We start from the raw sequence: 72,089 nt of genomic DNA, 5'->3' as shown, positions 1-72,089 counted from the left end.
GATTAGATATTTTGAATAAAAAGAGGACATGCTGGCACTATAAATTGATGCGAACCAAATTTTTTAGTTATTGTTTTCCAATATTGCTGTCATTTGTATTATACAATCCATACTGATATAACAATATTACTGATTTAGTATGCGACTATAAGATTTACATAAAAAAGAGCAAATTAGGTCAGTTTTGGTTGATGCGGAAAAATAATTTTGTTATACGAGTCAGTCTGAGGTATGAAAACTACTGATATTTGTGTACGATTCAATATTTTGAATAAAAACAGGACATTTTGGCACTCTCAATTGATGTGAACCAAATTTTGTAGTCATTGTGGTCCAATATTGCTATCATTTGTTTTATAAAATCAATCCTTACATACAAATATAACTGATTTACTATGCAACTATAAGATTTACATAATAAAAAGCAAATTAGGTCAGTTTTGATTGATGCAGACAAGTAATTTTGTTATACGAGTCAGTCTGAGGTATGAAAACTACTGATATTTGTTTACGATTCAATATTTTGAATAAAAATAGGACATTTTGGCTTTCTTAATTCATGCGAACAAAATTTTGTAGTCATTGTGGTCCAATATTGCTATCATTTGTTTTATACAATCCATCTTTGCATAAAAATATAACTGATTTACTATGCAACTATAAGATTTATAGAAAAAAGAGCAAATTAGGTCAGTTTTGGTTGATGCAGACACGTAATTTTGTTATACGAGTCAGTCTGGGGTATGAAAACTACTGATATTTGTTTACGATTAGATATTTTGAATAAAAAGAGGACATTTTGGCACTCTCAATTGATGTGAACAAAATTTTGTAGTCATTGTGGTCCAATATTGCTATCATTTGTTTTATACAATCCATCCTTACATAAAAATATAACTGATTTACTATGCGATTATAAGATTTACATAAAAAAGAGCAAATTAGGTCAGTTTTGGTTGATGCAGACAAATAATTTTGTTATACGAGTCAGTCTGAGGTATAAAAACTACTGATATTTGTTCACGATTAGATATTTTGAATGAAAAGAGGACATGCTGGCACTATAAATTGATGTGAATTAAATGTTTTAGTCATTGTGGTCCAATATTTCTGTAATTTCTATTATACAGTCCCTCCTGACAAAAAAATATAACTGAATTACTGTGCAGCTATATAGATTGACTTGATAAAGTGCAAATATGGTCAGTTTTAGTAGATGCAGACAAATAATTTTGTTATACAAGTCAGTCTGAGGTATAAAAACTACTGATATTTGTTTACGATTAGATATTTTGAATAAAAGAGGACATGCTGGCACTATAAATTGATGCGAACCAAATTTTTTAGTTATTGTTTTCCAATATTGCTGTCATTTGTATTATACAACCCATACTGATATAAAAATATTACTGATTTAGTATGCGACTATAAGATTTACATAAAAAAGAGCAAATTAGGTCAGTTTTGGTTGATGCGGAAAAATAATTTTGTTATACGAGTCAGTCTGAGGTATGAAAACTACTAATATTTGTTTATGATTAGATATTTTGAATAAAAAGAGGACATTTTGGCACTCTCAATTGATGCGAACAAAATTTTGTAGTCATTGTGGTCCAATATTGCTATCATTTGTTTAATACAATCCATCCTTACATAAAAATATAACTGATTTAATATGCAACTATAAGATTTACATAAAAAAGAGCAAATTAGGTCAGTTTTGATTGATGCGGACAAGTAATTTTGTTTTACTAGTCAGTCTGAGGTATAAAAACTACTGATATTTGTTTACGATTCAATATTTTGTATAAAAACAGGACATTTTGGCTTTCTCAATTCATGTGAACAAAGTTTTGTAGTCATTGTGGTCCAATATTGCTATCATTTGTTTTATACAATACATCCTTACATAAAAATATAACTGATTTACTATGCGATTATAAGATTTACATAAAAAAGAGCAAATTAGGTCAGTTTTGGTTGATGCAGACAAATAATTTTGTTATACGAGTCAGTCTGAGGTATAAAAACTACTGATGTTTGTTTACGATTAGATATTTTGAATAAAAAGAGGACATGCTGGTACTATAAATTGATGCGAACCAAATTTTTTAGTTATTGTTTTCCAATATTGCTGTCATTTGTATTATACAATCCATACTGATGTAAAAATATTACTGATTTAGTATGCGACTATAAGATTTACATAAAAAAGAGCAAATTAGGTCAGTTTTGGTTGATGCGGAAAAATAATTTTGTTATACGAGTCAGTCTGAGGTATGGAAACTACTGATATTTGTTTACGATTCAATATTTTGAATAAAAATAGGACATTTTGGCTTTCTTAATTCATGCGAACAAAATTTTGTAGTCATTGTGGTCCAATATTGCTATCATTTGTTTTGTACAATCCATCCTTACATACAAATATAACTGATTTACTATGCAATTTTAAGATTTATATAAAAAAGAGCAAATTAGGTCAGTTTTGGTTAATGCGTAAAAATAATTTTGTTATACGAGTCAGTCTGAGGTATGAAAACTACTGATATTTGTTTACGATTCAATATTTTGAATAAAAATAGGACATTTTGGCTTTCCTAATTCATGCGAACAAAATTTTGTAGTCATTGTGGTCCAATATTGCTATCATTTGTTTTATACAATCCATCTTTGCATAAAAATATAACTGATTTACTATGCAACTATAAGATTTATAGAAAAAAGAGCAAATTAGGTCAGTTTTGGTTGATGCAGACACGTAATTTTGTTATACGAGTCAGTCTGAGGTATGAAAACTACTGATATTTGTTTACGATTAGATATTTTGAATAAAAAGAGGACATTTTGGCACTCTCAATTGATGTGAACAAAATTTTGTAGTCATTGTGGTCCAATATTGCTATCATTTGTTTTATACAATCCATCCTTACATAAAAATATAACTGATTTACTATGCGATTATAAGATTTACATAAAAAAGAGCAAATTAGGTCAGTTTTGGTTGATGCAGACAAATAATTTTGTTATACGAGTCAGTCTGAGGTATAAAAACTACTGATATTTGTTCACGATTAGATATTTTGAATGAAAAGAGGACATGCTGGCACTATAAATTGATGTGAATTAAATGTTTTAGTCATTGTGGTCCAATATTTCTGTAATTTCTATTATACAGTCCCTCCTGACAAAAAAATATAACTGAATTACTGTGCAGCTATATAGATTGACTTGATAAAGTGCAAATATGGTCAGTTTTAGTAGATGCAGACAAATAATTTTGTTATACAAGTCAGTCTGAGGTATAAAAACTACTGATATTTGTTTACGATTAGATATTTTGAATAAAAGAGGACATGCTGGCACTATAAATTGATGCGAACCAAATTTTTTAGTTATTGTTTTCCAATATTGCTGTCATTTGTATTATACAACCCATACTGATATAAAAATATTACTGATTTAGTATGCGACTATAAGATTTACATAAAAAAGAGCAAATTAGGTCAGTTTTGGTTGATGCGGAAAAATAATTTTGTTATACGAGTCAGTCTGAGGTATGAAAACTACTGATATTTGTTTACGATTCAATATTTTGAATAAAAACAGGACATGCTGGCACTATAAATTGATGCGAACCAAATTTTTTAGTCATTGTTTTCTAATATTGCTGTCATTTGTATTATACAGTCCCTCCTGACCTAAAAATATAACTGAATTACTGAGCGGCTATATATATTTACTTGATGAAGTGCAGATATGATCATTTTTGGTTAATGAGGTCAATTAATTTTGTTAAACGAGTCGGACAGTGTGAGATGTGAAAAATGCTGGATTTTGGTGATGATTTAATTATTTTAATAAAAGAATGACATGCTTGAACTGTTTGTTTGTGCAGAAAAAAGAAATTTACTATGATCAATTTTCAATTAATTTAAGAGGTGTTATTACATTATTAATTAACTGTTAATGTCTATCGAAAATGAACAGTTGGTCATTTAATTTTGATGTACTTTATCATTTGATATTTAAGGTCAGTGTATCCAGGATACGATGACAATTTGCGTTAACGCGCGTTTACTACAAACAGTAAACGTGCGTTTACTTTTGACGAAATTAGAAGACGGGCCTTTTTCACGTTAACGCGGAAGTAAACGCGAAAGTAAACGCCCGTTTACTCTTTACAAAATTAGAAGACGCGCCGATTTTGCGTTAACGCGAAGGTAAACGCGAAAGTAAACGCCCGTTTACTTTTTATGTCTACTGAAATTTCTGAGTTAACGCACAGTTAACGCGGCGTTTACTTGAAGTGCACGCGAGTAAACGCCGCGTTAACTTATTCCGCCCGTTTACATGTAATGCTTGGTCTGCACCCAACTGTAAATGCGTTACTGATTTAGGACAAATGAAAGAGCATTGTAACACATAACCAAGATGATAAACAACGCCAGTACCTAGAATCTATACTTCAAGACCATCATGTATTATTTTTGAAGTTGATACTGAATATTTATCAACAAGGTATTGGTATCTTCTGATTAACTTTTTAGTAATATGGACGTGAAAAAGGATACATTAGAAATAGCACTCGTAGTGTGTCGATTCTTTACATAGGTACGTACCAAACACCTAGTAGATATATATTAGTATATAAAACAGTCGTTTTGGTCTGATGAAATCTTAGTCGACGGCACTTTCCGCCAGAGAAACGTTCAGAATTTTTCCTTTTGTCTGGTAATAGTATTTTTTGGGGTAAAACATCAAGGATCATAATAAATTAGTATACCCCTAACAATTTAAATTACGTGGATTTTGGACTTTAAAAAATGAGAATGATTAGGTGATTTGATAGCGTCAAAGAACAAACAGGTATATAAAAAGCCCGTCTCCGGATGCGGGATTTTCTTGCTGTGTTGAGGACCCATTGGTGACCTTAGGCTATTTTCTGCTTTTTGGTCGGTTTGTTGTCTCTTTGACAGATTCCCCATTTCATTCTCAATTTTAATATTTTGATTGAATAGAAAACAAAATATTATCTTAATTCGGGTTTGCATAAACATTTCAAATATAAGCTTTGATGAGATTTGTGCAGACATCAGTACCAGTAACAACACATACAATATTTAGTAGATATAAGAAGATGTGGTATGAGTGCCAATGAGACAACTCTCCTTCCAAGTCACAATTTGTAAAAGTGAAACATTATAGGTTAAAGTACGGTCTTCAACACGGAGCCTTGGATCACACCGAACAACAAGCTATAAAAGACCCCCAAAAATCACTAGTGTAAAACCATTCAAACGTGAAAACCAATGGTTCAATATATATAAAGCGAGAAACGAGAAACAGTTATGAACCATAGCAACAAACGACAACCATTGAATTACAGGCAATCGTTTAAATAGGTACCAACCTTCACCCTTATCTGAAACAAAAGTGTAACATCACAACATAGAAAGACACACTATAAAATATCAATTGAAACTCAATCAAAATACATATTAACACAAGACATATTTTGAAACCCGGATATCCAAAGGTGAGGGTGTGAATGAGAGTTTACATAACAGTGAATAATGGGGGGAACAATAAAGAATAGATAAAATGAGGTGTTTAAATATAAAGAATAGGGATCGAATAGTGGGCAAAATTTATAAAGAATAGAAAAAAATGGATACAGCTTACACAGGTCATTATGTTTACCTTGAAGCAAATTTCATTGCAACTTGGTATCGTCCGGGTAGATTCTTCAAAAGAACGAACTGTAGATTTAAAAGGATATATAACTCCATATAGGTATATAAAGTCAAGATAAACAACACGGATTATTCTTATGTACGATTATGACTTGTTAAGCCTGTCAAGATAAACATGACGGATTATTTTTACGTTCGATTTAGAATTGTTATGACTGTCAAGACAAACAAGAATTTTTATTATAACGTACGATTAAGACTTGTTAAGATTGTCCAGATAACCATGATGGATTAATATTACACACGTTAAAGACCTGTTAGATTGTCAAATGAAACAATAAAAATTTAAATGGAAATGGGAAATATGTCAAAGAGACAACAAATTGGTTATTATAACGTACGTTTAAGTCTTTTTAAGATTGTCAAGATAAACAAGATGGGTTTTTATTACATACGATTAAGACTTGTTAAGAATGTCAAACATAACAGAAATTGGTTATTATAACGTAAGAGTAAGACTTGTTAAGATAGTCAAGATAAACAAGAGGGATTACCCTTACGTACGATTAAGACTTGGCATGAAGAGAATTAGTTTAGCTTAGCTATGATTTAGACTTGTTAAGACTGTACAGATATTAAGATAGATTATTCTTACGTTCGATTAAGACTTGTTACAATGTAAGACTGTCAAAATAAACGACATTGGTTATTATAACGTACCTTTCAGACTTGTTAAGATAGTCAAAATAATCAGATTATTTTTTCTAACAAACAATTAAGACTTGTTAAGATGGTATAATTCAATATTTTCACCGTATTTGTGTAGCTTATATATTGAAATGCAACGTTTGAACACAACAATTGACCATATCTGAAAGCGAAAGCAACATTCCGGAGACGTCATTAAGAGTTGAGCGATGAGCAGTCTTAGGAGTGAATGCTGTCTGTAATCTTATTGTTAGATATTAATGTCTCAAGTAAAATGTACGTTCGATGGTTGAAAAAAAAAATGAAAACTAAAAATGTCTTCCAATCCCGTAGGGTATCGGGTTTGAACTACTCATTTTAGTACTATGTATATGTCAACAAACCTTGACTCAGTTAATGCGATTTATTAATTTACGAAGCTTTGCTATGTAAACCTTTCTTGTTCAATGTTATATTAAATCTTTACGTTTACCCTCAAAAGCTCCATATTTTTCAACATAGAACTCCTGTTATTTGTTTAATCATTTGTTTATAGCATTGTAAGATTGTTTTGTATTAATTCATTTAAGTTTCAAACATGATTACACTATGTGTTAATCAAAAACTTGTTTTAATAACATGTTTAACAGAAAATAAATTGTTGATACAATTAAACATTTCAAAACAGATCATGATTTGCTTTATTTATTTATTTTTCTTTCTTTTATTGTTATAAATGAAATTTTAATATAACCATAGAGTAAAGAAAATGTTTGCTTCGATATCATATTATTGTTTTTTTTATGTTCTGTACATATGTTGGAAAAGTTTTGTTATTCTTTGAAATTATAAAGTTAAGGTAAAACTCCATATGGAGGTGCTCCTAATTGATGGAGGCTTATACTAAGAAGTAGAATTAACATTTCATCACATGATCGTGATGTACGTCTATTCATTAACAGCGTTTAACAGCATCAATCTCGATATCTATTACATAAAAAAAATGAGAATGTAAACGGGGAATGTGTCAAAGAGACAACAACCCTACCAAAGAGCAGAAAACATCCCAAGGCCACCCATGGATCTTCAACACAGCAACAAAATCCAACACTCAGAGGCTGGCTCCAGCTAGCCTTTTAACAAAACTGTGTACCAGTTCAGTAAAAATGGGCGTCACACTAAACTCCGAAAAATGTAAATGAACCAAAATTTAAAACAAAAAACATACAAGACTAACAAAGGCTAGAGGCTCATGACTGAGGACAGGCGCAAACATGCCGTGGGGTTAAATATGTTTCGTGAAATCTCCCACTCCCCCCTATGTCCCTAGCAAATGTAATATGAAAAAAAAAACACACAGCAGTACGAACAGCAAAACGGTAAGACTCGGTGTAAAAGGATATATGGAATATTATTTGCTTTATTCGCATATCATCTTTTTGTCAATTAAAATAAGTTTCAAAAGCATTTCACTTCAAAAAAAAAATAACATCATTCTTTTGGCATATATGTACATGGACTGTCTTTTGCATTTTAAGTAATTTCTCTTCAAATGTTCCTCTTGATAGGGGAAATAGCTCCGAACATATGGTCTTTCTGATATATTGTGTGTAGCTTTTCTTGTGCATGGCGTGCGTAGTATTTGCCACCTTAACTTTTGTTGGTCTGCCTCATGTATATGTGCAAGATTTCTCTTCAAACAGCTATACATTGCTCATCAGTATAAGCTGTAGCACTGCAGTTTTTGGTAGTACATCGACATCTTATTTCACCCACTTTATTTATAAAAGCCTGACGGATTTTACGGCCATCTTAAAGACTTTAATTTCCTTATAGTTATATCCATGTCCAAGCAAATACTTCTCTCAAACTGATTTTTTGAAATACTTTAGTGAACATTTTTTTATAAGTAGTTTTCACCTGTTGGTTTATATACATACCTTTGGTATAGTGTAAATCCTTTTCTGTAATTCTTACACGATGTATCCTTTTCCTGACATGTTAATTATTTTTATATACCTATATGGAGTTATTTTCTTTCAGAACGATAGGTCTTTCTTTCGAAGAATCAACCCGGACGATACCATGTGTCAATGAAATATGCTCCAAGGCAATAAATAATGACCTTTGTGAGGTTATTATTTCCCTTGATAGAAATGCAAACTATAATATACTTCAAAATTATATTCGTCTGATAGTTTCTGTTGCCGATTTGGGAATTTATTTTTAAAAGTTCAAGCTATGATAGGTGTAAAAAACAATCGTCATTGCCCGAATTTAAATCTTAGAAACAAATAATGTGAAGTTTTGTTAATTTATCGCAACAATACAGAGAAATTATCATATATGCGAGGTAAATTTTAATGTACAACTTTCATAACACTTTAAAATAAAGCCAGATTTAACATATTCGTGTGTAGGATTTTGAAAATCTTATTGATTCACACTGAATAGGTTGATTGATTAATGGTTACCTAACCATGTTAACGTCCAGTGGCAAATTTTTCATGCATGTTCAGGACAATACACACTGAATGAGAAATCATACTGTGACCTACATGTATTGATATTCGTTTTCGTGTAACATGTACATGTATCACGATTTTGTTCCCCCTTCGTGTCAGCTCTTAACTTTTTTACATTTATGTATACCTTTTACTTTATCAAATGATTAACTAATAAAATATTCTTATAATCTATTGAATAACATTCACGTACCTCACAATGAGGTCGGGTGGGGGAGGGTATATAATTATATCCTGATAATCTGTAAAAAAAAATGTATTGCTATTCAAAAGAAAATCATTCTGAATATTTCATTCAATTCAATTACAATTGTTGAAAAAATAATCATTTTTCCGCGATAACATGTCATTACAAATAGACAAAAAAAAAACCATAGCACCTCCCCCTCTCCATAAACTAAGTTGGTACTAAATTACTTTCAAAGTGTCTTGTATTTTTCATACACCGTTATCAGATGGTAACAATTCATTTGTGTCTTACTTCATGCAGTTACAGTAATATTTTTATTGTGTATGGATAATAATTTCTAAGGTTTATAACTAGATTAATTAGTGAGTTTTATTTCACATTCTAAATGAGCCGTAGGGCGTATTAAAACCTGAACGCATTAGAAAGGAATATCCCACGTTAGTGTGGTCGGTAAAATAGGATGCTAAATTTTGCAAATCTTTATAGAAAACAATATGTTAAGGTTTTTCTTTCGTAGAACACACCTCGGGGTTTCAGCATTGCCCAAAGAAAGACCTCCCTACAGTCGGTCTTTCATTTGATTAATCCCGACACGCCTCGGTGTGTTCTAATACAAGAAAAACCTTAAAATATGCATTATCTATAGCTTATTTATTCAACGAAGAGAGCACGAAATCGGGATACATGTACATGTAACACGAAAACCAAAATCAATACATGTAGGTCACATTATGATTTCCTATTTAGTTTGAATCAATAAGATTTTCAAAATCGTACACACGAGTGTGTTAAATCTTGGTTTTAAAAAAAGTGTAATGGAAAGTTTTACAATAAAATTCATCTCACATATATGATAATGTCCCTATATTGTAGCGATAAATTAATAAAACTTCACATTATTTGTTTCTGATATTAAAATACGGGTCAATGACATTTGTTTTTAAATCTATCAAAGATTGAACTTTAATAAAAAATATATTCCCCAATCGGCAATAACAAACTATCAAACGAATTAAATTTTGAAGTAAATTATAGTTTGCATTTTTATCAAGGAAAATGTATGCCTTGAAGCATTATTTGTTGAAACATGGTACCGTCCGGGTTGATTCTTTGAAAGAATGACATATCGTTCTGAAAGAAAATAACTCCATATAGGTATGTAATTATTTTTACCTAAATGGGGGCCAGAATATGTATTCCCAAAATCTGCCACGTACCCGTTCCCTCTTAAAATTAAATGATTGTTCCCTAAGATCATTATTCCATCATATGATACTTCATCTGACATTTGACATTTGAATTCAAGAATATCAATTATATAATAAGAATAAACTGGATCTTACTTAAATACAAGATACAAGGTATGGTGAGAGGCAATAGACCATTTTCATATTACATGTATTACCGACTTTTGACTCAGGAATTTATATTTCTTCGACAGGTTACCTTCTTTGTGGTTGGCCATCCTGGTATTCGGTCAAGCCAGAGCAACGTAAATAAGTAAACACAAGATTTTAATCGGTACAATTTTAAGGGAAAATTACTGTTTAATGCTTTCTATACATGACTAAATCAGTAGAAAGCAGTAAACTTTCCCCTCAAATTGCACCGTTTATATATTTGAGTTTACTTCTTTTGTTGCTCGTAATTGATCGAGTACCAGGTTGTCTTACCACAGAGTACATGTACAGTTGGGTGCAGACCAAGCATTACATAAAGTAAACGCAGGTTAACGCCGCGTGCACATATTTCGTTAGTTAACTTCAATTTTCGCGTTTACAAGTAAACGCGCGTTTACTATAATTACGTTAACGCGGTCAAAATGGAAATTTCTAATGTCTACCCGAGTAAACGGGCGTTTACTATGTGTCCGTTTAGTCAGTAGTAAACGTGCGTTTACTTCAGATTTCACAAGTTTATTTTTACGTGCACTTAAAAGTAAACGGGCGTTTACTACAGATTTCACAAGTGTACAGTATTTCTACGTGCACTTGAAAGTAAACGCGAGTTTACTTTTCGCGTTAACTGATTGTGTAAATTAAGAAATAAACTTCGTGTTCATTTGTACATTTATTTTTAATTAAAACGACTTGTATCTTAATATTTTATGTACAAGTGTTTCAAACCAGAACAATTCAAAAACACTTTTAATTCGAAATATTTACTTTTATTAATTACAAAAAATCAGTTCCAACAATTTTCCCGAGTAGCAGATTTTCTATATTTTCTTTTCAAAAGTTACACGTACAAATATCGAGGCAAATAGAAAGGTTATCCAACACATCGGATAAATATTTGTATATGATGGGATATAAACATCATGGTATACGTTGCTTCGTTTCCCATTTTTAACAGTCTCTTCCTAAATATAACTCTATGCATTTAATACATGGATTTTTAATCGTGATTCACCTTGTTTGCCTTGGATTTACATGATTTAAGATTCTGTTTTGCCAAATGTTCGATCGAGACAGACTTATCCATAACGATTATATATGATATCTGGGACGTCCGAAAAATATACTCGTTCTGAACATGAAAAAAAAATATTTGCCCCTGGACGTTAGGCTACAAACGAAATCAATCAACTGCCATAATATATTAACAGTACCCTTTCCCAAGAAGAGAACTTCTCATACTTTGGATACATGTTAACTCGTACTTTTCATTATAAATTACTTTAATCAATCATGTCAGTGTTGGATGATGCCGTTAAATATTATAGTTTTGTTTTAAATACAAACCATCCCGAACTACTGACTTAAGTGACAGTTCATTATGCAACTATAAAGATTTCCACAAAAAAGTGCAAATATGGTCAGTTTTGGTTGATACGGACAAATAATTTTGTTATATGAGTCAGTCTAAGGTATGAAAACACTAAAATTTGTTTACTATTCAATATTTTGAATAAAAAGAGGACATGCTGGCACTATAACTTGATGCAAACAAAATTGTGTAGTCATTGTTTTCTAATATTACTGTCATTTCTTTTATACAGTTCCTCCTGACCTAAAAATATAACTAGTTTACTATGCAGCTATATAGATTAGCATGATATAGTGCAAATATAATCAGTTTTGGTTGATGCGTACCAATTATTTTCTTATACGAGTCAGTCTGAAGTATGAAAACTACTGATATTTCCTTACGATTCAATATTTTGAATGAAAACAGGACATGCTGGCACTATAAATTGATGCGAACCAAATTTTTAGTCATTGTGTTCCAATATTGCTGTCATTTGTATTATACAATCCATTCTGATATAAAAATATTACTGATTTAGTATGCGACTATAAGATTTACACAATAAGGTGCAAATATGGTCAGTTTTGGTTGATGCAGACAAATAAGTTTGTTATACGAGTCAGTCTGAGGTATAAAAACTACATGTACTGATATTTGTTTGCAATTCAATATTTTGAATAAAAATAGAAAATGCTGGCACTATAAATTGATGTGAACCAAATTTTTTAGACATTGTTTTCCAATATTGCTGTCATTTGTATTATACAGTCCCTCTTTAATAAACTGTGTTATACGAGTCAGTCTGAGGTATGAAAACTACTGATATTTGTTTACAATTCAATATTTTGAATAAAAACAGGACATTTTGGCACTCTCAATTGATGCGAACAAAATTTTGTAGTCATTGTGGTCCAATATTGCTATCATTTGTTTTAACAATCACTCTTACATAAAAATATAACTGATTTACTATGCGATTATAAGATTTACATAAAAAAGAGCAAATTAGGTCAGTTTTGGTTGATGCAGACAAATAATTTTATTATACGAGTCAGTCTGAGGTATAAAAACTACTGATATTTGTTCACGATTAGATATTTTGAATAAAAAGAGGACATGCTGGCACTATAAATTGATGCAAACCAAATTTCTTAGTCATTGGTCCAATATTTCTGTAATTTGTATTATACAGTCCCTCCTGACCTAAAAATATAACTGAATTACTGTGCAGCTATATAGATTGACTTGATAAAGTGCAAATATGGTCAGTTTTGGTTGATGCAGACAAATAATTTTGTTATAAGAGTCAGTCTGAGGTATAATAAGTACTGATATTTGTTTCAAATTAGATATTTTGAATAAAAAAAGGACATGCTGGCGCTATAAATTGATGCGAACCAATTTTTTTAGTTATTGTTTTCCAACATAGCTGTCATTTGTATCATACAATCGATACTGATATAAAAATATTACTGATTTAGTATGCAACTATAAGATTTACATAAAAAAGAGCAAATTAGGTCAGTTTTGGTTGATTCGGAAAATAATTTTGTTATACGAGTCAGTCTGAGGTATGAAAACTACTGATATTTGTTTACGATTCAATATTTTGAATAAAAATAGGACATTTTGGCTTTCTTAATTCATGCGAACAAAATTTTGTAGTCATTGTGGTCCAATATTGCTATTATTTGTTTTGTACAATCCATCCTACATAAAAATATAACTGATTTACTATGCAACTATAAGATTTATAGAAAAAAGAGCAAATTAGGTCAGTTTTGGTTGATGCAGACAAGTAATTTTGTTATACGAGTCAGTCTGAGGTATGAAAACTACTGATATTTGTTTATGATTCAATATTTTGAATAAAAACAGGACATATTGGCACTCTCAATTGATGCGAATAAAATTTTGTAGTCATTGTGGTCCAATATTGCTATCATTTGTTTTATACAATCCATCCTTACATAAAAATATAACTGATTTACTATGCAACTATAAGATTTACATAAAAAAGAGCAAATAAGGTCAGTTTTGGATGATGCAGACAAATAATTTTGTTATACGAGTCAGTCTGAGGTATGAAAACTACTGATATTTGTTTACGATTAGATATTTTGAATAAAAAGAGAACATGCTGGCACTATAAATTGATGCGAACCAAATTTTTTAGTTATTGTTTTCTAATATTGCTGTCATTTGTATTTTACAATCCATACTGATATAAAAATATTACTGATTTAGTATGCAACTATAAGATTTACATAAAAAAGATCAAATTAGGTCACTTTTGGTTGATGCGGAAAAATAATTGTGTTATACGAGTCAGTCTGAGGTATGAAAACTACTGATATTTGTTTACGATTCAATATTTTGAATAAAAACAGGACATTTTGGCACTCTCAATTGATGCGAACAAAATTTTGTAGTCATTGTGGTCCAATATTGCTATCATTTGTTTTATACAATCCATCTTTACACAAAAATATAACGGATTGTCTATGCAACTATAAGATTTACATAAAAAAGAGCAAATTTAGGTCAGTTTTGGTTGATGCGGACAAGTAATTTTGTTATACGAGTCAGTCTGAGGTATAAAAACTACTGATATTTGATCACGATTAGATATTTTGAATAAAAAGAGGACATGCTGGCACTATAAATTGATGCGAACCAAATTTTTTAGTCATTACGGTCCAATATTTCTGTAATTTGTATTATACAGTCCCTCCGGACCTAAAAATATAACTGAATTACTGTGCAGCTATATAGATTGACTTGATAAAGTGCAAATATGGTCAGTTTTGGTTGATGCAGACAAATAATTTTGTTATAAGAGTCAGTCTGAGGTATAAAAACTACTGATATTTGTTAACGATTAGATATTTTGAATAAAAAAAGGACATGCTGGCACTATAAATTGATGCGAACCAAATTTTTTAGTTATTGTTTTCCAATACTGATGTCATTTGTATCATACAATCCATACTGATATAAAAATATTACTGATTTAGTATGCGACTATAAGATTTACATAAAAAAGAGCAAATTAGGTCACTTTTGGTTGATGCGGAAAAATAATTTTGTTATACGAGTCAGTCTGAGGTATGAAAACTACTGATATTTGTTTACGATTCAATATTTTGAAAAAAACAGGACATTTTGGCACTCTCAATTGATGCGAACAAAATTTTGTAGTCATTGTGGTCCAATATTGCTATCATTTGTTTTATACAATCCATCCTTACATAAAAATATAACGGATTGTCTATGCAACTATAAGATTTACATAAAAAAGAGCAAATTTAGGTCAGTTTTGGTTGATGCGGACAAGTAATTTTGTTATACGAGTCAGTCTGAGGTATAAAAACTACTGATATTTGATCACGATTAGATATTTTGAATAAAAAGAGGACATGCTGGCACTATAAATTGATGCGAACCAAATTTTTTAGTCATTGTGGTACAATATTTCTGTAATTTGTATTATACAGTCCCTCCTGACATAAAAATATAACTGAATTACTGAGCGACTTTATATATTTACTTGATGAAGCACAGATATGATCATTTTTGGTTAATGAGGTCAATTAATTTTGTTAAACGAGTCATCCTGAGTCGGACAGTCTAAGATGTGAAAAATGCTGGATTTTGGTGATGATTTAATTATTTTAATAAAAGAAGGACATGCTTGAACTGTTTGTTTGTGCAGAAAAAAGAAATTTACTATGATCAATTTTCAATTAATTTAAGAGGTGTTATTACATTATTAATAACTGTTAATGTCTATCGAAAATGAACAGTTGGTCATTTAATTTTGATGTACTTTATCATTTGATATTTAAAGTCAGTGTATCCAGGATACGATGACAATTTGCGTTAACGCGCGTTTACTACAAACAGTAAACGTGCGTTTACTTTTGACGAAATTAGAAGACGCGCCTTTTTCACGTTAACGCGGAAGTAAACGCGAAAATAAACGCCCGTTTACTCTTTACAAAATTAGAAGACGCGCCGATTTTGCGTTAACGCGAAGGTAAACGCGAAAGTAAACGCCCGTTTACTTTTTATGTCTACTGAAATTTCCGAGTTAACGCACAGTTAACGCGGCGTTTACTTGAAGTGCACGCGAGTAAACGCCGCGTTAACTTTTTCCGCCCGTTTACATGTAATGCTTGGTCTGCACCCAACTGTAGGTAACCTGTCGAAAAAATATAGAAACCGGAGTCAAAAGTCGTTATATGAAAAAAGACTATTAGCTCCTGAATGTCAAACATTTACAATTACTAGTATTAACATGATTAAAGCCTTACACTATGTTACTTTTTTTTATAGATTGTCTTCTTCAGAAAATTCACCTATGATTTAATTTTTATTACGTCATTAGCTTTTCGAAATTTACATTTTTCACCTGAATTTACTGATTTTAGTAAAGGTGCTACCTTGTTCTATACCAATTGTAAAGCTCATCTTGTAGCAGATCATTTTTTTCCCCAAAAAAATTGCTCATTTCTAAATATTAATGCACGACTTAAAAACGAATCTATAAACTATAAAAGTCCAAAAGTCTGAGAAAACCATTTTTTGTCTGAATTTGCATGAATTTTTACTCGACATTCTTTCTTTGCCTGAGCTATTTTTTAATTTGTTTAACAAAGTATGAATTTTGTCTAATAAGGTTCTTGATTAGTCTTGACAAATGTCTAGACAGTATTAACATTGTCTAAAAATTTCTGTATTATCTGATAAGAGTCTTGATTAGTCGCGACCGATTCTTGACTGTCTTAAATTTGTCTCGATCAGTCTTGACATATTCTTGACATTCTTAATAATGTCTGAATATGTCTTAACATGTTCTTGACATTCTTAATCAAGTCTGAATATATCTTGACACATTCCTGACAGTCTTTAAGCTGTCTGAATATATCTCGACACATTCTTGATGGTCTTAAAGATGTCTTGACATTATCTCAACAGTATAAATTTCGCCTGTATTATATATAGACCCATCCGCCCTGTTTAAACACTTTCTTTTGCTATTATATACTTACTTTTATTATCGCTTAACTAAACCTCGAAGAATAAGAACACAATAATACTTTACTTATTATAAAAAGCCACATTTTGGTACAATACTTGTTTATTTACCAATTTAACATTGAATATTATGCATGAAGAATGAAATCTGTCTTCAGAATGATTGGTTTTAATCATTAAGCAATTATTTATAAGATTTATGAATCAACTTTGAATTATTTACAAACCCACATTTAAATAAGTTTATATCAACATACCCACATTTGTATTTGTTAATGCTTTAAATTTCATACCCATATTTGTATTTATAGAAATATTTATATACCCAAATTTTTAATTATAAAAATATTTACATACCCAACTTGTGTTTTTGTTGTAATAAGTGTAACTTGAAACAACAGTATATTATATAAGGAGAAATAAAGATAAAATTATATCATGTATATTGGTCATGATTTGTAAAACTCAGAATTGTCCCCAATACTGAGAAAAAATAAGAATGTCGAGAATCTGTCCAGAATGTTTTAGACATTATTCAAATGTCAAAAATTTGTCAAGATATTTTAAGACCATATTCAGAATGTCAAGAATTTGTCGAGTAAATTTCATACAAATTTAATATAAATCAAAATTTGTCATACTTTTGGAGAATGTCGAGTAATTGGTCATGCAAATTAAGACAACAATTGGTCTTTTCAGACTTTTGGACTGTTGTACTGATTGGCAGTGTTTGTAAGTTTGCAAAAACTATTTTATTTCCCAATGCAATAATAAAACCATCTATTAAGATAAGATATGTTTGATTTGGACCAAGCACAATTTAGCTTTCATTTGCGCTAAAAAGCAATGAACGGCTATTGATATAAGAAATAAGACATTTAAAAGGTGTAATACCACCAAATCAAAGTACAATATACGTCACATCTGCTTGCATACATAAACGGGTCGAAAAAAACTATTCCTATGAATTTGACAGTTGTAGAATTTTAATCCTTCATTTCATTTTTTTGCAGTGATACGAATCTGGGTCATTAACATATATCTTGTGTGTTTCAAAGGACCATTCTCTTTTTGTTTGGTGTTTCTATAGAATATGTTGTAGACTTGAGTTTACATGGTTACTAAAGCTTGTACACAGGACAAAACTGGGTGAAAATTTGATTGATCATCTTCCAGTGATGGTAATTATCGTATATAAAATGACATGTTTTGTGAAAATTTGTCTGTAGTACTGGACATGATAAAACTTACTCATGCCAAGTGATTCGTTATTTAAAACAAAGATAAATTCTACACATTTTTGAAAATTGCCAATTTTAACAAAGACTCAAAGACTTCTTGGGGAAAACAATAGTGACATTACACCTTTTATTAAGAGTAATTTAAATGAGAAACAGTTATCTATTTGACCGAAAATTGATTTAATTGTGTGTTGGATGAAAGTCTTTCAAGAAGGATATTATGGAGAGAAATTGGTTAAATTGCAAGTTTTAGCTATTAGACATGCTGAATCGAAAAGGATAAACACGTTTTTCCCCCATATTTTTGGGAATTGTTGTGTTCAACGTTTGAGACGCATATAATGTTTAGGACCAAATACCTTTGTGAAGATAACATGTGTAATACTAAAGAGCTGTGTGGAGATGACATGTTTAGGGCCAAAGAGATGAGGAGAGAGCCAATGTTTAGGACCAAAGAGTTTCGGCGAGTAAACATGTTAAGGACCTAAGAGCTATGGAGAAATAAAATGTTAAGGAAAAAATGTCTGTGGTGAGATGAAATGTTTAGGACCAAAAATCTGTTGGGAGATAACAGGTGTTAAACATAAGATATTATGGCAAATTACACGTTTAATACCAAAGAGCTGTGGAGAGATAAAATGTTTTGGACCAAAGATACGTGGGGAGTAAAAATGTGAAGGACCAACAAGCTGTAGAAAAATAACATGTTTATGACCATAGCTACGGAGAGTTCAAATGTGTAGGGCCATAGGGCAGTGGAAAGATATATGTTTAAGATAAAAGAGCTGTGGAGAGATAAAAGGTTTAGAACCAAATAGTTGTGAAGAGACAAAATGTGTTATACCAAAGAGCTGTGAAGTTAAGATGTTTAATACCAAAGAACTGTTGAACGAATAAAGTATCTAGAACAATAGAAATGATAAACGATAAAAAAATGTACGATCAAAGAGTTGTGGAGAGTCAACATGTTAGGACCAAAGTGCTGTAGAGAGCTTACATGTATAATACTAAAGAGCTGTGAAGAGATAAAATGTCAATACAAAAAAGCTGTTTGGATATAACCGTTTTGATACCAAATGAAATGTTTGGGACCAAAGAGCTGTAGGGAGATAAAATTTTTAGGACCAAAGAGCCGCGAATAGATCAATGTTTAAAACCAAAGAGCTGTGAAGAAATAACATGCTTAATATCAAAGAGTTGTGATGGGTTAACATGTTTAGGAAAAAGGAGCTATGGGCATACAGACTGTTAAGAACTAGCGAGTTGTGAAGAGATGAAAAGTTTAATACCAAAGACCTGTGAAGAGATAAAATTTCAAGGACAAAAGAGATGTCGAAAGATTACATGTTTAAACCAAAAGAATTTTGGGGAGATTAAATGTTAAGGACCTAAAAGTCGTGGGGAGATAAGATAAGATTAGATTTGGAGATATAAAACACGCTTAACTACCAAAAAATATAGGGTCCGTTACCATGGCAACCACTCACATTTTATCACTCAAATTTAATTTTTGAGCAGTATTTAAGTATTTAAATCTTATTGTATGTAATATTTCACTTCAATAGCAAGACATTTTTGCAAATGAGAGTACTCACAAGGTCATAGCTTCTCATATTAGGTGTAATACCACCATTGATTTTCCCCTAAAATAGTATTTAAGTACTGCTTCTACCGGGCAATTTTAAAAAAAATTTTAAACACTAATATATCGCATTCTGCCTGGTTCCAAGAGCTCAAGTCACTAGGATTTTTTGTTGTCAAAAAAGGTCACCCCTCTTCATCAGAAATATATTTAGAATGGAGAATATCTTTTTCTCTGCAAGAGCGGAAAATATTAAGTAGTTTTACAGATGTCCGACATAAATGTTACTATGCTCTGAAAACGATTAACCGAAATTTTATAAAAATAGACTACATAACTTCATATCATTGGAAGACATGTTTATTGCATGTTATAGAAGAGAATGAAAAGAATGTTTGGAAAAAAGAACTTCTATGTCAGAGTGTAAAACTGTGCATAAAGCAAATGTTAAAATGGGTTAAACGTGGATTTTGTCCTAACTACTTTATTCCAAGAGACAACCTGTTTGATAGGAAGCTAAATGACAAAGAGAAACTAATATCAGAAACAATATTAAAGCATCTTTTGAACGACATATTCCGATTTGACGTTGTATTGTACAAATTGTTGAGTGCTAACCTATATTCGCCAGAAAACAACACATGGTACCAATGGCTTCATATAGAAAGAATGTTGTTTAAAAAAGTAGTAGTGTACTTTATCTCAGTAATTATCCACCAAGCAGGTCTTGTGTTCAATGTCAAAATACAATCTTATTGTATGTAATATTTCACTTAAATAGCAAGACATTTTTGCAAATGAGATTACTCACAAGGTCATAGCTTTTCATATAAGGTGTAATACCACCATTGATTTTCCCTATACGTCTTTGTTAAATTTGCACTTTTCAAAAGAAGTTATTTCTGTTTGCATGTTATTGATCGTTTCTAATGCCATAATTAATAAGATTAAACATAAGTTTACTACAGTTTTAGGTTGGAATCAATCAGTTTTTGGCAGATGTTAATACGGATTTCATCTTCTTTCGTAGGTGAAACCTTCGTCATTTCATACATGTCATATACATTATACCTTCAAATCGACATAGACCTATACATTCTACAATTCTGAACTATCGAGTACTGTTTTTGTTTTGGCTCTAGTAAGAGAAGCAACGGGCGAACACATTTTTTATATTTTTATTCACCCACTTAAAAAAGGATAATGGAAATTTATGATTAAAACACGGATTAAATGAACTATGAACATACAAAGAAGCATATATTGCGAACGAAATTGAGGCCAATATTAGACAATATATGTTCATATCATTTATATTTTAGACGACTAAATGTATACTTCGTAAAAATGTAGCCCTACGTTGTTAGATGTGCAAATTTGTGTTTTGAAATGTTTGTTCTTCTGTCCATTTTCTACTTTTTTGTTATCGTTGCGGTACCGTCTGTAATGTAATTTGCGCCTTATACGTCGCGTCCGAAAAAGGCTATATCAAATATGTTCAAGCATATCTTTTTTTGGTCTAGTAACACCTTCCCTTTTTGGAGATCAGCCACTTTTTCTCTCTCTCCCTCTCTCTCTCTCTGTCTGTCTCTCTCTGTCTGTCTCTCTCTGTCTGTCTGTCTCTCTCTGTCTCTATCTCTATCTCTCTATCTCTTTCTCTACCCTTAAGTATTCATGATTGAATCTTCTTCTGAAAATCTGTTGTATACATAATAATATGTAATAGTTGTTGCATTTGGTAAACAGGAATAACACTTTTATAAACAAAGACAGTTCATCGACAAAAATGCATTAGTTATAAACAAACCCACTTGTTGGACAATTAGATATGTGTCCTATCAGAAACTCTACTTTTATTTTATAAATGTGTTGACAGAACAACAGAACGATTGAGCATTAACCCAAAGACATTTTTATTCATAAATATAAACCGAATTTAAACAGATAATGAATAAATGTTTTATCTTTAAAAAAAACCGGATATATTTAAATATGCTAACGTTACATATTGCGTTACATTCTATTGTAACGTTACTTTCATTGTAGCGTTGTGTGGTTGTAACATGACGTTTCAAATGACAACGTTTATACATTTGTATGTTGTTCTCCAATGGCTGTCTATTATAAATATCTTCAATGAGGTAATTATAATATAACGGAATATATGCATTGTTGTCTTTGTTTTTATCTTATATAAATGAATTAACGCGGTTTTGTTGAAGTTTTGTCTTTATATGTTATATATTCAAACAGAAACCCAGAGACATCAGAATGACATGCAATCAGAACTATTTTGCAAAGTATACATCAGGTTATATATCTATTTGCATAACAACTAAAGATGTCACTTGATGAATACAAATTAATTGTCATTTTATATTGTTGTTAATTTTATGCTTAATATATTAATGCATTTCCGAATACATTTTTGTACTTTCTTCATGCTCGTGTGTATGAATTTAAAACCATTTCGCTATAAAGATAAGTTTTACATTAAAATTCCGCATTGGAATGTATTTCATTAATTTATTTCAAATAAAATTAATAGTGATATACAGGTTTGACTGTTCATATGCAAAAACATGGTAACTCATAATGAAACTAAGTATGTGTGCTCCTTTCCTCTCGAAGTAATAAAGAGTTAATCATCACCACGCCAATGTACACAATAGTTATTATAAAACAAATATTATCAAACAATAACTGTCTTCTTTCACGATTTAAATGTATAATTGTGCTGAAAGTTCTTCATTTCAAATGCTATAACGATTCAAAGAAAAACAAGTGGAATTGCTTCCTAATTTGATTATGTTTGTCAATTCATTTCCTGAGATTTGCAATAACTGCTGGTCTTTATATGTCGCTTTAGAAACCGTAAACGTCAACGGTTTTGATGAATAATTACTCACAAGAACTTTTTCGAACAATCCCAAATTGCAAGGTAAAACGATCGACATGACTCCTGAACAATTATATCTAGACACTTAAGACTAGAAGACTTTTGTTTAATGTTGTTCTAAACATCTTTTTCTTTGCTTTTATAGGAAATATTTCGACGAAAGTGATAATTTGATGTTTTAATATTACACTTTGGTGAATATTAATCAATTGCATTACGTTTAACGTTACCTCAAATGATTGAAGCTTCATTTTTAATATTGTAAGTGTTAAATATGCGGTGTGTGATCTAGCCATTTATTAAGTGTTTTCTATTAAAGATAAATATCACATAAATTTAGGAATCTTTCGTAAAAACATTGTATAAGTACGAGTTATGAAGTGCATATTTTGAAATGACTTGCATCAATCTATGAAATGCACCAATCAATGAATATTCCTATACATTGATATTATTGAAAGCTACTAATGTAGAGATTTTTCCGTTTATCCTGCAAAATGATTGTCTTGCAAATAAAAGTTGTGAAATTAGAGAAAAAACAAATAATACATGTATATAGTATATGATATATTTCGTACGAAATCAATTATACCAACATATTTAAAAACATCAACGATATTGTGTATCATAATCTGATTTTTTTTCAACTGCATTATCAATTAACAATTTTCCCGGTTTTTTTTTCTAAAATTGTAAGTTAAAAAACTTGTTAATTCCTTTAAACTAGCTACTGTATATTTTCTATTCTGTTCAAATTTAATGAAAATATCTACATTCAAACAACTCTTCAACATCATTATTTCCATTTATAATGTTCAGACCAATATTTCTCTCAATGGACACGTCTACATTTTACATTATTTAAATGCGATCGACAAACGTGTTCCAGTTCAACTGGATGATTTTAATCTCGTAAAAGGTATAATACCCGATATTTTCAGTAAAATGACTTTTTCATAAGGTTAATCATTCATCTATTATATTACTGATAAAATCGTAAATTGTTTATTTTATTTTTTAGCTTTTAGCGTACTTCATGAAGCTAGTTTCAGCGATAAGTGTTGCTGACACGAGGATATAGGTATCGTTCGTTCGATAGGGCATTATCCGTATTTGACTTCTAACAAAAATACCATAACTAGTCTCCTGAAACTGAAAGTATCAAGACACTTGTTTTCTTCTCATTATTATTAACATACCTACTATATATATTTTGAGGGACACATTTTTCAACATTGAGTCATAGTAAGGTGACCGAGTGAGGGAAAGTCGCATATTTACAGAGTTTAATTGTCATTTGGACTATATGGTGTAGAATTGTCTCATTGGTACTCATACCACATCTTCTCGTATCTATATATGGCTATAAATAACAATATTTGTAGTAAAAAAACTAACCTTTACATTTTGACTTGTCGTAAAAAAATCGTATGGTGCATTTTGTGTAAAATGGGTTTTAAAGTACATTAACTTACTTTTAAGAAAAATTGACGTTGACAAGATTTAAGGCTTGTATTCTAAAATAACATTTGTTATATGCTTTCTGTTAGTATATAAATTGTTGTTCCATCTTAATTTATAGATTTCAAATAAATTGGAAATTTTGATATCACATTCACTGATATTCAGTACATAAAGTTATATAAATATTTAAGAAAGAATGACGTATACTTATATAGAAGTCAAGAGACAAATTTCCAGGGTTCATTTAGGAACTTACTTGAAAGGTGAACTTTCAAATGAATTAATTTAATCTAATGTAATTAATTGACCATTAGTAATGTAAGATTCTCAAGAGCATATTTATATATGATATGTAGATAATACATACCCTAAATCAATATACAGTTATCAAACATAAATGCATTTTGATATAGGATGTTATAGAAAGGAGGGTCTATTCTATATAAAATCTCGCAAAATTATGACCCATATTTTTTGCACATTTTCGTACACCTAATAATAGGAAGTGACCCGCTGTGTGTATGATAAAGAAAACGAATATACTTTGTTTTGGTAGTTTTATTCATCAAAACTTTGACAACCCCTATGATTCTACCTAATTGTTAGCTTTACTTAGCCGGAACGTTTAGAAATCTTGAAATTATCAAATTCGTTTTAGACACTACTGTTAATTACTGTTGTTAATGACTCTGAGTTGAATGTGATTGTTCTGTGTTTTCACTACTATACAAACAGATGACATATACAAACGAATACTGGTTGCAGATGGGGAACATTGGCAAATAATTTGTTTGTCTATTCACCAACAATGTGGCTGCCTTTTTCCAACTATTTGTTAACAGCTGCCTGTTTTACAAGCTGTTATCAGATGCGAGGCAACTTATTTTCAGAAATAAGTCTTCAGGACTTCGAAGGATACGCACAATGATCTCAGAGGTTTGGCGAGCTTAGGGAGTCCCGACAAAGATGAAGCCTTTGTATGTGTAATGATGTTAGTAAAAAACCTCTATGATCAGAAAAATATGAATTAGTTCTTCATGATTAGAAAAAAATGCGCGTCATACTTGCTACCAGTAATAATGTAAGTATATTAAGGTTGCTTCCCAGTGGCGCAGCAATGAAAATGGATGTTTTACGTGCTTCACTTGAAACTAAAATTTTGACAGCATCACACATTGTTAAACCCCCTATTCCATAACTGTTAGAATACAGATGACGAGAGGATAATAACACAATTCCGACGTATTTTGAAAGAGCATTTTTCAGCAGAATTCTTGCAAGATCTTATTGTGCATGTAAGTCAAATCACAAAAATACTGAACTCCGAGGAAAATTCAAAAAGGAAAATCCCTAATCAAATGGCAAAATCAAATGCTCAAACACATCAAACGAATGGATAACAACTGTCAAATTCCTGACTTGGTACAGGCATTTTCTTATGTAGAAAATGGTGGATGAAAACCTGGTTTTAAAGCTAGCTAAACCTCTTACTTGTTTGACAGTCGCATCTAATTCCATTATATTGACAACGATGTGTGAACAAAACAAATATGTAACAAAGAAGCACAAAAAGGCATATAGACAAAGCGTATTAGCATTAATTAAAGACAAGAAGGGGAAATCTCAATGTAAAAAGTCATGTCCATCTGTCAAGGGTCAGAATTATGAAGAAATTCGTTTCATATTTCTTGACAAATAAAAAAAAACTCCTTGTTGAATTCTGCTGTTTGGGATCTTCGGTGGTATTAGATTAATTGTTATTGTTTGCGAGGTATTTAGTGGTTTTGGTTTTAATAAAATAGATGCATCTGCTTTTGCCAAATACGCGTTCGAGGTAGTAGGATTCAAGTAAAAACAATATGTATCTCTTATTCCAAAGTTTGAATGTCACCAGGCAAGGTGATTACTGTAACATTAATGGAATATGTATTGATCTTGGATAATAGAACAAGTGTTTTAAAATATTAACAAAAATCGACGTTTTAAAAGTTTTTCTTACGCTTCCGAGATAATTCGTTGTTAATTGATTCTTAAAAATTTCTATATCTGAAATTTAACATAAACTGCTACATATATCTTTAACTTTTGAAAAAGATAGAAGAATACAATTAACATAGCATTTGATCTTTGACCTTATTTTATGTAAAACTCTTATCACATTTCCTTTTGACGACTTGATATTTGGAAAGTACTTATTTGGACGAATTCAATGATATATAATACTGCCATATAGTTTGCTTGACGGTTAAATTTTGAAAATATTGAGTCTGGTGACCGTACTATCAGCACTGAAACGATTAAAAACTGTTTTCTACTTTCGAATAACATGTTTCTGTATTGCATCATGCACTGACGTTAGAGATCCTCCAAATTTGATGATTTTTAACTGCACGTTTTGCTTAAGGTGACTGGGGGTCTTAATTAAAATAAAGTATGGGTCACCGGACTTTTTTTCACGCTACAGGTTGTGCAAAATTGTCAGATTTTGTATAGATTATGCATGGAAAGTCCAATTTTGTGTGATAAAAAGAAAACTACATCATAGAATTTTAAAATAAAATGTGGGAAGATAGCTCTTATAACATGCTTTCACATAAGAAAAAGAAAAAATAGGGTCACCGAACTTGTTTTCTTGCTACATATTAAAATAGGTAAATTCATAACACTTTCTGTTATAAAATTACTGTATCTGAGTTATCTCACCTACTATCTGAGTTATCTCCCCTTATTTGGCAAAGTTGAAAATTTTTTTTTATCAAACACAAATATTGCGTGTTTTAGAAAATACAGCCGTAAATATGATAAAACACATTATTTTCTATATTTACATTGAAAGTCTTGCACATTAATTACATACTACTCTAAAAATTTGCAAATTTCCTTAAAGATCTGGACCAATTGTTATTTGCTACTTCAAAATCCAAGATGAAGGAAGACTCCCAAGCCACCGTAATAGATGATTTTCTCTCAATAGCCAAGTTTTGAACGTATCTGAACGTATCTTGGCCTATTGCATTGACGCATTACAGAGAGAATTCGAAGCAAAGCCTGTGGTATATTTTTGCTCGTTGAAACACACATTTCGTTGTAAAGGTGCTATTTAAAAATTAACCCTATCAGTTATTTCAAATCTTAACATATTTTATAATTACATTCATGACGATTTTATTGAAAACATTCTTTTTAGGGAAATATGCATCCAGTTACCGATAATCAAATGCACTGATCATTACTTTGTAATTTTACTTTACCAATATATTAAGTTCGCAAAGAATGAATTTTAAAAAAATATTCAAATCAAAATTAAGTTTGATAAATAAAAAATAATGAAATTTTAAGCGAGAAAATATTATCAACTATGATTGATGATTTATTAGGTTAAAACAGTAGTTTGAAACACGCCTGAATGTACAAGGTATACACGACGTACTTCTGTATAGCATAGTTTATATTTCATTTTAAGGTACTGGTGTCAGAGGCAGAAATTGAAACGACTGGTGTATCTATCTGTTAGAATGTCATCTTATTGATTCCCGGGTGGTTCAAATCAAACAATTGTTGCCTCTCTGCTAAGCACGCGCAATTTAGAAGTAAGAGTAAAGATTAGGAGTCAGAATAATGTGTCCGGATAGTGTGACATGTCTTCATGTTGATTTTTACCTAGGGAACTGGCAAGTTAACAAATTTTGATCAGTTGGCTGGTCTAGTAAAAAATTAGGCATATTGTGGTCTTCTTGTCCTGAATATCGATATCTAAACTACATATGCAATCAATATGGTCTAATATCTTGTCGGTACTTATATTGTATATTTGTACAAAGTCGTGATATTGTACACTGCATCAGTAATAAAAACAAGGACAATATTAACATGACGTTTTGAGTGCATTGCACATGGAAATTTGTTAATTTCATATGTCATTTCTGTAAAACAAGACAATAAACTCATCATAGATACCGGGATTGAAGTTTTATATTTACGCCAGACGCGACATAGATCAACTATTAATTTATCACCCTTTTCAAAATACAATATCTTTATGTAATCAAGAGGCACATTATTCGAAACAAGGATTAAGATATTTCTGAAGAACTTTTCAGTAAAATATTCTGAAAATATCGTTTCCCGATTAAAATATAAATAAATAGACAAAGAAGTCGAAAGAACATCGCATATCGAAAATAAGCATTCGAAATATTGATTAATGCAGCGTTCATCTGCAAAGTATAAGGAAAAATAAGTTTCATTAAAATAAGTTTCATTATCATACGATTATTCAAATTAATCTTAAAGAATGTAAAGGATGCGTGTTTATATGTGATCTTATGCGAGTGAAGTTAAGGCAAGTATCTGGAACCACATGATAAATAGAATGCCATTTTTCATCACATTGAAATTATTTTACCATGGACGAAAATTCCAGTGTATGGTTTAAGAATAGTGAAGGAAAAACGAATAAACAATACAGTATTCAATTTGTTGAAAGATGTAAAGGATTATGGCATATTAAAAATCAAATATTAAATTTTTAAATGGTAGTGTGGATGCTAGAATCAAATACCCTTCCAAAGCAACTGAGATCAACCTCAGTTTTTGATGGGGTTTGTGTTGCTCAGTCTTTAGTTTCCTATGTTGTGTTTTGTGTACTATTGTTTGTTTGTCTGTTGTTTTTTTATTTTTATTGTTTAGCATTGGCGACTGATGAGTTTGAATGTTCCCCTTGTATCTTTCGCCTCTTTTTGATAATTTGAATTAATGTGGAATGCTTAAAACAAATGTTGAATATTGAAATCTAAGATTGAATGCTGATATTGAAATTTTAATTTGAATGTAAAATTAAATTTTAATCGTACGAATATTGAATGCTGAATTCGTATGTTGTAAAATAGATTTTTGGAATATTGACTGTTTAAATAATAAAAAAAACTCATATGCACTGAGTTCCAAAATATCAGCAGCAAGTGTTTATACACATATTAGAATCTACTTATTGACACCACGGTATCCTGTATGTGATTTATATTAACACTACAACCCCATGATAGATAATTTGACACAGTTTAGCAAGTTTACATGACAGTTTTCATATCACATTTACTATTAGCGTAAATGAGTTTTCTCTCAATTTCAGGGGAATAAAAATTAAAAAGGGTCATAGTATGAAAAACATCGAGTGGAAATTAGCCCTTCCTCTTTTTACAGAAACTTCCGAATAGCGTTATCACTATAATGTCTTTTATAGAAAATGTAATGTAGATGGTTTTGATTTAGTCTACGCTTTCTTTTTTAATTTCCATTATTATAATAAAAAAAAACCAACGATATACATAATTTTACTGAAGAGTGAACGAAAATCGAAAGTGAAAGATTTAAAAGAAAATGGTTTATGTGCACTGAAGGTTGACTTAAGTAACGTAGACGGTACCATTTTGTTTTGTTTGCTTTTGCACCAGATGCACTTCGACAGAAAACAATTTTGTAACAGGAAATCACAATAACGCACAATCCGTCTTTTCATGCCAGTACCGAAGTACTGGCTCCTGTGCTGGTGATACCCTCGAGGACTATCAGTCCACAAGCAGAGACATCGACTCAGTAGTAGTAATTACATAAACATACATTTTTTTGCACCAGATGGGCGTTTCCACAATCAATGTCTCTTTAGTGATGCTAGAAGCCAAAATATTTTAAAATCCAAGCCTATTAAAAAGATGAAAAGTTCTAAACCAAAAAGGACAAAAAAGTATAGCCAAAGCAGGGCAAGGGATCAGAGTTTTGCACGAGGGCGATACACTCCTTGATTTTAAATCATTTAAAAAATTGTGTAATGTGGCAACAAAAAATTGAGTATATTTTCACTCATATTAAATATTTTAATACCAGTGACTAAGGATATCATTTTCAACTGGTTGTATAACAACCATTCTTATTCTATATTTGTTCTTGAATGTTAGGAAATCACTGTACTCGTACGGTTTGCGCCTATACTAAAGTATCCGATATTCGGGAGAAGAACAAATATACAGTTAGAACAATAGACTGGTGTCACAGAAATGGGTTAAAATAAGTAAACGGTTCAGGAAGACAGACGCGCGTTTCGACTTATAAGATTGATCAATGGTGCACGAATCTAAACAACAGAAAGCATATTAAAAAACAAAGTTGAAGGGCATTACAAACTGACAGTTTGAAAAAGTTGGCCAAATATCTGAATAATTCATTTGTATATAAACAGTCAATTAAGAGGTGAAAAACATATCCATGGCATTGCATGTCAACACAAAAGCACTGACAACTGGTCTGGTGATATCATCGGAGACAACACTTCTGCAAGGAGTATTAAAATTGATTAAAGATAACTTCTAGTAACGCAAGACATTCTATACGTCCTCATTATTGGCGCTCAAATCAACTGTGGAAAGTCAAAAATAGAAAAAAAAAGCGAAAACAATTAAAGTTACTGAAACCAAAGAGTCACCATAGAAACAAAAAAAGAAAAAAAGAAACATAAAACATTTAATAAAACATCAAAACATAAATCCAGCTTTAAGAAACTGATTGAAAATGTCCATCCCGTCCTCTTCTCTCATCCATTGAATCTACTGACGAATTATTCATATAATCAAATGTGCGGAAGTGGGATTAAAATAAAACATGTATTGGCTGATCTGTAAACATTGGTACCATCTATTTGTTACTTTATCAGATTTGTATCTTTACCTATCATACAATTGATTTGAGTCGTCTATCATGGTTTTGACCATGACTTTGTTTTTCGATATACTTTGCAAATGAACCTTTTATTATTTAATATTTGACATGCTTTTATTTTTCGTTATCAGATTGGTGCCCCTTTTTCCTTTCGTCTCTTAATGTTTTATAATATTTAATTTCCGTGGGTATTTATTATTAGACAGAGATTTTTCTAGCAATTTCAGAAATATCGAATTCAAAGTGTTAGTCAGAATTTGTCTCTGTTAAAGTTGATTATTGGGATTGCATCATACTTTATTAAGCATCATTTCAAACGTTCTCTTCTTCTGCAGTTAATCTTGTTTATTTTACATGCAATCTCCGATTTTTCCCCAGGGAAAACTGTCGACAAAGGGATGTGTATATTTAAAAAAATATTAATACAGGTCTTGAACTTCTTTAAATTTTAATAGTTGACATACACTTTTCTTTCAAATGAAAGTCAACATTAAAAAAAAAGAATTTTGTAACTAATAATGATATAATTATGTAAATAAATGTGTACACCAATTCGTTATATAGATTGTAATTTGGAAGGTGTACTTGATTAGCAATTGATGACTAATCTGCATATAAACATTGACCGCTGTGGATAGTAAATTATCAATTTATAGTACATAGTAATTGGCTAAAAAATGTCCTGTCCCCAAGTATCTCTGATTAAACATGTTAAAAGTGGACGAAAATGCCAATTTATATACTTGTTACATTTTTAAGACAACTATAATGCCGCTTCAGTCTTTTACAGTAATTTTCTTTTTAAAATGTACTTTTAATTAGTAAGGCTTGATATTGTCATAGTTGTTTTTGGATTAAGACAACTCTTATTAATCCAATAAGAAGTGGATTCTAAAACTATCACACATTGAATTAAACAAACAAATTTAGTTTCAAATTTTGTCTCGCCTTAGAGGTATATATTTATATATAAAAGTTAAACTCTACGACATATCCATGCATAGGACGCGCGTTTCGTCTACATAAGACTCATCAGTGACCCTCAGATCAAAATAGTTAGAAAGCCAAACAAGTATAAAATTGAAGAGCACTGAGGACCAAAAATTCCATATGTAAACCAAGCTCTCTGAAGGAAGGCTTTTCCAGGTTGTTCTTATGTCGTGCTGTTGCACTACTGTCCAAGGGTTAGGGGGAGGGGGTTGGACACTCATTATTTATGTGCCTGTCCCAAGTCAGGAGCCTGTGGTTCACTTGTTGACGTTGGTTCATATCTGTTATATTTGTTTTCCGTAAATTTTGTTTTAAATCAGGCCGGTAGTTTTCTCATTTGAATTGTTTCATATTTTTTCAAATTGGTTCCTTTTATAGTCAACTATACGGTATGGATTTTTCTCATTGATGAAGGCCGTACGGTTGCCTATCATTGCTTACATCCACTTCATTTCTTATTGGCAATTATACCATATCTCCTTATTTGTAAATTTTTTTTTAACTAAATACATTTAATATTCTCAGGTAATTCAACATGTAAGAATTAGCTTTCAGTACCTGTGGGTACTTTAAGATTGGTACTCTTTGTCTTTCATTACAAAAATGTAATTGATTTGGGCTTAATTCAATATTGATTAGTTGAGCTGTTTCCAACTGAATTTTACAGGTTTTTTTCTTCTTATATTGTGCTGTTACACCAGAGTGTTGAGCGCTGGTAAACGCGTTTAATCAGGCCAAATTCTATATTGGCTTTCCCAAGTCAGGAGCTTTTAATTCAGTGGATGTCGTTGCTTACTTTCTGTCATTTTTGGGTTAATTTTACTCTTGTAAAAATGTTTATTTTCGTTTGAACTGTTTACATTTTTCAAAGTCAATGCCTTATATACTATAGTATCTGATAATACGGTATGAGTATTTGCTTATTGTTGACGACAGCACGAACCACTGTAGTCGTAATTCACGCCATTTGGACGTGTTTGACGCTCCACACGGATCCAGGTATATACATATCGGAGTGTAAGGAATAAATCGAAAAAAATAATGCATGCTTAGCATACTAATGCTTTTGAAGAGAAAATTGAAAATATTTGTTGAATCGGGACAGACTGGCTACTGGATATTAATACAATTGCAAGTCACAAGGATAATGGAAGCTGTGAAACACCATTTTACAATAAAAACTAAGCTTTTTGATACAAAGAAACAGAGAAAACCCAAACAAATTATGCAACAAAACAAGTGTTGCTAGAATAGTAATATATGCCTGGATTTTTCGGCTTCACCACCAGGCATGATGCATTTACGAGTAAGAACAGGTGTTGGTTTAATCGAAGAAAGACAAGTGTGTCTTTGTACCGGGTACGCTAATTTACCTAGCATATAAAAATGCGACTGTAAGTGTTGGTCATGTACAAAACGGTATAATCATTTATCATTATCATTTCATCATCCTTAATATATATGTAATATTTGTCGCTGGATATAAGACAAACATCAGTATCATCATCATCATAAGTATTATAGCTTGAGGCTAAATATTCGTCGTATTTATTATAGCTTGTAAGTATCATAGCTTGAGGCTAAATTCTTATCTGATACTTTAGCCAATTTATGACGAGAACTTATTTTACGCATGCATCTCTTTTCTACATAGTTTTTATAAATGTCCAAGTCAAAGCTAATAGAGATCATAGAAGTATGTATATCAAATGATCATGTCTACTCACAATTAAAACAGTTAGAAAGGGATTGACTCGTCCGACTAAAACGAAGCACAAAAACAGCAATTACTAGTATTTCCAAATAAACTCCATGTACCGATCTTAGAGTATTCACAGCTACTGAACACTATCTTAAAAACAACTACAACTAATAAATACAGAATAATTATCCAGTCTAGAATATTAATCAATTATTTCGTACTGTTACACCACTGTATTAGGTAAATGGGCCCGTTAACATGTTTAACCCCGCCACATTATGTATGGATGTGACTGTCCCAAATAAGGAGCCTGTAATTTTGTGGTTTTCGTTTGTTGCTGTGCTTTCGTTCATTTTTTTGTACATTAATTAGGCCGTTAGTTTTATAGTTGTAGTTGTTTTACATTTGTCATTTTGTGGCCTCTTATAGCTGACTATTCGGTATGGGCTTTGCTCATTGTTGAAGGTCGTACGGTGGCCTATAGTTGTTAAATTTTCTGTCATTTGGTCTCTTGTGAAGAGTTGTCGAATTGGCAATCATACTACATCTTCTTTTTTGTACATATCACAAATTAAGTAAAAAGGTAAACAAACGCTCTAGAAAAGCAAGACCTTGTGTCATGTCAAAAGCACAGAGTGTCTGTAGTACCATTAGTGTTCATAACTGTATAGCAGATTATATGTAGTTTCTATAAAATGTAATGATAATTTATCAGTAAAAGATACATGATTATTTGTTAGTGGAATTATATACTATAAATGAATATTTATATTAAAAGAAACATCAGAAACGAGAATATGTGTCCATTAGATTACACGCCAGTATCATATTTCCGTGTAAAGTGAGCTCTAAATCCAGGAAAAAATCCAATTCAGTTTGTAGTCTTAAAATTTTAAATCTCGTGTGAGATTTCTAAATCAATGTTCAAACATTGTTGTTTTTAAAACGTATTTATCAAAGTCAAACGACAATCATTTAATTTTTTTTTTTGGTGCCATACAATTTGTGATTATGGCCGGATCCAAGATATTTGAAAGAGGGCATAGTTCCCGATAATTGAATTTATACTGCCGAGCGGAGCAACGCGAAAAAAAAATTAGACGATTTTATACTAAACATTTGTATAGATAACGTGGAACACGTGAGATTTTCAAAATTATTTGTCGATCGAAAGGGGGGAGTACGCCCTCTATCCCTGTATCTGCGAATGCACAATTAGTTATACATGGACAAAAACCTCGTCCCATGCATTATTATAGTTGAAGACTAAAAAGTATTATTTGATAAATGTATCAATGATATAAATTTCTGTCAAATTATCTTGCATTAAAACATTTTTTTTTTTAAAGTTAGTTGCGTACACCTTTTACATTCGGGTGTGTTGGAATCTACTTTTTACACGTAAAAACTTATAAAAACAAAAAAAGAGATAAACTTCTCGCTTCGCATTTCATTATTTTAATATTTTCATGCTAAATTTTTATTTGATAGTTTTTAAAATTCACATTTTGAGAAGAACTGAAATATGGGTCAAGTGAAATGACAAGAAATGTTGGGTGTATTTGATTACAAGTTGATAGCTTAAGTATTCCATTAAAATATGTTTGTCAATAAAATCATTCAAAATTTAATAACAAAATATTTAAAGATTAAAAAAAGGAGTTGGGATTGATTTTTACATTAAGTCTTTATCAGCAAAAAATGCGTGTTCAAAAAGCAAAAAGTGTATTCAGTGCATGCTCCCCTCCGTCGTGCTTCAATGCAATAGGACGAAATACGTTGGGTTAGGTCGGTTACGTCGAGTAAAGTCATTTTATTGGAAATCTCTATTAGTAGGTGAATGCTAAAGTATTTGCCTTAACCTATTCATTTCTGTTATAGTATGCTTTGTTCTTTCACACCGTAGAGTCAATAGCACTGGATGCAATTACGTGATCGTCGCTTTATACATCTTCTGTTCTTAGATAGCGAAGCTATTTCATTCCTTAATTTTGCACTCATAAGCAAGTAAATAACGAAATTAGACAAACAACCTACAACTGTCATAAGCTTCATTCCTTCCATCACAAACATCAATCTAATCAGTTTGCTGGTATCTAATGCAAAATAAACAAATCGTTGAATTTTAGTCATCATTTCAGTGTAAAATTTCCATTAAACAAAAATTCCGCGAAATGATGTTAACTTCTTTAGCGCCTAAACTATGTGACGTCATGGGTAAGTTTCCGGCATCAAACGTAAACACCGGTCGTTTTCTGGCTTTTTGTCCGCTTCAGAATGGAATAAAATTTGATTAAAAGAAAATTTTAGGTGCAAAATGTAAGTTTTTTTTTGCTTATTATTGGAGAAATTACATGTCAATACATTCCGGAATTGAAAATGTCGGCTTCCCTAGTTACAGAAAAGGACAGAAAGAATTTTACGCTTACTGTCATCCAATCAGAACCATTGATACAAAATAATTGTTTTTGTTTCGGTTGCCATGTAATAGTTTATTTACAATAACAAAACACTGAAAAAAGTTAGTGACACGATCCTCAATAAATTTGGAATACTTTTTATATGTCAAGTAAAACAATATCGTGTATGTCTTCAAACTGAATCATGCTGACATCTACATATATTCAATGCGACAAATGATAGAAATTGAGTTTTCTATTAGTAGGTGAATGCTAAAAAGTAAAATCACAAAAATACTGAACTCCGAGGAAAATCCAAAACGGAAAGTCCCTATTCAAATGGCAAAATCAAAAGCGCAAACACATCAAACGATTGGATAATAACTGTCATATTCCTGATTTGGTACAGGCATTTCTTATGTAGAAAATTGTAGAGCCTGCGTTTCTTAACATATCCATTTCTGTTACAGTATGCCTTTGTTCTTTTTCACCGTAGAGCCAATAGCACTGGATGCAATTACATGTTCGTCACTTTATACATCTTGTAGTTTTGAATAGTGAACTTATTTCATTTCTTAATTTTGCACTCATAAGCAAGTAAATAACGAAATTAGACAAACAACCTATTACTGTCATAAGCTTGATTCCCTCCATCACAAACATCAATCTAATATTAGTACTGTTATCATAATTACTGATTAAGTTAAGGTTAGAATCCGTAGAAAGCAATCGCGACATCATTTCATCTTCATTGGTCATTTGAGTTCTGTATGATTCGTCTGAAAATAAATTTATGAAGAATGCCATACCAGATTCATATCTCACTACCATATTCAATGACCAAGATGTATCATCAAGAATTTTGTTAAAAAAATGTCCATTTAAGTAAATGATGCTAAACCATAAATACATGCATACTTTCGGAACCTCTGTAATCATAAAAGTTATAAGAACAATGCCGATCATTACTACGGACTTTCTTTCCTGTCTTCTTTGGTCCGTCATTCGTCCTCGAAACTGATTGTTCGCTAATTTGTAGGCAATAAAAACAGCTGACATAAGCATAAAAACGCAACAGCAAAATAGCAGAACAGTCTGCAACAAAAGGTAATAAACAGAACTATATTCTAGAATCTTTGATTGTCTTTCAATGTAAATGCATTTATAAATCGGATTATATTGGAAAGCTACGCTAAAATGTCTTGGAAGACTAATTGATGCAGAAAATAGAACAGCTAAAATACAACAAATAATTGCTTTACGATTTGTCAGGTTAAATTTGGTCCAAATTGGAAACAAAATGGCTATAACCTTTTGCAAACCTAGAAAAGTTGTCATCAAATAGGATACTGTATGAAACATAGACGACAGTATTGACAGATGAACTTCGATAGAGCAATACGGGTATTGTAAATAACAAATTGATAATTTACGACCAAGACGGTTGTACTCACACGCATATTTTGTCTGGAATAAAGGTTCTAATCCGTAGGATGAAAATGCAGTTAGAAAGTCAGCTGCGGCTAAACCTTGCATTAGTATCGTAGCAGGAGAGATCATATTTTTCCGGCACAAAATAACGAATACGATTATGTTGAAAAGCATAGACACATACGCAATAACAGAACCACATGTCATTACTGTTAACAAGTTGTCGTCCCTGTCCGATTTTATTTCATAGACAAAGAATCTACCACCAAAAGCCATTATTGCAAAATATTATTTGTCGGTCTCCTTTTGTTTTAAACATTCGATAGGCGACTAGCATTTGTGCTTAGTAATTTACTGCATATGAATAGATGGCCAATACTTTTATTTCGATCCAACACGTATCATTCTCGTTTCTCTTTATGATTGACCAATCATAAAAACACACACGTCAAATGGTTTGCTTATTTGATGATATGAACTAGAGAATGACTTTGCAAACCAATATTTGAAACAATCAGATCAATTATTTAAGAAGATTGCCAGTATTGTCAGGAGAGTAATTACGATATTTGAAAATCCGATTGACAGTGATTGACCGTTTATGGTACATATGTACATGATGTAAGTGGTGTTATATTGCTAAAAAAAATAAAGTCACAAAAATACTGAATTCGAGGAAAATTCAAAACGGAAAGTCCCTAATCAAATGGCAGAATCAAAAGCTCAAACACATCAAACGAATGGACAACAACAAATGATAAAATTCATTTTGTATTGGATATACTCCATAAGATGGGATACTTATAATCTTTCACCACTGTGACAATATTATTTGTTTTTTTTTATGTGAAATGGTAGCTTTCAATTATAAAGAAAAAGATAGGATTTCTTTTAAATCGTACATAATCCAGAAAAAAATATACCACGGAGCAATTTTTTCAAAGAAAACAGAAAAGAGAGTGGCCAACGAAAAACGACGAAAAGACAGAAAGGTCTCTAAAAACTCAATACAAAACTATAGATTGAACAGTATGGACCCTTCACATAAACTACAAACTAAAGATTAAGCAGTGTGCTCTCCCACAAAAACTATAGATTAAGCAGTATGTACCTCCACAAAAACTACAAAATTATAGATTGAGCAGTATGTACCTCCACAAACACTACCAAATTATAGATTGAGCAGTATGTACCTCCACAAAAACTACAAAATTATAGATTAAGCAGTATGCACCTCCACAAAAACTACAAAATTATAGATTGAGCAGTATAAACCCCACAAAGACCGAGAGAAAAAAAACAGGGATAAATAACAGATACATGATATATCTGTGTTATAATAAGACATAACATTGAAATTTGAAACGGAATTTTTCAAAAAGACAACCTCCCAACCAAAGAGCATAAAACAGCCCAAGGCCACACATGGGTCTTCAACACAGTGAGACAATCCCGCACTCGGAGGCGGGCTTCAGCTGGCACATAAACAAAAATGTGTACTAATTCAGTGAAAACATGGACGTCATACCAAACTCAGAAACATATAAAGAAACCAAAATCAAAAGAAAACATACAAAACTAACAAAAGCCAGAGGCTCCTGCCTTGGGACAGACTCAATATGCGGCGGGGTAAAACATACTTTGTGAGATCTCAACCCTCCCCCTAAACATCTAGCAAATGACGAATAAAGAAACACACAGCAATACGCACAGTACAACTTAGTTTAAAAGAAGTCCGAGTCCGATGTTAGATTTCGTATTTGATTGAGGACAGATATTGCACTATGCAGCGTGTTGAGGTTTTTTTATGTAAAGATATATTATCATATAATACATGATTGAAGTCTACCAACTTCAGATATAAGCATTGTTGATTTGAACTCGTACTCATATAAACTTTTCAACTCGCAAAGGAGTTATAAAATTCAGAAAATGTCTCATTAACCGTATAATACTCAATCATACTTATCTTTGAGAAGAGAAGAACTAACGTATTCTTGCTTTTTAATTTCAAAATTTACCAGATAATGATTTACCAAACCGCAAGAGTACTCATTTAATTTACATATTTTCAACAATTAATTAGCACAAACAGATCAACAATATAAAGGAATAATGAAAAAGAAAAGGTTAATTTATAGTGAAAATGTACAGCAATTTCATCAGTGACAAGACTTTTGCAGGTAATTAACACTCAGTTCTTGACAATAACTAGCTATCGAGTGTTAAAGAATCCATATCATCCGAAAAAGTAAAATAACAAAGAATACCGAAGTCCAAGGAAAGTTTAAAAAGGAAAGTCACATTATAAGTTGACAAAATCAAAAGCTCAAACACATCAACGAATAAAAATAACTGCCAAATTCCTAACTTGTTACAGCCATTGACTTATGTAGAAAGTGGTGGCTTAAACCTGGTTTTATAGTTAACTAAACCCTTTTATATAGCTAGGCAATCCTCTCAATTGTATGAAAATCTTATAGAATTAGCCACGTTTCGATCAATATAGTCTGTCTCTTTTGATAGATTCTTACGAAATTTCAATCCATAATTTAACATCAGTTAACATGGTGTTTAATGCTCATTAAGTCATGAACAAATACACATCAATATACATGTAAATAATATAAACATAGGCAAGTGTATTAGATAACAGGAATCAGCTAGAATTCATTAATATTCCTCTAAATATATTGAAGCATGGTAGCGAACGTTGATTTTTTTGGTCGTGGTGTCATCTGTGAGGCCGCACATTCAGAATTCTTAACATCCTATATATATCTCAACAGGTTCTACAAATTCGTAATGTGTCTTGACTGATTCGTAACTTATTTTCAACATTTCAAATTTTTCTAAACAAACTTTGAATATTCTTATTTCTTTCCATTTTCCATTTGAAAATTTGTTGTTTTTCAAAAAATTTGTAATTAAACAGTTTTTCTTTAATACATATATTATATTCTCAAACCTGTACTTTTTTACTTCTGTGTTTTTTGTGAGGGTTTTCTCGTCTTTTCTAGATTATGTATGATTTATAAAGAAATCCTATTTGTTTCCTTAGTAATTGAAAGCTACCATTTCATTTAACAACACATAATATTGTGGTGAACGATGTGCTTTGTATCCATCTGATGATTTAATACAAACAAGTTGAATTGGTACGATTGCCATTGAGACAACTACACACAAAAGTTAGCCCTTTTCAACCTTGTTATAAGTTTCTATTATTTTGTACTGTTACATCACTGTCCAGGTAAAGAGGAAATTTTTGCGCAAGCTAATATGTTTAACTCCGGCAGTTCTCTTTGTGCATGTCCCAAGTAAGAAGCCTGTAATTCAGTGGTTGGTGTTTGTTTTTGTATATCATATTTTTGTTTTAGTTTTTTGGTTTGTACAAATCAGGCCGTTAGTTTTCTCGTTTTAATTGTTTGCATTTTTTGCTTGCTGTACGGTATAGGTTTGCTCATTGTTGAAGTATTACGATGACCTATAGTTGTTTACTTCTATATCTTTTGAATTTAGTCTCTGTTGGAGATTTCTCATTGACAATCATAACACATCCTCTTAATTGCTATTGACTCTTGAAATAAGTCCCTGGTAGACAAATAAAATTGAGAATGGAAATGTGGAATGTGTCAAAGAGACAACAACCCGAACAAAGAGCAGAAAACAGCCGAAGGCCACCAGTGGATCTTCAATACAGCGAGAAAATCCCGGACCCGGAGGCGTGCTTCAGCTGGCCCCTAAACAAAAATGTGTACTAGTTCAGTGATAATGGACGTCATACTAAACTTCGAAATATATAAAAGAAACTAAAATTAAAAATCACACAAGACTAGCAAAGACCAGAGGCTCCTGACTTGGGACAGGCGCAAAAATGCGGCGGGGTTAAACATGTTTTTTTGAGATCTCAACCCGCCCCCTATTCATCATGCCAATTTAGAAAAGACAAACATACAGCAATACGCACAGTAAAACTCAGTTTAAAAGAAGTCCGAGTCCGATGTCAGAATAGGTAACAAAAGAAACTAAACAAAATGACAATGATACATAAAATTAACAAAGGACTACTAGCAGTTACTGACTTACCAGCTCCAGACCTCAATTAAACTGATTCAAACATTATGTCTTCATCATATGAATATCAAGCACAATCCCTCACGTTAGGGGTTTAGTATCATACCATCATAACATATATGAGAAGAACATAACCCGTATCATGCATTTTGAAATAGAACATTTTGAACTATACGTTTTGAGATACAGTAAAGATTGTTTATAATGTGTCCAAACATTGAATATGCAGAAATGGTCATTCTTCAATTAAATCAATGTATGTTTAAAATATTTACAATTTAATGATAAAACATTTTCCATACAGTCACCGCCCGTTTAAATTTACAACATGAGGTATTCAGATTCATTAGAAGAATGGTGTATAATGTATGTGAAGTAACAATTGCACAATGCAGTCATTCTGTCTATTTCTCTCAGTCATTAAAATCCAATTTTCCTGTGATGAAGTTGCCTAGTGCACTGATATCATCTGACCTATAATAGTCTATACACAATTCTTTAAAATAATCTAAATCCACTTTCTTTGTGTTATTCTGAAAGAGAGGAAAAAATGTTTAGATTAAGTAGATGTATATAACAATTTATCAGAATCCACAAGGGTTGAATACATAAATGGGTACAATTCAACAATGTCCATATTTATAAACAAAACAAAACCACGAGACGACGAGATACAGTTATTGTCCTTTGATGTTCGTTTACAAAATTAATATAGTTCCCAGTGTGGACAGTGTATAACTATTTTTCATACATTTTCCAAACTTATTTCTTCATGTTTTACGCATGAGATATTATGCAGTGGGTTGAAATTATATGTTTTTAAAAAACGTGGGGGATGCATGTAAAGGTATATGTAAAAACGGTTTGGGCCAGTTAAAAAAGGTAAACAAAATAGTATGTCTGAAGCTGTCAGACTGAATTATAGACCCCCTTACCATAGAATTGCCCATATTTTGAGTTAAGAGCTGGTAGACCTTTCTGTAATTTCTATAGTAAGTGTCCCAAAAGTAGTATACTACACTGTAACGTTTTAACATTGATAAAGGCTACAATGCCGAAAGATAATTTCTCTAACCCATGATTTTTGTGTTTTGGTTTTGTTTTGTTGTGATTGTTTGTTCGTTGTTTGTAGTTTTTTGTCATTCTTTCAATATTTTCATTAAATTATGTCATCTATCTTCGGCATATACTACAACTATCTATCTACTTTGCAGCCAGGGACTAGTCATGCCTTTTACATATCGCCTTAGGGGACATAACTCTAATTTCTAACTAGTCTTAAGACACGAAGATTGTATTCACGATTGGAAGATTATTTTACAAATGGCTAATATTCATTTCATTGCATTTAAGAATGTTTGCTGTATATATACAATTTAAGATTTTTATAATATAGTATTTTTAATGGAGAGTATATAAAAATATGATGTTGACACAGAGATATGTCTCGCTTGTCTGCATAAAATTCAGAAACAGACAATCTGATGGAAAGCAACAATGCCTATTAATTCAAAGTCGCTTAATCATAATCTTGTTGTCAGAGCATAGAAATGGTCGACAAACTGAGATTTACTGATGGTAATGCAATTTTACACAACTTATCATTGATCTGTAGCAAGTAGTTTTTCATCAAACAGACTTAAGCAGAAAAACTTAATATTGAAAATTGCTTGGTAGTTCAAAGTCACTGGACCATGCCCTCCGGACCAGAGCTTCAAAATAGTCGTCAAATAGATACATGTATATACCTATTGTAATGCAACTTCATACACAATGTAACTGAGCTATTACAAGTAGATCCTATTAAACTGTCTTAAGCAGAAAACTTAAAATTGAAAATTGCCTAATAGTTCAAAGTCACTTGACCATGAATTAGGGGGCAGGGCCTCAAAATAGTTTTCAAACTGAGATGTAATGATACGTGTATTAATGCAATTTTATATCAAATATGATTAATATAACACAATTAGTTCCTATCAAACTATCTTAAGCAAAAAACTTAACATTGAAAATTGCTAGTTATTTCAAAGTTACTTGAGCATGACCTAGTGGGCAGGGCATCGAAATAGTCGTCAAACTAACTGAAGCATAAAACTTACTAATTGTTAACGCAACCGCCATCGCCGTAAAAGAAAACCCTATGTCTCGCTTCCGCGACTTTCGTCGCAGGCGAGAAAAAAGCTCAGACAAATCTTGATTCCGACCTGTTTTATTTCCAAATACCTATTTGAAAATCCCTAAATATTCAAGAAAGAAAGGGACGTGTCCGTCTAAATTTTTCAGATGAAAAATATTTTAAACAAAAACATATTAGACTGTGTTGAAAAAAATTGTAATTTAAAGAAACTTGAAAAATTAACAACAATTTGAAGGAATTGTATTTGTAATGATGTCTTGGGTAGTTTTAGTCGTTGAGTTTCTGTGACGTTGTCGTATATAAGCGATTGTCTGTTATTCATACTGCCGACATATCAATAGGTTTGATACATAGGAAATCGCCTTGCTATTCTCGTGGTAGCGTGCCGCGGACTGTTACCTTACGAAAACGCACGTTGAAAATCCGGTCCAGCTTGTCGGACTAATACAAAGCATGGTTCAAACTTATATCGCATAAACATGTACTTGTTCTGAATATTCAAATAATTTTGAGGTTTAACAGCCAGCCATCATACATACAATTATAGTCTTTAAAAAATACTTACACATGAGAACATCAGAAATGCACACCTTGCATCTTTTGGGGGGACACCGAAATCTGATAGGACATATTCAAATTCCTCGGCATCGACTCGACCATCACCTGTAAGTAGTAACATTAACATTGAATTTGCAAACATTAAGGAAAGGAAATAAAATGACTTTTCGATAGATTTATAAATTGATTGTTGTTGTTTAATGCCATTTTTAACACTCTTTTAACGATGAAGCCCGAGTACCTAGAAAGAGACACCGACTGTCGGTAGGAAAACTGGTAATCATCAAGGTCGAATGCACTATGTCACAAGCGAGCTTTGAACACATAACCTAAGTATTGTTATTGATTATTGTAAATGAACTAGAGAAAACTGATGTGTCAGTAAGGGCCCTGCTTGTACATTTTAATGTGAAGCAAAGAGACTGATGCATTCAAAGCAAATGTTCACAGGTTGTCAATTTTTTTTAATTTTTACACCAGCAATTAATTCAGGATGTGTTTTTGATTAATAGAATTGAGAATGGAAATGGGGAATATGTCAAAGAGACAACAACCCGACCAAAGAGCACACAACAGCCGAATATATGTTTTGCTAAAATCCAAACCTTATGACATATATTTTGGTGGGCATTTTCGTAAATGGTGGGCAACCAATAATTTTGATAAAGAGACTCATTTTGTAATGGTACCTTTTTCATTTGAATCCTAGCAAGATTATGATTCTCAAAGTTATTCATTTAAGTTTTTAACACAATTTTGACTTGAGGAAACAATTTGAAATGCCTATTATGCCTTTATTATATATCAGTTTTTGTTTCAATCCTATTATAAGAATACATTTCTCAAATTTGTGATTTTTTAAGAAAAAAATTCGTAAGGGTTCCGCGGAACCCAGTGTCTCGCCTAGTTTTGCTGTGAGTTGCAGGCTCAACAAAAATGGGGAAATAATTATTAAACATTTTCCTCTAGATAGTATCTTTTGAATGTAAGAAGCTTCTGTTTAAGTTTGGTAAGATCCAGGATGGTTTATGAATCTAATAAATGTTTTAAAAACTTTAACTGCAGACTGTATGTAATGTTAACTGGAAGAAAAACTAAGTCCATTTATAAGTAATATACGGAAAAACAGGAAATTTTTTTTTACAAAATGTCCTTCTAGATACTAGCTTTTGATCATAAACAAGCTTCTATCCAAGTTTGGTACAAATCCAGGATAGTTTAAGAAAGTTATTAAAATTGTGAAAACTTTAACCACAGAGCGAATGTAATGTTAACTGGCAGAAAAACTAAGTCCATTATAAGTAAAATACGGATAAACAGGATTTTTTTTTAACAAAATTTACTTTTGAATACTATCTTATGATCATAAACAAGCTTCTGTCCAAGTATGGTACAAATACAGGATAGTTTAAGAAAGTTATTAAAATTTGAAAAAAAACTTTAACCATAGTGTGAATGTAATGTTAACTGGCAGAAAAACTAAGTCCATTTATAAGTTAAATACGGATAAACAGGATTTTTTTTTTACAAAATTTACTTCTGGATACTATCTTAAGATCATAAACAAGCTTCTGTCCAAGTTTGGTACAAATCCAGGATAGTTTAAGAAAGTTATTAAAATTTGAAAAACTTTAACCACAGAGTGAATGTAACATGTGTAATGTTAACTGGCAGAAACATTGAGTCCATTTATGAGTAAAATACGGATAAACAGGATTTTTTTTTTTACAAAATTTACTTCTAGACACTATCTTAAGATCATAAACAAGCTATACTTTTTAAGGTTTTGCGTTTACAAAAGACATTTCTCAAAATTTGTGATTTTTAAATAAGGTTTTTTCTGAAACTAATGAGCCAAATTTTGCCGAAATATGATATAGATATAAGAAGATGTGGTATGAGTGCCAATGAGACAACTCTCCATCCAAGTCACAATTTATAAAAGTAAACCATTATAGGTCAAAGTACGGTCTTCAACACGGAGCATTGGCTCACACCGCACAGCAAGCTATACAGGGCCCAAAAATTTCTAGGGTAAAACCATTCAAACGGGAAAACCAACGGTCTAATCTATATAATCTGCACGAGAACTGTGCAAAATTTCATTGGCCTCTTATCTATACTTTTGGATGTTGGATGTGTGCTGATTGATATTTTACTCTTAAATGCATGATTGTTTTTTATTAGTTGTTATTGTCTTTGAACTAGATGTCTGTAACTGTGAGTACTCTCAGATCCGTTCTTAGTGTCTAAGTTTGTTGTGGGGTGTATAAATACCCTGCCACGTCCGGTCTGTGGTTTTGTTAAATGTTTGTCTGTAATACCACTGTTCCAGACTAGGGGGAGGGTTAGGCGCCAGCAAACAAGTTTAAACCAGCCACACAGTATATGTGCAGTCCCAAGGTCAGGAGCCTGTAATTCAGTGGTTGTCGTTTGTTGCTGTATATCATACTTGTTTTTCGTTCATCACTTTGTTCATAAATCAGGCAGTTAGTTTTCTAGTTTGAATTGTTTTACATTTGTCATTTTAGGGCGTTTTATAGCTGACTATGCGGTATGGGTTTTGCTCAGTATTGAAGGCCGAACGGTGAGCTATAGTTGTTAACTTCTATGTTATTTGATCTCTAGTGGAGAGATGCCTTATTGGCAATGAAACCAAATCTTCTTATTTTTAAAAACATCTGTGCAAAGTTTTATTAGCATCCTACCTATGCTTTTTGAGTTTTTTGAGTTTACAAAAGACATTTTTCGAAATTTGTGATTTTTTTATCGAAAACAAGGTTTTTTCCATAATGAATGAGCCGAATTTCACCAACACATATAATTTACACATCTAAATATTAAGCACAACAACTGTGCAAAATTTCATTGGCCTCCTACCCATACTTTTGGAATGTTTGCGTTTACAAAAATTGTGGGCGGACAGACGGACAGACAAACAGACAGACAGAGTAAAAGCTCCCGAATCCTCGATGCGGGGCCATAACTACATGTAGTATAAACTTTTTGATATCTTTGAAAGTCATAAAACATTACGCTCGTGCATGTTTGCACTATTTTAACTTCATTAACAGGGATTTCTCCTTCCATAAAAAATGTTCCAAAGTAGTTACTAGGAAGAAAGCGTGAAATCGACACTTCATACATATACGCTTTACGGTGATCAACACAAAATTGGTTTGCCGATACGATGTGTCTATTTCTCAACTCACAAGCGACATGTTTTTGAGGTCTTAGATCTTTAGACTAGTATAGTCGTCTGGTCTGTAATTTTCATCGACTGTGTCCTATTCCTGATTGTGACATTTTGACGGAGTATAGATTTGCATGACAAGGTGTGCATGCATAGCAGGAGATGTTTATTCTGTCGATGCATTCGGTCTTCTTTTTTATTCTTTTATTGTACGTTCTTAAAGGATTTATAAAATTTCAGTAAAGAACTGTTGCCTCTAACTTAACGTCTAGTGGCATGTAATGATAATAATAAAAAAAAACTGGCAATGTATTTGGAACAAGATAAAATGAGTTAACATGAACAAGTTGATGTTTTAGAATATTCGTGCCTATATCATAAAGTAAGGTAATTTTAATGAAGTGAAGTTATATTTACCTGAAAACACATCTTTTATAAATAAAAATAAGGAGCGGTATGATTGCAAATAAGGCATTTATCCATCAGAGTCAAAATGCGTGAATGGTAGCAAATTAAGGTTACCATATTGCCCTCAACAATGAGCAAAACCCATACCGTATAGTTAGCTACATGTATAAAGGGCCTCGAAATGAAAAGTGACATAATTCAAACGAGAAAACAAACGGTCTGATGTTTGCTAACACAATAAACGAACAACAAATATGACAGACAGATACCTACAACCGCCATTAAATCACAGGCTCCGGACTTGGGACATGCATATAAAGAATGCGGCGAGGTTAAACATGTTTGTGAGCATTCAACCCTCCCACCCAAGGTTTGGTGTGTTTCAGAAATAAAGGGCGAGAAATTTAAACTGTCCCTGAAAAGAAAGGGTTGATAGGTACGGAAAAAACTGGCTACCTACGGAACACTCTTTGTTTGACGTGAAGAAAGCATTGTATTCTCCTACGCGAGACATTGGATTGAAGGTTCTGGATCAGACCAGACGTGAATGTGCGCGTGACATTGGATTGAAGGTTCCGGATCAGACCAGACGTGAATGTGCGCGAGACATTGGATTGAAGGTTCCAGATCAGACCAGACGTGAATGTGCGCGAGACATTGGATTGAAGGTTCCGGATCAGACCAGACGTGAATGTGCGCGAGACATTGGATTGAAGGTTCCAGATCAGACCAGACGTGAATGTGCGCGAGACATTGGATTGAAGGTTCCGGATCAGACCAGACGTGAATGTGCGCGAGACATTGGATTGAAGGTTCCAGATCAGACCAGACGTGAATGTGCGCGAGACATTGGATTGAAGGTTCCGGATCAGACCAGACGTGAATGTGCGCGAGACATTGGATTGAAGGTTCCAGATCAGACCAGACGTGAATGTGCGCGAGACATTGGACTGAAGGTTCCGGATCACACCAAACGTGAATGTGTATATGTGCACAGCCACACGGACGTCCTTCTTAGTACTGGTTATACTACAGGATGGGAGAAGTTCTTTTTAAGGGTTTTTTTAGCAAGTTTTATTGCATGATCAGTATTCTACTAACTAATAGACATTTGTACAATACACCCACCTGTTCTATCATACAGATTAAATTTATATTCTATATATTGTTCCAACCATTCTGGTAGTTTACGTTCTGGTGGTTCCTCGTTCTCTTTCTTTGATTGTTTGATACACTGTTCATTAAAATTTTGCCACATTTTTAACTGTAATAAATAAACAGTATCCGTCAAACGCGTACTTCATTAAAATTTTAGGACAAGATGTTTACTGTATTCAATCGTTGCTTAAAATTAAACCGATTACAGATACACAGAACAGAAAATGTGTGTGTATCAGTTCAAAATTCCAATACGCACACATCCCAAAGTGATAATGTTTGTATTGCTGATCTTCGTCCTAAGCATGTTTTCAACAGCTTTTGTAAATCTGATGACAAGAAAATTAAATTCGTACATTTTCATAAACATGCCTTAGATTCTAAGATTAATGAATCTTAATCAAATTTATTAATCTGCCTAGGAGGTGATCAATTATGGTCAGTTGCAATGCTTTCACGAAATTAGCTCATCTGTGCGTAAGACTTATTTGTATATGTAAGAATCAGGAGACAGGAGCCAACATATTGATAGACACAACAAATATTCTACAACCTTTTTAGTAAGAATGCACAGAGTTACAAATATACTCATACAAGAAAATAGTTCGTCATAAATATTTATTTCAGTATGGAAATGTGAGACAAATTATAGCAATTAATTGGAAAAAAGAGATCACAGTGAATAGATTGGTTTAAACGTCCAGTAGCAAATGTTACATGAACATCAGGACAGGAATATGTAATGACTGTGCTATGAAACGATACCCTGCTTTATTTAGACTTAAAGGCTGAGTTGGAATTTTAGCGTGCACGATAATAAGGTATCAGCAGTCCACATGAAGATATTCCCCCTACTGGTACACATGTTTTCTAAATCCGATATGACCAGTCTTTGCTTTTAATCCTTTTTGTTGTATGCTTGCATGAAAAGTGGCAAATTCTTATTTGTATGTCTTTATTTTTAATCGACTTGGGATCAAACACACGACCTCTCGTGCAAGAGGCAACCATGATACCACGCAGGCGGTTGACAAACGTGGAATGTAGCTACTACAGTTTTTCTTCATTTTCAGTTTTCCGTTATTTTTTCTCTACAAACCATATATTTGACCTATAAAAAACCTATTCCTCAAATTGTATTATTGTATGCTTTTCGTACGTTGTTAGCACAAATCCACATTTTATTTTGCGCACAAAGCTTGTGTTGCATTCGCTTATAAGTTGGGCGATTTTAGAGCTAACATTGACTACACTATACATAAATTAGAAGAGACTGATGTAGCGCAACATTTTCCAATTCATGAGGATGTGGATGGGGGTCCTTCATTTCTGTATTCTTTAATTTGTTAGCCCATTTTTCTCTATTCTTTATAATTTTGGTTCCAGTACTGTCTATTCCTTATATTTAAGCACCCCATTATTCTCTATTCTTTTTTTTTTGGTCCATTTTTTCTCTGTACTTTTTTTGTTTTTGGCCCTTTGTTGTGCACTTTATGCCATTATGTTCTATTTTTTAGACCCCATCCAAACCCTCATTTATACTAAATGGCTTACCCATTCTTCTATACTTATTTTGCCATCGTTATTTTCATCTCCTTCATCTTGTAACCTCCGCCATATTGTAATGAAAAGCTCGTTTGTTTGTTGAAATTTATCAGTCCCGACTTTCCAACCACTCAAATCACAGATTTTCTGAAACACACGAAATTAACGAAAATTAGTCATCATCAATAGCAACAACAACAACAAAAACAATATTATCAATGGCGAAAAGTGTCAAAACACATGCAATTAACTCAAATTAACTATCAACCTCCTTCTTCATCCTCATCATCATCAATGTCGAAAAGTGTTTAAACACAAGAAATTTACTATTATAATTCATCATCATTATTACCATCATGATCATCATCGATGTCAAAAAAAAAAAGTGAAACTAGAAATTATTACACGTATATTACGAGTTTTCCGTCCATTGCTTGCGTTTTTCAAATAATATCAATATTCCTTTATGTTTTTTGTTCTGAACGCCAGAGTTTCATACAAAACTTGTCACTAAAACTGACTGTTAACTATTCTTAATTGCTCATGACTAACGTATGATTTTAGTCTGGAATTTGTTGGCGAATCCAAGTACAGGAATTAACTGAGACACAAGCTTACATTTTGCTGTGTTTGTTATAGCTATGCAGATTCGCAAGTATATGCAAAGAGAAATAAAAATTCCACATTATAGATTTATTGATTGTTGGTTACTTAATGTCCAGTAGCAAATATGTCATGTATGTGGACGATCAATATTAGTGATCGATTAATTAATAGGTACATATAAAAGTTTGAGACTAGCCCATACAAACGATTGGAATAGTAAAATCAAATGAGACTTGTGGTATAGAGTAGCATTTTGTAAATGCTGAACTACAACCACAAAGAGTTCTTTCTCTATACGTATATTTCACTACATTGTTTCTTTTTATAATCAGTTCTACTGTCTCTTTTTCCTGAAGCTGATAGTACAACTTAATTCACTGTTTATATATAGCCTAACCATTTCAGTAGTCTGAATAAATGTTGGGAGACGGCCATATGATTTTCTTGGTGGAGCACAAAATAATTATTGTCACCTGTACAGTTTCTAGACATGCTAAACCAATTTTTGATTTTGTAAATAATTGCATCCTGCATTGTTTTGTCCCCCCTTCCGCCCCCCAAAAAATGAAAGTGCATGCATGATCGTACCCTGAACATTTAATTTGCGTGTTATCTTCTATGTGCATTAGAAGATGAATAACATTAACGGTACCCATTGTACTGCACCAGATGCACATATCAACAATAAACGTCTCTTCAGTGATGCTAAAGTCAAAATATTAAAAAAATCCAAAATTTATTAAAAAAGATGAAGAGTTAATAAACCAAAAAGGACAAAATTATAACCAAATCAGGGAAAAGAATCAGAGCTTTGTACGAGGGAGACATATTTCTTAATTTTAATGGTGTAACAGCAAACTGATAGATTCGATTATACACGTATAAAGTCATTTCCTCTGATGAAACAAAATGTACTTGTTTTTAATGTACAGTGAATGTAGTGAGTATACAGGATAACATGTTTTACTGTACAGTAAATGTTATTAGTATAAAGTATAACAGGTTTTACTGAACAGTGAATGTAATGAGCATAAAGGATAACATGTTTTTACTGTGAAGTGAATGTAATGGGCATAAAGGTAACAGGTTTTACTGTACAGTGAATGTAATGAGCATAAAGGATAACATGTTTTACTGTACAGTGTATGTAATGAGTATAAAGGATAACAGGTTTTACTGTAAAGTGAATGTAATGGGCGTAAAGGATAACAGGTTTTACTGTAGAGTGAATGTAATGGGCATAAAGGTAACAGATTTTACTTTAAAGTGACTGTAATGGGCATAATGGATAACAGGTTTTACTGTAAAGTGAATGTTATGGGCATAAAGGATAACAGGTTTTACTGTTCAGTGAATGTTATGGGCATAAAGGATAACAGGTTTTACTGTACAGTGAATGTAATGAGTATAAAGGATAACAGGTTATAATGCACAGTGAATGTAATGAGTATAGAGGATAACAGGTTTTACTGTACAGTGAATGAAATGGGCATAAAGGTGAATGTAATGAGTATAAAGGATAACAGGTTTTATAGTACAGTGAATGTAATGAGTATAAAGAGTAACATGTTTTACTGTACAGTGAATGTAATGGGTATAAAGGATAACAGGTTTTACTGTATAGTGTATGTAATGGGTATAAAGAATAACAGGTTTTACTGTACAGTGAATGTAATGGAATAAAGGGTAACAGGTTTTACTGTACAGTGAATGTAATGGGTATAAAGGATAACAGGTATTAAAAAACTTATTGAACAGTACAACTACCAACACCTGACTCCTCCAAATAACAGAGGAACACACAACAACGAACAACACGTGGTTCAGTATGCCTGAATTGCTTCAATTTCGTAGTTTATTTTGCCAGTTTTGACGTTTTCGATCCAAGCGTCACTGATAAGTATTTTGTAGCTGAGTCACGCATCTGGTGTTCACCATTTAATATTGCTATCCCTGATGAGTTTATTTGGTACAAGCACAAACTAAACTTATCATAGATAGATCATACCAGGATTAACACTGTAAACGCCAGACACGCTTTTCGTCTACAAACTGAGACTGACTGACGCTCGAATCAAAAAAGTAAATAAGGCCAAATAAAGTACGAAGTTAAAGAGCATTATAAATGCGATGGGAATAAACAAGTTTTTCATAGGCAAAATTTCCCCAATGTGCATGAGCCGTATGTCGTAAAAGTAAAATACACAATAAAAAACAAAAATACAAAGAACCGGACACTCATTACATGTTTCAGTGTTTACTTTCAATTTCCGGAAATGTTTCATTAAACAATGTTGACAGAACCACTTAATTTGTCTGTGTATTATATTGTCATACAGAAATGAAACGTCATGTTACGAAAAATTAATTATTTAAGGATCAGAATTTCCTACAAGATTTCTTCAGACGTAATTACGGTGTAGAAAGTCAATAGGAAAAATCTTAAAATAAACACAACTACAAGACAATTGTTTAATGATTATACAAGTGGAAATTCTCATTCACTCAATTGATGACTTTCACAGTAAAATAAACCATTAGTTTAGTCTGCCATTGTGAATATTGAGAAATTATACCGATGTTACTAGATGTAATACTGTTTCTACACTGATTAGTGAGTTTTTTCCACTGTACCCTTTTGATATTGCACTCATTGAGACAAAAGGCCGAGGGTTGAGAGAGAGAGAAAAAAAGGAAAGGTGTATGTGATTGTTACAAGTCTATAGTGTTTTAATCAGACCCAATGCATTTGTTTCCTGTTCGACCCTTTCGTGATGGGATCTGATCTTAGGTTGTGTCTGTTTAAATCGCTCTTAACTTGTCCAGATTTGGTAAGATTTAGGACATGGTACGGCACTTATTTAACATAAAATATCGTATGTTTGTCCTTAAATATCTTCTTTACAATGCATACCCCATTTTATTAGATGTTTCGTTTAACCCATATAATAGGAAATGAATAACTTGTAACATTCCGAATGTATTTGAATTAGCATGCTCTTACAAGCAACTGATTGATTGATTGTTTTCTTCACAACCAGCGACAAATATTTCATGCATAACTAGACCGGAGAAAGGCATAACAATTAATACACTAAGTAGGTACTGCAGAATTGGTGGACATGGATATAAAGGAGATAGATTTAGTCTGACATTGGAAGAAGAGGCCATGCTAGTAAGGGACATAAATGTAAACTACCACAATGGCACATACGGTTACAATGGTTCTTAAAAGTGAAAAAAAAACCAAACGTATCAATGTTAATACAAGAACATTGGAATAAACATCCCCATTCCGGACAAACGTGTGTGTGTATTTATACATCCTGCACAAGCAAACAGACGTTCCTCTTTGAAGAAGACCGGATGATCATATTTCTTGACCCCACATCAATCATTGGGGTTTAATATTGATGAAATTTGATGATGTTGTGTGTGTCATAGTTTTGTTTATACTGAAAGAATCATATTAAACTTTATCTTTCATGCTTTATCAATTGGTGGATATTATGTTTATGGTACTGTGCATATTGTATCGGGATAAAATCAATAAAAAAGAAACACTAGCTGTATGTATTTCCAAAAGCAAAACATGTATCAGAATGAGGGTTGTCTTATTGACAATCATACCACATCTTCTTTTTTTTTTATATAAATAGTTCGCTGTAAATAGTGAGGGAACTGGACATAGCAGTGAGCATATAAAATCACAAGGAAGACAGTCGGATCTGTAATTGTGGTTAAGGCGAACCCAAATTATTATGGTGGGAAACTAGTTCTTGATTTTCTACCCAATTGTGCACAAGTCGACAGCAAACATTAAACCTAGATAATTCTAATCGACATAGCTTCAGAATTTGTCAATTTTTACTCGACAAATTCATGTTTTAATTGAGACATTTAAAACATGAAATGAAAATAGGGTTACACAATGCCGTCATGGACGAGGGTGTGGATGGATAGAGAAAAATAGGTCAAAAATAAAGAATAGAGAATAATGAGGTGCTAAAATATAAAGAATAGAGAATAAAGAGGAGCTAAAATATAAAGAATAGAGAATAATGATCAAAATGAATAAAGAATAGAGAAAGCGAATGGTCAAAAAAGTAAAAAAAAATAAAGAAACGAAGGACCCCATCCAAACTCAATTATGGTTAGAACAGTTTGTGAGAATTTCATGATTATCCATTCACTGGTTTTCATTGCCATCAAAAAAGTGCAAATATTGTCTAAAAATAAAATTCAGGTGTCTAATCAAAAGTATAAATAAAGCGAAACTGTAATTCATCTATGATCATGCACTCTTCATTTTGTAGAAATTCAGATCCAGATAATTGACAGGTAATACGCATGTAATTAAGATTTCTCTTTTTCGAACTTGACGTTTCTCACTTCCATCTTGACCTTTCTCATTTAGAACATGGCATGTCTCATGTCTATGGCATTTAGAACTTGGCATGTCTCATGTCTATGGCATTTAAAACATGGCATGTCTCATGTCTATGGCATTTAGAACTTGATATGTCTCATGTCTATGGCATTCAGAACTTGGCATGTCTCATGTCTATGGCATTTAGAACATGGCATGTCTCATGTCTATGGCATTTAGAACTTGGCATGTCTCATGTCTATGGCATTTAGAACATGGCATGTCTCATGTCTATGGCAATTAGAACTTGACATGTCTCATGTCTATGGCATTTAGAACATGGCATGTCTCATGTCTATGGCATTTAGAACATAGCATGTCTCATGTCTATGGCATTTAAAACTTGACATGTCTCATGTCTATGGATTTAGAACATGGCATGTCTCATGTCTATGTCATTTAAAACTTGACATGTCTCATGTCTATGGATTTAGAACATGGCATGTCTCATGTCTATGTCATTTAGAACTTGATATGTCTCATGTCTATGGCATTTAGAACTTGACATGTCTCATGTCTATGTCATTTAGAACTTGGCATGGGTCATGTCTATGGCATTTAGAACTTGGCATGTCTCATGTCTATATCATTTAGAACTTGGCATGTCTCATGTCTATGGCATTTAGAACTTGGAATGTCTCATGTCTATGGCTTTTAGAACTTGACATGTCTCATGTCTATGGCATTTATAACTTGACATGTGACATGTCTATGGCATTTAGAACTTGACATGTCTTATGTCTATGGCATTTAGGACTTGACATTTCTCATGTCTATGGCTTTTAGAACTTGACATGTCTCATGTCAATGACATTGAGAACTTGACATGTCTCATGTCTATGGCTTTTATAACTTGACATGTCTCATGTTTATGGCATTTAGAACTTGACATGTCTCATGTCTATGGCTTTTAGAACTTGACATGTCTCATGTCTATGGCATTTAGAACTTGACATGTCTCATGTCTATGTCATTTAGAACTTGACATGTCTCATGTCTATGGCATTTAGAACTTGACATGTCTCATGTCTATGTTGTAACTAGGAAATGTAATAGAAATGAGACAACTTAGACCTGAGAAATGTCAAGCTAGAAATTAGAAATATCAAAATAATAAATATTATTAATTAACTAGTACTCTGTTATTGGACTTAATATGATGATAACTGCCTTTGCTATGCAAAAGTGTCAACTCGGCCAATACAGAAAAACTCGGCCAATATGGATTTTGTTCTGTATTGGCCGAGTAATCATCCGTCCAATACAGGATTTCGGAACGTCCCTAGTTTTTAGATCGAAAGTCATGATGAACACAACGTAATGTAAACTGTTGTTTGGAAGACGCTGTTTTATTTACTCCCCATAAACATGCCGAAACGTTCAGTGTGGCAAATATTTCAGGCTAAAGACGGTCACATTCATTTAAAAAAGCATTTTATAAGCAGACAATTGAATTGTTTCAGGTTTGGGCAACGAGTCTGTAGATTATCACAAAGCTCATTTTTTGTCGACCTCATAACTATTTAAAACAGTTTATCAGTTTAATGAGTGCATTTCAATTTACTGTTTACTTTCGCTTCTCATGTTTTTGTATCATGTATTTTTCAACCCGAACCTCATATGGATTGTTGAAGGATGACCTGTAATCTATTGATCAAGTTAGTCTTTATGGATAGTTGTCTTATGTATCATATTCAACTCCTAGTTTTATTTAGTCATTTTGTTTCTGAATCTCTCATGCAATGGCAGTACCTTTCCAATTACTATTGATGTGTTGCATCTGAATATGTATTGTAACACTTTATAGTGACTGAAAAGGGTTAATAAATCATCAAAAAATGTAGAAGACTCTTCAGATCATTTGACATTGCAGCTTATAAAAGGAAACTCAAATTTGGATAGTTCGATTTCAATGTAATACATGTTAAAATCTTGTGAAAGGAAATAAAACACAAAAAAGATAAACACTGTATGCACATAGTTAATTAATAAAGATATCATTACGTGATTATTTCTGTATTGGCCTTGTTATTGGTCCTCGGCCAGCTGTATTGGCCTTCGGCTTCGCCTCAGGCCAATACAGCAAGCATCGGACCAATAACAAAGCCAATACAGAAATAATCACGTAATAATATCATAGAGATGTTAGAAATACAATATCCCTACCAGTCTTTCGTAAAATAAAACGCATAATTGTTTATAAAATGTGCTGAACAAAATATACATGTTTTTTCTTGTTTCTTTGTTTTGTTTTAGGAAATTACAATTATTTACAATTTAATTTTCATGCTGCATTAAACCATTTAACAGACTTCTGACTTATTATTTGCCAGCTTGGTGATTCAAATTGTGATATTTATTGGTCTCTAGAATTTGTCACTGGCTAACATGGTCACTTGCCTTTAGTCGCTAGTTTGAATCTGTTACACAAGGTACGTCTAATCGATTGTGTGTGTTCAGACAATAATAGTTCTGAAATGTGCCATAATAATTGCATGTACCTACCGTTCTTGCCAAGTCAAAATCTTTCCATTCTAATATTCCATCTTTATTCAAATCTAAAATTGTAAATATAATATTAATAAAACGTGCTTATACATGTTCTCATAAATGTATCTTCGTCAACCTCTGCTTTAATGACTTAAAATTTATCAGTGTGAATGGATGTAGTACGCAATTTATCATCTCGGGGTTGAGGAGCTCGAATTTCTAGCCCAATCTGTAACAACATCTTAGGATATTAAACTTAATCTTAATATCTTTCATCTTTATAATATCTAAACATGTTTTGTTCGTTGCTGTATTTTAGTGGTTGTACGTAAAAAAACGTATATTTATTGTGAAAGGGGTCAGTTGTTGTAAAACGTTGCCTAACGTTTACTTGTAAAATGTTGTAATTGAAATATCATAGATAATTGAATCTTCAAAATTTAAAATTTGAGAGTTACTGGGTATGTTTTTTTTTTTAATTTAACCATCAAGACTTCAACTTTCTCACTTGGAACTCTTCGTTCAATAGCTTCCTTGTAAGCAGCAACCCTCTTTCAATGAAATCATGATAGGATATGCAAGCTCTAGAATATTGTAACAACTGGGAGATATATACACAATATGCAGAAGCTGCTGGACTGTTGCTACATAGAAATGGAAAGTTCACAATTGGGAATCTGAAATCATCTCTTTTGTCGTAAAGTTTTGTTCTCAGCCGACCCGCACTGTCAATTTCTAGATGAACGCTTAATTCAAAATATGAGGCAGACTTAACTGTATCTGTTGTATCCTTAATTTTAAGTTCATTATTAATTTTCATTTCAGGTCCTTGTATAGCTTCTATGCGATATGGGTTTTTCTCATTGATGAAGGCCGTACGTTGACCTCTTGTTGTTAACTTCTTCGTCATTTGGTCTCTAATTGATAGTTGTTTTATCATCAAGCATACCATGCGCATCTCCTAATTTGTATATTATGACGTCATGTTGACATCATAACTAACTTTTTTAAACTGAGGTGCATAGCTTGCATCACTGTATTCAAAGAATTGAAGAACTAAACTGTTTTATCAATTTCAGAGGTTAGATAATGACTGCTATCACACCACAGCCACGTCAAACTGGTGAGAACCGCTTTCAATTCATGTAGAATTAGAAAAAAAAATAATTTCAATGACCCTAAAACAAGATGATCAGGACCTATAGATGTCATAATTTCGTTTCTTGCTTGATTATTAGAAGAAAATCATGAATTAATATGTAAGATTCAAATTATTGTTCCGTATTTGAATTTCCGTTTAATCTCGCCCTGGTTCTATTGTTAACTGCTAGATTTTGCGTTATTATGTATATATATATAAATATGCAGATGTTGTATGATTGCCAATGAGACAACTCTCCACCAGAGAGCAAACGCCATAGAAGTTAACAACTTCTTAGAAGTTAACAACTATATGTTACTGTTCGGCCTTCAACAATGAGCAAATCCCATACCGCATTGTAAGCTATAAAAGGCCCCGTAATGACAAATGTAAAACAATTCAAACGAGAAAACTAACGGCCTGATGTATGTACAAAACAATGAACGAAAAACAAATATGATATACAGCAACAAACGACCACCACTGAATTACAGGCTCCTGACTTGGGACAGGCACATACATAATGTGGCGGGGTTGAACTAGTTTGAAGGCGCCACACCTCTCCCTACCTGGGATAGTGGTGTAACAGTACAACAAAAGAACAAACTATTAAAATCAGTTGAAAAGGGCTTAACTCATCAGATCGATACAAAGCAGAAAAACATCTAACGAAAAATACAGACTGAAAGTGGCAGGATAAGTATACATTCCTAACAACAAAAAAGACACTAAGTACAGATCTGAGAGAACTCGCAGTTACTGACAGCTAGTTCAAAGCCAATAACAACTAATAAAAAAATCATGCATCTAAGACTAAAACTATGTGCGGGTTTTTTTAAAACACATATACAAAACAGATGTACAAATATGTAAAGTTATTCTAAGAGTTCCCCCACAAGGGTGACTGGGCGCTCAATTGGCTTTGCGGGAAGTACGCAGCCAAGTCCGGTCAGAATGCGGACGTTAAATACGATGCCTCGTGTAGAGAGAGTGCCACGATCTCTTCACGTAAAGAACCCTTGCAACAACTTTTTTTCGGAGTTCGTAGATGGCCTGTTGCAAGGCAAAATTTCTATTCCTATCCTATTTATCCTCATTTTCCCTACCTTTATCCCACACGATCTCTAGTACATGACCTACATATTATATGTAATGTTAATTTGTTCTCGTCCTAAAAATGCATGAAATATTTGCCACTGGACGTTAAGCAGCCAGCACTCAATCAATCTTAGAGATTTGTTTAGCTGTAGTACAGTTTAGCCTCAATAATTAATCAAGACAACAAGTCAAACTGTATATTGTGTTCGTATGATTGTAAATTTGCCGCTTTGATAATTTTCTAAATGTGTCTGCTACAATATATGTCTATGAAAAATAAAGCTGTTACATTTGATCGACTATACATTACTACTGTATCGTGCATTTTTCATTTAATAAATAAATCTCAATAAACTTAAATTGCTTCATTAACTGCTTATTTTTGAGTACTGAATTATTCGAAACCAGATTGAGGAACACATGCAGGGGTAATGCTTCCATCAAAAATCATTCACTATCAATCATTTTTAATACTAACAGTTTAAGAGAGAATGTCTTTTTGAGTTCAATTTGCTTCAAATTGATAAATCTGTATCAAAACCTGTTGCAGAGCACTTTTTAATCGGTTACATATATAACTATTATTCTATGACACCCCACCGATATAAAAGCATGCCTGGATAGATGAGAATTGTTATCGTCAGTTTAACATTTAGAAATTAAAAACATCCATTTATTTTTTACATCTCCCTATGCGCTATTACTTTGATGGAATTGAGTTATAAATAACGAGTTCTGACATCTAATCATTGCATAAACTACGAACGGAATTGTATTCACACAGTCACATGAAACTTTTAATATCGGTAAGACCTGCACATGAACTAGCAAATGAATATAATACAATGTATATGGCATACATGCCAATATAATTTCAAACTCGTCAAAAAACTTAATTTTTTAGACTGTAATACATTTTATCGACGGAAAGAAGACGAGATGCTTGATCATCAACCACTGAAAATACCGTGTACACACTAATCATCTAATATACTAATATATATGGCAAAAACATCTCAAACACATATTACAATTGCCGATCGCCCACAAGACTAGAAGGAGACCGGATTTTATTATAATCTATGTTTGATACACATACCAATTTCATGAAAATAATATCTATACATATAAACAATATTCAAACTGCCAATACGAGCTGAAAAGTTTTACTCTGTCATAAACGAACCCGCCCGCTAGGAAAAACCAACAACCAAGTTACCTCAGTTGATATGGAAACCTGTGTCCAAATCCTAATGCTCAGAAGATCGTCTCGAGAGATGTACATTGGCCAGTACTGAAAATTGGCTTACGTTTACATAAACAAAATACAACAAAAATGTAGACTGCTAAAACACATTTCTATATAGTACAAAATATGAAAGCGCAAACAATAATATGAGTCAACATAATATTAGAACTTGACCAGTTCGAAGTTGGCGAGAGAATGTCTAATTGAGAAATTTAACTGCGAAAAATGACCAGTCACGTGATACTACAGTTATTATCACGTGTCAACACATGTATATATGAAAGAACCGTTAGTACAATAATTTTCCTCTATACTTCGAAACGCGAAAACTTATTGTTATGTAAATGTTTTTGAATAGTTATATTGGACTAGGTGCAGTTGTACTAAAAAATACTCTTTAGAATTGCAACACTTTGAAATACAAGCACAATCAGTTTTTGTGATTTTTCAAACCTACAAAATGTTTATTTAGTTAAACAGTACCTTAACGTAAAATTGTAGACACAGAGATATGTCTCTTCTGTTTTGCAGCAATATCAAAACCGGTAATATGATAATGTTATTGACTGCATATGATTTAAAGAAACCACCAAGTAATATGCAAAAATAATAGGACAAGTTTTGTATTGCGAAGGCCTAGGACAACCAGGAGAGACAATGTTTGACATATTTCATGGACACTGAAATATTCTCAGTAGGATACATTCGTAATGAAGTGAAGACTCGTTCAATATATTGTTTTCAATGACCCCTACTTGTCCTGTTTGCATCGTCTCCCCCCTAAAACCCATAAAACTCATGCATAAGTGACTCCTTAACTGATATTATGCGCTTTAGAAAAAGAGTTTAACTTAAAATAGTTTTTGGACTCAATTCTTCAAATGTAATTGTTGGCAACCAAGTATGTCATTACTCCAATTGTTGCACCATACCCGGTTTTGGGATAAGAACCGTAATAAGCGTTTAATGTATATGAAATTATATAGAGGCCTGTTAAATTTATGAGATGATTAAATATGGTCCATGGGCTTGTTTAGCGTACATAGGATTAAGGTAGTTTATTATACTCGTATATGGAAAAGAAAAGTTCAATGGTTATTGGGAGAATGGGGTTTTAGTGGTAGATCATTTACTTATCAGGAACTTTTTATAGATTTGGGACGATTTTAGAGTTTGTTATATTGTATAGACATCTGTTGATCGGTTTATTGTTGAAAACTGTATTTGGCCCTCTAGATGTGTTTTAGTGTTGTTTTTTTTTTCGTTGGTTTGCTGTCTCCTCCTATCTTCTTGTATTTACATCACGATTTTTAATTAACACAAATTGAATGATAACGTGTTGAAAAAGATTGTTAAATGTGATCGACACAAAAAAATCATCATCGTAAAACATTTGTTATACAGGAATATGTAGTGTTTTAGTTAGATCTTTTTAGTAATGATATAGGGAAGGGCATAGTGTAACAATACTAGAATCATAATACAGGTGCAAATAGATTGATGATGTTTAACGCCACTTTCAGCACTCTTGTCTCTATAGATATTATTGCGGCCAGTTTTTATATATGGAGGAAGCTGGAGTACCCGGAAAGATCCGCCGACCTACTGCAGGCAAACTGGCTATACTAGTCAATTAAGATCGCACCTGCCACTTTTGTCTAGTTCACAATCTAAGTGTTGACAGGCTAGACTAAGTTATCACCGTAGATGACCTAGTTATACCACTGAACCACCGCAAGTGCAAAAATGTATTACTAAATAGTTCTTGGCGCAATGCATTATGTAGATTGCAGTTCTCTAACATTTCCATCGCAGTATTAAATCGCGATCAGTATCATTAAATAGAGTTTCTGGAATTTCAGATCATCGTAGTATGATTCACAAACACAATTAATATATCATTATGAACAAATATTATTGGTAGATTTCAGTTATTGACTAGAAATACACAACTATGTGAAGGTTTAAATGATAAAAAGTATAATTACGATGGTAATGACATTCAATAGCGTACATCTGTTACAGACTGTATGATTCATTGTAAATGATTGTATTGTCCTTGTATGTAAATGTTGACAAATATTGCATGACATAGTATAACCTTGTATTCCAAAGCTTTACTTACATGGTTGCACCTAACGATTGAGAAGCTACTAGTATATCTTATGTTTCTTATCTTTAATGTCGGTATGACTTCTGGTTGGTTTTGTTTTATAAACTCACTGCACAGGGGCGATCCAGCCATTCAAAAAAGGGGGGTTTCTAACCCAGGATAAAGGGGGGGGGGGGGGTGTTCCAACTATATGTCCCCATTCAAATGTATTGATCGTGATCGTCAAAAAAGGGGGTTTCCAACCCAGGGAACTCCCCCTTTCTCGATCCGCCACTGCTGCATAATTATAATATATAATTTAAAAAAAAAAGAATAGATCAAATAATTTATTTAACACACTCCCATACCACCTAGACCACAACAACCCGCATAACAGATGAATTGTTGATGCCTCGATAGAATTCCATTAATCGGCTCTATTTAAATTGTTTGTTTCTATATATATTTCTATTTATTTGGTTGGTGGATATAACTGAATAACTGAACAATCGTATCTTTAGTCAAGATTTTACGTGACAAATTGTGGATCGTTGGATTCTGTAAAAGCATTTTTATTGTGACATATTTCATAAAACTCAATTGTTGTAAACAATAAAACTTATTGCTGCCATATCTCTGAATAGTCAAATGTATAATTTTAGTAAAATTTGCATTGATATTACTTTTTTTTCAAACTACTTCTGAGACAGCACCGCTGCGAGGTAGTGGACTATCTGTCCTCGGAAGTGTCAGCCTCTCAATAGCTGTAGTGCTACGGAAGTAGAATAATTTAAATGATAAATTTCCAGTGCATAAATTATGTAATTGTGCTTAAGTCAAGCTTGTTATTCCTCTATGTCTATACAAGACGGTTGGTTGTGTTGTTCAGACCCGTTTGTTATGTATGCTCTCCAATATTCTATATTTTTTGACTTTTCAAGCTTTTGGTTTCAGGCGTGCATGAGGAAAGTTATTCGAGTAACACGTGATGTGTACACACAATTCTTATAATATGGTGCCTCGTCCTGAACATGCATGATATACTTGCCACTAGATGTTAAGAAAACAACAATCAATCAAGATAATGCGTTGTTTTTCTTTGTTATCATAATTACAAAGTCTACACAGAATAATAGTACACTGGAACATCTTGACGGTGATGTGATGACTTGCATGTTCTATTAAATGTGCATATCACCATGTTTGCGCATGCACATATAGTACATGTAAGTGCAGCTAAAATAGTCATTAATGCATTACTGCACTTGTTATAAAGAAAGTGTAAAGAAGACATACCAAAGAAGACGTGGAATTCGTGCATCAATTTCTTCTTCTGGAACTCTGATAATTCTGGATTAAATATTCCTAGAATTATGCCCATGCTCTTTCCTTTGCTGACAAATCCGGCTTTTACTGTAAAAAAAGAATACTTGGTCCTTATTGTTGTTTTCCCGATTTCCAGATGTCACGAGAATTATCGGTGATTTTATTGCAACGAGAGTTCACTGGATACAGTAAAGAACAGCACGATTTCCGGTATAACCGATTTTTTAGGATACAAGAATTTTGAACTGGATTCTCATAAAATCACATGCAATTAGTACAAAATTAGTCCAATGCTGAATCTTTGTTATAATCATTCATAGAAATGTAATGCATTTGAAAAGGACACTTTTATCAGAATTAACATCAATTCCCCGTTTATTTTATCGAATATTGATAAAACCCCAATGTAAGGGGGTAACATCTTGTACGTCACGTGATCTAGTTTATTGTTGCAATATTGATTCAATCTACATTGTATGAAAAAATACTTTTTGCATACAATAAGTATATGACATAAGAGAATCAAAGAAATAGTATAATTATTCATAGTACATGGCTACTGATTAAAATGGATAAATTAATACTTTTTCCACGAAGTCTGTATCGGTTCACTTTTTATTGGTTATTTGTGAAATAAACTATCAATGCAGTTAAAATTGATAAATAGATATATTGCAGTCAGATCGTTGATTCATAACAAAAGGTACAAAGACACATAAAATAATGCATAGTCAAACAAATGCATTTTATGATTGAGGTGGCAGAACCGTATTTAAAAAAAATAAATAAACATATTAATTGCAATTTTAATTATGTTAGCTTAGACTATTAAAAATATGGAAAATTTTGTAAAATAGATCAACAGCAATTACTTCAAAACGTGTTTGAAACGTTTATCTCTGTCAATTAATTCAGGGGATCCTTAACTGACAGCGGCAAATATTACACGCACATTCAGGACTGTTACATGTAAATGTCAAATGCAAAAAACATTATGTTATAAAATAAGGAGATATTCCAATGAAACCATTGTTTTCGCCGGACTCAACATCTAGTGGATGTAAGAAATTATAGTACTCATCGTACGACCTTCAACATTTGTTTGTACTGTTCCTACCATTCTTTGCTCCGTCTCATACACACCGCTTGATTAGCAATGCATAGCAAGTTTAAAATCTTTATTTTAATCTAACAAATAACAGAACTAATGTTCTTCTGCATTTGAGACGAGTATGCTACCACAAGTCCACAGAACCGCTAATGTTGATATTAAGGTGCGTGCTTTATATCAGTTATACTTCCTAGATACAGCTAGAGCCATCATTATGTATCGTATTAAGATAATTCAATAGTACATGGATACTTCTCATTGGACGTCTTTCAGCCCGGTCGACCAATTTTGCAAACGAATCGATCGGATTTATTGTTACTCTATTCTCGTCCTCAATATTCATCAAATATTCTTCACTGGACGATAAACAAACAATAATCAATCATAGTTTTACAAATTACAGTAGAGTTCTAGTATGTGTGTATGTCTGACTTCTAACTCTTATGCACATATACTACAATATTAAAATGTGTGTACAGCGTATACACATCATACAAGGAACTGTTTAACATTTCTCATCAGCATACATGTATTCAGATAACTATTTCAATGTCTTCAGTCCTCAAACATGAGCCTACATTGCTTTCCAAATATAAGGACAAAGGCGGATTAAGAGGGTGGTGCAGGGGGTCCGCTCCCTTTTTTAGCTACATACATTTGTATGTGGTTAATGCATAGACATTTTTCGTGTTCTACTCCTCACGTTGCCTAGTTTGCTCCCCCCTCTTTATTCAAAAGCCCGGATCTACATCTTAAGACTGAATGGGTGTCCTATGTGCAAAGCATTCAATGATTTAATAAATGCTTGAATTTAAGAATAATGATAAATCAATGACTCAAAAAGGAGCACTGACGTTTATGTATGGAATGGTTGTCGAAATTTGAATACCATACACAGATTATATTTTTGAAAAAAACAGGGAAATAAGGGAGAAAGCTTGATATTACTAAGCCTTAAAAATTCCTCGTTTTCATAAAAAGAAAGGCAAATATGGTTATATATATTACATATTTATGGTAATTATAAATATTACAAACTGTACCTGTACTTGCATTTACATATCTGTAATGTATTATATAATATATACAAATGAGTGGTTACACAAATGATTTTAAGCTGTCAGATTATGATGATTTCTTTATTGCATCATTGGTTTAAATATATATAGTACTTACTCGAAGTAAAGAATCCTTTAACGGCTTGCATTTTCGTCCGCTTTGGATTTAAGGACGAGTTCCTAGCACTCTGTGTGGATGATATTTTCAGGAACTCGAAACACATGGTTATCTTGTAATATCAAAATCCAAAAATATCCAATGAATTCATAGTATAAAAGTTCAACAAAGTTACCTATTGTACAAACGGCCCGAGGTTATTAAACAAAAAAGATCAAAATCGATAATTTCCTCGTAATATTTATCACTTGGCCATAACAATATATTGACAATTTGTAATCCTTGTATTCATGTATTTAATTAAGGACATTCAAAAGCAAGCACTTAAATAGAAAGTCATTAATTATTGATCATAATTATTACCAAAAATCAGTCGTCTCATACTTCCTGTCAATCAGACAATGTCGTAATTATTACATCTGCAGTATAAGGATATGTGTATTGCCACAAACGTTTATACAATCCGTCTCGCCGCACAAAGCACTGGCCAATCACATAAATACCCTAAATAAAGGGTAGGATTACCATGAAATACAGACCTTCCAATCTGTTTAATTTACGATGTTTTCAGCGAGATTTGTTTAATAAAGCACTGTTTAATTACAGTTCATGAATATATTCCATCTTCATAAATACAAGATTTAATATAATACTTAGGGAAACAGTTATGAACTTCAATACAATAGACATTTGCAAATTCCAACAGTTTACGTGTGTTTTAAATCCTAAATTCACATAAAATATAGTAATTTAAATGTACTTTATCCAGATCAATCTGAAATTCAATATGTTATTTTCTAAGTATGTTCACCTGTTTATTTTAGGTATATAGTTGTAAATACACATTAAAAGCGTTCTTTTAAACACGTACTGAACGCTTCATTTCACTTGCTTCTAGCGATATCAACAAATTATCAAATGACAGATTTTGTTGATACCTTTCGTTAAATAAATCAATGAATAATCGAAATAATTCAGGATATAATATTTATCAATTTGGATTATTAATCTTATTACAATTTTAATTATACAACATATGCTTAATTTATAAAATATGTATAGATTTTTAAAGTGACATATAGGTCGGAAGGGCCCGGTATTGATATAATTAATATGCAGTTTATTGTATATGTGTACATGTATGTTTTTAAATTGTCTCATAAGTCAACTGTTTGGCTGGGCATTGGTTGCATTTTAAAGATAATACTTTTTATTTGTATATATGTACTGTCTCAATCAATGTGTGACACTCAAATATAATAGATTTATTATTATTATTATTATTATTTGTAATAACAACCGCTTTTTGTTGATATATTGTTTAATATTATAAAACACATGTCGCTATGATAAACAATTTACCCTTTCCATTAATTGCTAATTTAAGATCAGATGGAGAAATCGGGGTAACTGGATACGTGCACGTTCATACATTAATATAAACAAAATATAACATTTCAAATCATAATCGGATTTTATTGTAATTTGATCTAATTGGAAGCGGATTTATACTACTATCGAATGTCACATAAAGTAATTTATATGTTTTACCTGATGAGTAATATTATATTTACTCAAAAACAAATTGGATTAGACTAAAGTCAAACAGACTTATGAAGTCTTCTCATTTTAGCATATTTAACAATACAATTTGTAAAAGCATTTCATAAACTGATCATTATTTCTACAATAAACTATTCATATAAATTGGACATTTGCAGAAAATCATTTTGCCAAAAGACATTAGGGGATTTTTTTTTATCACATGAAGGAAAAAAAAGCAATACAATGACGATATGTGATTCTGTTTAATTTACTATCTCAACAATAAGGAATCTTGCCAACCCTCTGAAACACATGTTTACATATATACTTAAATTTTCTCCTGAGTAAGTATACCATTACCCGAGGTTCTAACCTACATTGTCTCATTGGCACTTATACCACATCTTCTTAAATAGATGTAATTGTAAAACATCACCGTTATATTATGAATATAAGAAGATGTAGTATGATTACCAATGAGACAACTCTTCAACAGAGACCAACATAACATAAAGGTTAACAACTATAGGTCAACTTTATGGCCTTCAACAATGAACAAAACCCATACCACATTGCATGTTAAACCGCCTAATTATATTCCGATGATATCCATGTTAGAGTTTAATAATACATTTGAATGAAATACATTTTTCAGAATAATTTCTTCTATAAATATTATTATCAATACGCGTATATGTTTGATTGATCAATGGTTGCCGTATGTCCAGTTGCAAATATTACATGCATATTCATGACGATAACATGTTTAAGTTAATGATTATGGGTGTCATCTGCTTTGTACGACCGACACCCTGAGAAACGAGATATTTCGAGACCACCGTTTACACCCATTACATATAGAATACGATACACTGAAAATGATATTTAACCAACTTCTTTATGACACTTATCATTTTGCTTAAACATTTGATGATAAAATCCAATCTCGATTCGGATTTATACTAACTGTGACAGTTGTGGTTTTGCCGAGAGATACGAACCAGGAAGGGTACTCCATTACACGGTCCAGGACGAGTCCCTAACGAACCAATCGTGTACTGGGACCTGCTCCTGTTACAAATTGATGCCGAGACCAAGATACTATAGGCCCTTAAACTTTGAAAAAAACCCAAATAAACCGCCCCCTCAAAAAATAAAAATAAAAAATAAATTCGAAGTAGTATAAATAAGTGAATATGTAGTTGTAATTAAAAAAAAATGCTTGCAAAATCGTCTGAAGAATATCAATCTAATAAATGAAAAAAGGGTAAATGGATTTTGATAGTGTTGAAAGGATGACATCATCCGAACGTTAAAATGAAAGGTACCCAATAACCTCAACTCCTTATGAAGATCCAGGTTACCGAGCCCCACATAATGTTGAAGAAGATGAATTTTAAGCTTTAAGCATATTCAAAACGAAGTTTTTAAGGTTAGTTTATACGTGATAAAATTAATAAATATCATACAAAGAAGTAAGTCTTAATGTTACAAGTACTGATCTAATAACATAGTATAAAATTTAAACATCAAATTAACACATTTGTCGAAAAAGTTTATTAAAAAGCACTGACAAAGAGGTTTGAAAAACATTCAAACAAAGTCTTCTAGTCTTTAGTAGAAATTAGAAGATGTGGTATGAGTGCCAATGAGACAACTCTCCATCCAAGCCACAATGTGTAAAAAGTAAACAATTATAGGTCAAAGTACGGCCTTCCACACGGAGCCATGGCTTACACCAAACAGCAAGCTATAAATGACCTCAAAATGACTAGTGTAAAATAATTCAAACAGGAAAACCAACGGTCTAATCTATATAAAAAACGAAGTGTCTAGTCTTAAGGTAGTCGGCACAATTATTTGGAAGCCATGTCGATCGTTTTACCTTGCAATATGGGATTGTTTGAAAAAGTTCTTGTGAAGTATATTCCATTGAAACCGTTAACATCAACGGTTTCTAAAGTGATTTATGAAGACAAGAAGTTATTCTAATTAACAGGAAATGAATTTAAAGAATGTAATCAGAATAGGGAGCAACTGTTCCTTGTTATTCGTTGTATTTTTATAACATTTTAAGGGAAGAATTTTCAGCAAAGTTGTTCACGTTAGATTTCCATAATTATACACCTGAATCCTGAAAGAAGACAGTTGTTGGGTGATTTATTTATTCACATGATTATTTTGTATATTGACGTGGTGACAATGAATACATTTATAACTTCGTCAGCTAAGGAACAAAAAGAGGGGAACAAACGTACATTACTTTTTTTATAATGAATAACCAGGTTTTTTTGGGTATATGAAAAGCCATTCTTGTGTTTAAAATAAATTAATGAAAAAATTGTAAAGGTGGACTTTTTGTTTTCTTTGAACTTTGGTGGATAGTTGTCTCATTGGCACATCTCCTTATCTTAATTTTAGTTTATAACCTATGTTTGTGTTATATTATTGTATATTTGAATACATTTAGTAAAAAAAGTATAACAACATACTGTACTCAAAGGCAAATTCTACGGAAGCCGATAAGGGTCATTCGAAAAAAATAATTTATGTCGTAATTACGACATAGCATGTCGTAAAAACGACATAACTATGTCGTAATTTCGACATAGCATGTCGTAATAACGACATCACTATATATATAAACAAAGAGTATATATAATGATTGCCAAGTGACTAAATGACACAGAAATTAACAACTATAGGTCATCATAATGCCTTCAATAATGAGCAAAGCCCCCGCATAGTCAGCTATAAAAGGCCCCGAAATGACAAATGTTTAACAATTTAATTCAAACGAGAAAACTAACTGCTTTATTAATGTACAAAAAATGAACAAAAAACAAATATGTAACACAGCAACAAACGACAACCACTGAATTACAGGCTCCTGATCGCTATGTCATAATTACGACAACCTTAGCGTTGTCACTTTTTGAGGCGATAGAAAATTCAAAATGGTCGTCAGTAAGGGCAAAGTTTGTAGCGTAAACAAATTCATCTTTTTTTGGAGAATAATGAACACTAAATGCAATCAAGCTTAAGTAAAGTTATTTACTTGCACATACTAGAACTTTATTTTATAATCAAGTCAAATGAGACCCAGTTGAACAGGGGAGCAATTCAGGCTCCTTGGAGCCTCTAGTTATGTTTGGCATGTACAGATTCGTGTAAAATATGACTGCATTTCCATTGCAGATTCTGAAGAAGATGAATTTTAAGCTTATAAAGACTGTGTTAAACTTTGGACTCCTAGTGCTCAGACCCATGGACCTATGTACCTTCATTTGTACACAATTGCATCTTAATGGCCTACTGATGCTTTATGCAAATTATAACTGCATTGCTACTGTTAATTCTTAATGAGGTTCTTACAGCGTCATCCCCATTGAAGCCTGTATTAAACTTTGGACCCAAAGTTCTTTAAACCAATGTTCCCCAC

The 72,089-nt window shown here is 32.2% G+C and overlaps 1 protein-coding gene across 2 annotated transcripts; it reads right to left on the bottom strand.

Moving 5' to 3' along the window:
- Positions 1–41,646: 41,646 nt before the first annotated feature.
- Positions 41,647–67,865, bottom strand: LOC127722174 (calexcitin-2-like). Of its 2 annotated transcripts, XM_052229062.1 has the most exons (7): positions 67,103–67,865; positions 64,786–64,902; positions 57,925–57,977; positions 50,394–50,531; positions 48,810–48,945; positions 44,088–44,185; positions 41,647–41,918 (listed from the first exon to the last, which is right to left on the bottom strand). In XM_052229062.1, exons 1-7 carry the CDS (start codon positions 67,206–67,208, stop codon positions 41,799–41,801), a joined length of 768 nt encoding a protein of 255 aa, XP_052085022.1. In that variant the 5' UTR covers positions 67,209–67,865; the 3' UTR covers positions 41,647–41,798. The 2 variants fall into 2 exon arrangements, with proteins under 2 accessions (XP_052085022.1, XP_052085024.1); XM_052229064.1 differs by lacking the exon at positions 67,103–67,865 and having other exon boundaries at positions 64,786–65,202.
- Between the last annotated feature and the right edge of the window lie 4,224 nt (positions 67,866–72,089).

Source organism: Mytilus californianus, unplaced genomic scaffold, assembly GCF_021869535.1.
Source record: "Mytilus californianus isolate M0D057914Y unplaced genomic scaffold, xbMytCali1.0.p SCAF_12, whole genome shotgun sequence".
NCBI classification, from domain to species: Eukaryota; Metazoa; Mollusca; class Bivalvia; order Mytilida; family Mytilidae; genus Mytilus; species Mytilus californianus.
This window is presented reverse-complemented; position numbering and strand designations above follow the sequence as displayed.

Bases quoted from the DNA above. Each gene is read 5' to 3' on its own strand.
- LOC127722174 (XM_052229062.1), bottom strand. From the start codon at position 67,208: ATGTGTTTCGAGTTCCTGAAAATATCATCCACACAGAGTGCTAGGAAC. The intron at 57,978-64,785 runs GTATGTCTTCTT...TTACAATTTTAG, and splicing joins CGAATTCCACGTCTTCTTTG to ATTTGAATAAAGATGGAATA. The intron at 41,919-44,087 runs GTAAGTATTTTT...CCTCTCTTTCAG, and splicing joins CATTTCTGATGTTCTCATGT to AATAACACAAAGAAAGTGGA.